A 72,089-nucleotide genomic window follows, 5' to 3' on the forward strand; every position below is an offset into this window, starting at 1 on the left:
AGTCCGGTTCCTCCAACTAGTTGGTTGAAAACTAATTTTACTAGCCATGAAGGACTTCTAGTCAAGAAATATAATTTAAAGGTCTTAAATCTAATTACAACGGACTATAGAAATTAAAAAGGAATATTAAAAGTAATATCGAGTAATTAAAAAGAACTGATGAAATTTTTATTCATTAAAATTCTGAGTCGTTACAAAGCTCCTCACTTGTCGGGCTTACCCAAGCATGTCTCCTCGCGGGACCCGCCCTACACTTCCGGTTGGTGCAAACTCTGATACCACCTGTAACGACCTATGCCAACTGACCTGCTAACCTTTAGCCTAACCATGTGGCTGAAAATATTAACCTCAAGTTATACCGTAGCTGCTCACAAATTCTTATATACCATTTCATCTTCTCAATATTTCCCGATGTTGGATGTTACATAAAGACAACAAAAAAAATTGTATTCCACAACTTCTATTCAGTGGAAACACCCCCTCAATGGTCTTTACTAAGGCTAAGTTCCACTAAGGGTTCTTTGTGCTTTTTTCGTTTTGTCCTTATTAAAAAAAAATTGCGTTTGTTTATTTTGCGGCAACTTTTTACCCCTATTAATTCGTTTCAATGAGAGAAACCTTAAAAAGTTATTTTCTTTACTTTTGCCCTAATATTTTTTGTAATATTCATGATAAAGCCCCCAAAAAAAGACTTTTTGGGCTTTATCTTTAATATTTTCAAAAATATTTGGGTTAAAGTCATACTCCCTCCGTCCCAATTTAAATGTTTCCCTAAGGTTTTTTGTGCATATTCAAACCACCAAAAAAAATATGTAAAATATATTTCTCACTTATTTTTTTTTAATTTTCTACGCATTATTTATACATCGACCACTTTAATTTGGTGTAAGGAAATTAAAAAAATACTCCCGCTGTGATTTTGGTCTTTTTCGATATTCGCGTCATTCGATATTTTTCATAGTTTTGAAAATTTTGCGTTATAGATCTAATCAAGAACTATCAAATAAGATCCATATTGCATATTTTTTAATATTCATTTTGAAAGATATAAGAGTTTAAAAAATGGCACAAATATTGAAAATGTCCAAAGATTTTGGACGGAGGGAGTAATATGTACAAATATATTTTTGGGGGGTTGAAAAATGCACGAAAAATCTTAGGGGACATTTAAATTGGGACAAAGGAAGTAATTCTTTAATTTTTTGATTCCTCTCATCGAGAAGAAAAAATTTGTCGCAAAACAAAAAAACGTGAAATAATTTGAATAAAGACAAAGCGAAAAAATCCCAAAAAATCCTTAGCTGAACTCAGCCTCAAGTTCCCATAAAAATTAAAAAAAAAAGGCAAATGGGTAAAGTCTCAACCAAGGTTTTAAACCTCCCAGACTAACCTAGAAAAATTTTTTAACTCCAGAGAGTGACACATTTTGACGACGTCATGGAACCGTCAACTAATTGGCCGGTCACTTTTATGTACCACGTCATAATAAAAAAGTGGAGTACTGCATAAGTTAAACCTAACCACGGTTAAAAAAAACCCGGAGGTCATCATTCTCACTTCACTGCTTTTGGCCTTTTATTATTCACTTTTAGGTACCTTTCCTTCTTTTGTCATTTTCCGGTGACTCTGCTTTTTTATGATTTGTACAACCACCACGTGTCCACTATCTGTCACGAATCCCCGCGCTCATCCAACGGTTGTGAGCCGAAGATTCCCTCATACGCGGTTGGACCGGTCACCAAGCTGTTCGTTTTAAATTTTTTGTACTTTTCAAACACTCCCCCTGACTCGTTGGGCCCCGCTGCATGTGTTATGCACACGTGGCATATTTTTAGTGTATTAATATGCTCATTATTTCAAGGGAATTGATTTTCACACTTCCCTTTTTACTATGTACGAGACACGTGGATGGGTCGGCAATACCGCGTGAAGGTACATAAGGCCGAGCAGGGTGGTTGATCGGTAATGATTTATAATGTTGCTCGACAAGATAGCCGAAAAGGTGTAATTGCGAAGAGTGTAAACCCTAGCATGACCAACCTACGAATTACGACAATTAAGTTACTCTGGAATATTCTAAAAGGAGCATCCTATGAGATAAAGATGAGCCTCGTGAATAAGGTAAAGAGATCAAGTCGTAAAGATTGTATTGCTATATGGAGCAAATTTCAGGTAGGAGAAAGATTCCTAATGATCTTGTTCGGTTAAGGATTTTGGATTTTAATCAGCATTCTATTTTTCTCTCCACTCATTACCCCTACTCCAATTATTACTCTCATTTTTCTCTCTACCTCTCTCCAATCATTACCACTATTTCCAATTATTACTTTATTTCTCTCTTCACTCATTACTTACAAATCCAAATCCAAATTTCCAAAATGAACGGGGTCACATGTGATTGATTTCTTAATGAGTAAGGATACTTGGAGGGCAAGTCTACCTACGTCTATAAATAAGGAGGTAAACCTAAACAAAAAAAGGTACAATGTTTCCTACTATTGCTTTATATACGTGCATTAGGGTTTTCTTGTTAGTACATGATCTAACTTAGAAATTAGAGGGCCTTTGTCGATGAGAGGCAAAGGTGCCCTCACAGTGTCTTGTTTTGTAGGCATTACGATTCTGGCGACGTGCACATGTAGTTTGATCTTGAGAAGTGTGTTTCAACACTCCTCGGATCTATTCCCTGTACAATTGGTCCACTTGTGGGAAACAAGAAGTTCTTTGAGATTGACCATGATGTTCGTAGACCCAAAAACTCCACGAATGGAGAGTGATCCAAACAAGGACAACGATTTTGAGCCTTTGAATGCTCCAAAGAAAGCAACACATAAAAAGCTAAAGAACGTGGCGGCTGTGGCTAGCTGCTGCAGAGATTCGTGGCCCTTATGATGGAAGGGATGGCTCGAAGTCTACACGAAAGGATAAGAGGGATGAGTCCCGGTCTCACCGTGAAGATGAACTTCAAAAGTCAGACAGGCACTCCAAAAGTGTCCGAGACTACGAAGAAAGTCTCGAGAGGAAGTTACGAGACCTGGAGGAGCTTGCTTGACTAATGAAGAAGCCCGAGCGAGAGATGCAAGAACTCAAGAAGTGTACGACCCAGACAAAGAGATCTGGAAGCACACATAGTGATTACATAAATGGGAGTCGTACACCGAAAAATGCAAAGGTGGCTCTCCACGAAAAAGGAGAGATAGAAGCCCAACCCTAGAGAGGGGTAGGTCAAAAAACACCACAGATATAGGTATGAGAGGACTAACTTTGATTGGGAAAATGAGGAGGAGCAAAAGTCTGGTCAGCGTGGGGAGGGCACTACGACTGCATGTGAAGTAGCGTGTAAGGCCCTTAGCCAAATAGTAGCCTACAAGAAGCATGACTGCCAAGCAGGATAAAGCACAATGCGCTCACGATGTACGAAACCAACATAGATCCGATGGCGCACATCCAACATTTCCAGCAAGCAATGTTTATGCACACTGAAAATGATGCCATCATGTGCAAAATGTTCCCTTCGAGCCTGAAAAAGGTTGCTTTGCCCTGGTTTCACAAACAAGCAACTCTCGAAAGAGTTCATGGCTCGGTTTTTGACTAGCGCCAAAAACTTTTGAGGTTCTATCCTCCATGAAGCAGGGGCAAACGAGCCGATTAAGGACTACGCCAAGAAATTCTGAGCAACTAATCACTATCTGTAACGACTTGGAATTTTCAATAAATAAAAATTCTCGTTTATTATTTGATTTCTTTTAATTACTTAATATTACTTTTAACATTCCTTTTTAATTTCTATAATCCGTCATAATTAGATTTTAGTCCTTTAAATTTCATTTCTTGATTTAAAATCCTACTTGACTAGTAAAGTTAGTTTCCAACCGATTAGTTGGAAGAACCGGACTACCAATTCACCTAGTTACATTACCCTAAACCTAATTGAACCATTAGGCCAATAGGGACAATCATTTTACCCATTGAATGGTCATTCAAGTCCATACCTAGTACCTTTATTTCTTCACCCATTGGCCAATAAATGTTAGAGGAAATATTATCCATTGGACAATAAATATTATCCATTGGACAACAAATATTAGGCTTGTATGTATATGACAAGACAAGTCATACAAAGAATCCCATCATTTTGCTTCCAAAAGAAGCTACCTTAGCCATGCATGCATGCAACCCTAGGAACTAATAGGCCTAGCCCTAAATTACCCACCAAAGTTGCCTTTCTAAGATTCTTTGTACTTGGCATACTTATATACCATAAGCATATATATATATATATATATATATATATATATATATATATATATATTTATATATATTTATATATATTTATATATATGTACCGAGAGAGAGAGAGATCCGAGAGAAAGAGAGAGAGGAGAGGCCGAGAGAGACAGGGAAGGAGAGAGAGTGTGTGTGTGTGCACGATTTTGGACACTTACACAAGCTATCTTATAGCCTTAAGCCTATTATGACCATGCCAACCCATTTCTAGTCTTTCAAAGTACAAAGTTAGCCAATGATTTTGTGTTTCCTTGCAAGCAACCTCCCCATAGACTTGACAAGCCTTAAAGCCCTTCATAATTACCTAAGTCATGGCCTAAGATGGATGTGACATTACTTGGCATGCTTGGAAGACTTGCCATGCTTGAAATGACAAGTCCATGGAGCAAAATCCATGGGATAAAGAGAGGAGAGGGAGGCCGGCCATGGGAGAGGAGAGAGAGCCAAATTTTTGGTTATAAATAGCACCCCATTCTCACCAATCAACTCACACCTTCATCCTCCAACTTCTCTCTCTAAGAAAGTTTGTGTTCTTGCTTGTTTTTGCCTAGTTCTTCTTTGTTCTTGAAGTTCTTCCCAAGTTCTTCAAGAAATCCACCCAAAAACCCCTTTTCGATCCAAAAAGTCCAAGAAGTTTAGTCAAGATCAAGTTTCGAGAGAAAACTTTTCTCTTTGGAAACTTCCGAAAGCATACCTTAAGAAGTTACTCCACCCGACGTACCTTTTCCGTAGCCGCCACTACCGCCAAGAAGAAAGGTAGAACCCCTAGTCCAATAATTCTACGTATAGCATAGAATCGTACGTTAGAAAGTAGAATGTTCTTGGTTCAAGTATAAATATCATCGTCATTTTTCTTAAGTAGATAAGGTTATCTATTGTGTAATTTCAAGAAGATAAGGTTATCTATCGTTTAAAATACATGATTGTCAATAAGTTTATCTTGCTAATAGAAGTACGACCATGTTAGATAAACGACTTTTTCTTAAATAAACATATGTTATTTAGAACTTCCCTCAAAGAAAGAAAGAACGTTTTTTTTCAAAAGATAGAATTTAACACTTGAATAGAAGTATTCGTATTTTGATCTTTAGGATGGTTATGAGCATGATTACTAATATAGAGTTAGATGATCTTGCTAGTTTAGTTTCAAGAATTACAATGAATGATTTACGTTTGTGAAAAGTCGTACCGCGGAGTCTATACATGAAAACGAGACATGAAAATCGAGAAAGTAGAAACATGACACCTAGGGTGTGGTTTAATGAAAAGGCGTGTTTTTGAAAAGATGAAATGTTTTGGAAACTGCAATGTGGCCGGACATGGTAGCCTATTGTGTGGTGTGTGTTTTGTGTGCCAATGGGAACCTGGTGCGGCGGAACCATTGTGAGGATACTCGGGAACCCAGAACGGCGGAATCGAGGTTGGGTGTGTTAAATGGATTTTGGAAATAATGATATGGTTATGAAATGTGGATAATGGTGACACGGTCTACAAGGAGTCGTGTAGGAGAAACTCGAAAAATAATGGATGCCAACGTTAGTTTGAATAATGAATGTGGATGTGTCATTGTTAACTGTTTTGTCGAATATGTATGAACTATGTGGAAATCATTGAATTTGTGATCGATTGCTTGTAAGTTAAGGGTTATAGGGTATGGAATATTCTATTGAGCCTTTGCACGGTGTTACGTTTTGGTGACCATGACATATTATATTGGTGGCGACGCCGGTATAATATGTCAGAACTCATAAATGAACATTGTGAGCTGTATACATTGGAGGCCTTCGGAGCTGAGGAGCTTGCTAGGATGGAAGAGCAGGCGGAGCAGTAGATAGGAACCCTAGTTCCCTCCCCTATTTGAATATAAAAGTACTTTTGTGAAGTTGATGATGTAATATTAAGCCAGACTCCATTTATTTTTCAATGAAATTTCCTATTTAACGTTCCCAAAATTCGGGGTGTTACACTATCCAACATCAATTCCTATCCACACAATCCCACACCGTGGGCTTCCATCCACTATGCCTAACTCGTAGGACCATGGCTCGGCTAGTAGTGACGCGGCTAGTAGTGACGTTGGGACATTTCTATTGGCATAAGACCGATGCCTGATAAAATCGTCCCAAACCTACAAGTTTCTCAATTTTTAATTAAATTTCCTTTTATCCCTCATTATGATTAATCAAATATTCAAAGCACCAAACATTAGGGTTCGTGCATCCCGTGGGGCATTAATCATACAAGTCGAACATAAGAAATAAAAGAAGCATAACAATATTAGGAATCTTCACGAGGCAGAATAATGGCTAACAATTTCCATATTTTGAAAAATAGAAATCCAAGTCCATAAATCACAAATTTCATAGGGGTATAAGTTTTCACGTTACGAACAACTCCGGCATTTTATGCGAAGACGGAATTTTCATTTTAAATAAGATGAAAATGGTTTTTGACACAATGCAATGAATCTATCCCAAAATGTAACTGCATTAATAAATACCCAACCGAAATGAATAATAACTACGTACAAATCACTTAGAATTCCATTACCTACAATTTCAGTGTTCTACTTGAAATCCAATTCCTTCATTTAGTAGCGTAAAAACGGGTTTCAAGATAGCACAACAAATTTGTCTAAAAACTATCGTGAAGCAGCACCTAAAAAAATCATAAGTGATTTACCTGATCTCGGATTTAGACAATTCCTCTATCGAAATCGCTCAACTTTCAAGGGTTACAACTTTCACGTTATGCGTTTTCTCTGAATCCAATTTGAAAAGGATTTGAACTACAGAACATAAATAATACTACGACTTCCAAGATTTTATTTCATTTATTACGCACTCTACAACAAGTATATTTGACTCTCACCGTTATATCTACTTATAAACGATCGCATATATACTCACTCCTAAGATATTTATGGTACACGTAAGCACATAAACAGTAAACCATAATACAAAGTTAGGTTTTAAATATGCTACCTTTCCTTCGATGATTAATTCTAGCATGCTAACAAAAATCATAGGTTGAACGATCACGTCACCGAAGGGGAAAAAAAAACCGTGAGAAAGAAATATCTATAGGGCCGAACTCCTCTCTCTCTCTCTCTCTCTCTCTCTCTCCCCTCAATTCTCTGAACCCAATAGATGATGGCGACGACCACCAGAGAGGCACGACGACGTCGCATCGTGGACAGAGGGTTGGACCGCTTGGCCCTCATCACCGGTGGAATCAATACCCTACCATCTTCTTCTTCACCATCAACCATCAACCACAATCACGACCAACCAATCGGTACTCTGTGTGTGTGTATGTGTGTGTGACTTTATTTCCTTCGGGGGTTTAGTCGAGTTTATATCAGTCTATACATACAAAATATGTAATTTATATATGTAAAAGTTGTTGGAGGGCCATTTAATTATCTTTTAATTAAATTGGGCCGTGAATAGAGATATATTGGGTTAAAATTAATGGGCCAAGATAATCATTATTGGGCCCGACTAATCTTAGTACGTCCCAATAATGGGTTTAAGATCAATTGGGCTTTGTTTTTCTAAGTTTGAATTGTTAAAGCCCGAGGCCCATAGCCCATGGAAATTGATTTTGTCTCTGGAAGCATTTTTGTGGGATAAACATATAAATAGGCCATTTAATTTAATTAAATGGGCCATTACCCAAGAGTCCCATGAAAAGTGGAAGGTGGGTAAATGCTTAGTGTCTTGCAATAGTCGCTCCTGTTGATCAACAGAGGAAAAGGAAACAAGTTGGTGGGAATATTTGCCACATGGCCATTTGACTTGGTCAAATGGCCCACTACTCTTTGAGGCCCACTACTCTTTGATACCCACGAAAAGAGGAAAGAGGGTGGCCCATTACTCTTGTTTAACTTCCAATAACTTCCCATGATCCTACTAAATATGTTAGTGGGTAGTTATTTCAGACACTTGGCAAGATTTGGAAGCTACTCGGGACACATGTCAGCTTGTGGCGAAGGCGGGAAACTCGGCTCAGATCTGGACCAGTGCACTATTTGCCCATGATCTTTTGTAACTTCCAATAACTACCCATTACCCCATGATCTCATGAAGGGGAAGTTACAAAAGACACATGGCGCCATGAGAAGAGGACAACAAGCCCTTTACATGCAGAAAATCGAAGACCATTGGCCTATAAATACTAGAAGTCAAGAAGAAAAAAGGGTTCCCACACCAATCAAGCTCAACGCTTAAAACCAAAGCCTTCCCAGTGAAGCAACTATCTCTATTTTCTCACCCTTACTCAATTACTTCACCAAGTAATTCGGGTTTCTATCTCTCTTGTACCCCAACTTTATTATTACGGAACATAATAAAGTTATTCATATCTCTCTTCATCCCTTACTTTATTATTACGATATAGTAAAGTAATTCTACGTTGTTACTTTCTTTCCTACACGGTTAGGAAATTATGAAGTCCTCGCACGAAGAGGCAAAACCACGGACCTTCACTGCAATCCAGCCCTTAGGTTGCAGCACTATCGCCCTCTCAGATCTAGAAGTCAGAAAAGGGACGCTCAGTCCTTTACGTTAGACGCGACAAGTCTTGGCACGCCCAGTGGGACCCTAATCGTCTAAGGGTTTTATCATGGTCAGGAAGCCGCAGCAACAACCGAATCCACTCATCCCGGATCCACCACAGAGTCCTGAGGGAGTGGCAGTCGACGTGCCATTACTCGAGGAAGCTGGTCCTCAGATCAGCGCCCAAGATCTTAGTGACGCTACCGACAGCGTCAAAAATTATATGTTCATGGCAGGACGTGAGATCTCAAACAACGTTACGCAGTCAATCTCGCAATCGTTCACTCAGTCCTTGGAACCTCTGACCATAGCAGTCAACAAGATGGTTGCTACGCTTACAGAGAGGCTACCGCTCGCTCCTCAGCAGTAGGGCTTTCCACAGTTTGGTGTCTTTGGCAACAGCCAAGACCAAGCTGGCTTATTGGGGGTTCCTCCCCGTCCTCAGACATTTTACCATGCCACTTCGTCTAATAGCCCTGCACTCAGGGGGCAAAAAGAGAAGGGAGTCGTGATTGGAGGAGCTTCGACGCCTCCGAATAACGATCAAAGGTTTCTTTTGGTCGAGGACCAGAACAAGTTTGACAAGTCTGACAAAACGGACAGAAGGCCTTTGCAAAGAGGCCAGGCCTCTGGAAAGGACAAAGGAGCACATACTCCTCAAAGCTCTGATACTCGGGGGGCAAGTCCAGCCCAGAACCAGCAGGCACAAGAGGCGCACCCACAGCCGCCTCCTAAGCCAGACCTTGTCATGGGAAGGGATAAAGTCTTGAACCTGCTCTAGGAGCAGTTAGGACCTGGTTTCAGACCTTTGAGAAGGCCAATGTATAGGAAGCCTCATACCGAGAAAGTGGACAATACACCTTTCCTAAAGGGTTATAGAGTCCTAGAATTTCAGACCTTCAATGGTGAGAGCATGCAGTCAATGGTGGAGCACATTGCCAGGTTTCAAGTTCAATGTGGAGAGGTTGGAACCATTGATGCACTAAAGTTGAGGCTTTTTCCCAATTCTCTTACTGGGACAGCCTTCACTTGGTACATCAACTTGCCACCTAACTCGGTCCAGACCTGGGCTCAGCTGGAGGAGATGTTCCACCAGCAGTTCTACAGGGTAGAACTAGAAGTCACGTTGGCGGACCTGTCATGCTATCGTCAAACCCATCTAGAGTCTGTGGAGTCCTACCTCTTACGTTTCAAAACTGCTCGATTCAAATGCAAGATAGTCCTTCCTGAGGCCGAATACGTGCGTATAGCACTAAACGGCCTGGGCTTTGAAATGAAGAAGAAGTTTTATGGAACGGAGTTCAGAGACCTGTTCGAATTATCTTCTAAGGCTTCTCATTATGAAAAGTTCTTGGCGGAAGAGCAGGACAGGAAGACGGCATCCAAAGGGACGTATTACCGCGACCCTAATTACGAAGTTGCTGCAGTGGAAGCAGAGGCAGACCCAGATGTGGCAGTGGCTGAAATCATCAACAAAAATCCGTACGTGTGCAAGGCCTTTGTCAAGATGGAGCCCACAAAGCAGCTAGCCCAGAGCACTTTCAATAAGTCAACCAGGACCTATACATTCGACGTGGGTAGGGCTGAAGCTATCTTTGATCAACTCTTGGCCGACAAGCTGCTCAAACTACCCTTTGGTCACAAGATTCCAACTCTGGAAGAACTGAAGGGCAAAAAGTATTGTAAGTATCACAATTCTTGGAGTCATACTACTAACAACTGCATAGTATTTAGAAATGATATCCAGGACAAAATTGAGCGGGGAGAGTTCAAATTCCCTGAGAAAGACAAGCAGCCCATGGGGGTGGCTGGCAATCCCTTTCCTTCAGGACTGAGTACAAATATGGTCTCCGTCAACATGAGGGACATGCCTAGGACTGTTCCTAGGCAAAAGATAAGTTTGGGAGCCCCTTCCAGAGCAGTCTATAAGTCCAGCCCAGGCAGGTATTGGGATCCTTATTATGATGAGGGTGACGTCAGGACTGAGCAGGTTAGAAGGTTCAAAAAATTGAACTCTTGGTGGTCCAGACCGTCAGGAGTGAAGAAACCAGAGAAACCAACTTGTTCCATGGTGTGTACAGAGTGTGGACATCATGCCAGTCTTAGCAAGCCAGTCCTGAAAAGTATTATTGTGGGAAGGGTTGAGCCAAGTCCTAACGAGCCGCGCAGGTCTAAAGGGAGAAGGGTTGTACGTGAATCTGTGTTCAACCGGATTCAGCCAGGGTTAGTTGAAATTGAAGATGAGCTCGTCAACTTGAGGATATCTGCTCCTTCCAGGGATAAATCAAGGACTGTGAAACCTCCAGTCACTCCTCCAAATGAGTGGCATAGGGTTGAACATTCAAAGTTTCCCTCTGAACCTCCACCTTTGTCCAGATCTCAGAAGAGGCGCCGCCAACGATTCAGGCAGGCAGCAAAAAGGGCTGAGGAAGAAGCAGACCTACTTGACGATCCCATGAATGAAGACGACCTCATGAATGGAGATGATCCCAAGGGGAAGACGAAGATGGAGATCCTAGTGGAAGAGCCTATGGTCAAAAAATCTAAGGCTAAAAGAGTATACAAGCCTCTGGAAAGGACTATGGAAGAGGTTATCTTTGAGCCTCCTCTAAGGACTTTACCCCAGAAGCAAATCCCGTTCAATAAGACGTACAAAGAGGCTGTTACCAAACCACCTCCAAAGCAGGCAACGGTACCCAAGAAATAACCTCTCCTGGAAAGAACTCTTAAGGAGGCTAGGATTCAGCCTCCACCAAGACAAGTTACTTTGCGCCAGAAGACAGCCCTCGAACCTAGAAAGCCGGACTTGGGGGGCAAGTCGAAGTTGAATCCGTAGGCCAAGGTGTTTGTGCCTGGACAGGGGCATAACATGTAGTGTAACATGGTTGTGTTCTTACCAGCAGATCTGAAAGCCAAGGACAATACTTCAACAGCTATGGAGGGAGATGTTGTAGAGATGGGGCAGACAGCGGAGATCTTAAATGAGTCCTTCTCTGTAGGACTGAATGGGCCTTCAGTGATCGTGCTGAAGGACGAGACCGAAGAGAAGAATGCAGATCGTGCGGCTAGCGTGATCTTTGAGAGGCTGAGTCCTACGATGAACAAACACATCAAGCCCTTGTACATTGCTGGTTGCCTTGATGGGATGCCAGTGAACCGTATCCTGGTAGACAACGGTTCAGCAGCCAATCTCATTCCTAAGGCCATGATGCAGAGGCTCGGGAAGACTGATCAAGACTTGGTTTCATGCAACGCCACCTTGACTGACTTTACTGGGAAGGAGACAGCGTGCCAAGGTATTTTGATCATGAATTTAATGATAGGGTCCAAGACCTTAACAACACCTTTCTTAGTTGTCAATTCACACTCTTCCTTCAATGTTCTACTGGGGAGAGATTGGATTCATTCTTGTCTAGCGGTCCCCTCAACCCTTCACCAATGTCTTATTTTTTGGAATCAAGACGACGTGGAGGTAATATGGGCTGACCGTAGACCATTCAAGGCCTCTACTAACCACGCTGAGGCCCACTTATATGAGGAGGGGGTTGGTCCAATGAAGGTGGCAGGCCTTGACAAGTATGGCCGCCACAGAATAGCCCCCATTCATAACAACAAGTCAGCTGAAGAAGTGAAGGCACTTTTTTAAGAATTAATCGGTCCAATGATTACGGAGTCAAGCAAGCCGAATATAGCTTCATCCAAACACCCTTCTCAATGTCAGTAAGCCCTTCAGAAGCAGAGAAACATGTGGCTCTTCGAACCACATTGTTAAAGTTTGAAGCCTATTTACTAGAGAAGAGGCTAATGGGAAGTCAAGAGTCTGAGGAAGATTTTTCGGCCTATGCGGCTGAAGTAATCAACGAAGACGAAAACCTGGTTGAAGATCTTGATGAAATCCGCCTGGAAGACCTTGAAGCAGCCCCAGCCAAGTTGGATGATTTAAAGGCTGACATGCAAGATCCTTTAGAAGAAGTTAATTTAGGAGATTCAGAGAATCCCAAACCTGTATATATTAGTCAACTTCTGCCAGAGGACGTAAATGAAAGTTCATCTAGCTCTTAAGGGAATTCAAGTCCTGTTTTGCTTGGACTTACGAAGAGCTGCCAGGTTTGTCCAGAGACCTAGTGGAGCACAAGTTGCCTATACAACCAGAATTCAGACCTTTCAAACAACCGCCAAGGAGGATGTCCAATGAGGTTTACTTACAGGTCAAAGATGAGATCGAACGCCTTTTCAATGCTGGATTCATACGCACAGCCAGGTATGTTACTTGGCTCTCTAATATTGTGTCAGTCCTTAAGAAGAACGGCAAGGTCAGAGTGTGTGTAGACTTTAGAAACTTGAACTTAGCTTCCCCAAAGGACGAGTATCCAATGCCAGTCGTAGATCAATTGGTAGATGGAGCTTCTGGTCACAAGGTCTTGTCCTTCATGGATGGGCATTCTGGTTACAATCAGATCTTTATCGACGAGGCCGATACGGCTAATACCGCTTTTAGGTGTCCTGGAGCCCTAGGAACCTTTGAGTGGGTCGTAATGCCCTTCGGCCTAAAGAATGCTGGTGCTTCATTCCAGCGAGCAATGAATGCCATATTTCATGATTTCATTGGCCATTTCATGGAGATCTACATTGATGATATCGTGGTCAAGTCTCAGTCCTATGATGAACATTTGGAACACTTGAGGAAGTCTTTCTTGAGAATGCAACAGTTTGATTTGAAAGTAAACCCCTTGAAATGTGCCTTCGGAGTCTCCGCAGGCAAGTTCCTTGGATTCTTGGTCCACAACAGAGGAATTGAAGTGGATAGGAACAAGGCCAAAGCAATCATGGAAGCGAAGCCTCCTACCACCAAGAAAGAGTTGCAGAAGCTCTTGGGTTCGTTCAATTTCTTGAGAAGGTTTATCTCAAACCTAGCTGGAAGGGTTCAGGTCTTTTCTCCACTCTTGAAGCTGAAGGACCATGATGCTTTTGTTTGGGAGGCAAACCATCAAAAGGCCTTTGATGAGATCAAAGGCTATTTAGCAACGGCTCCAGTCCTTATGCGTCCCATCAAGAACAAGCCGTTGAAGCTCTACATCTCAGCAGCTGAAGGCTCTATTGGAGGTCTCTTGGCTCAAGATAACGCTCAAGGAAAGGAACAGGCGATTTATTACTTGAGTAGGTTGTTGACTCCTTGTGAAAGGAGATAAACTCCTATTGAAAAGATTTGTCTTGCCTTGTACTTTTCAGCAATAAAATTAAGGCACTACATGCTTCCTGTTTTGGTTTACATTATGAGTAAAACAGACCTAGTTAAATACTTGCTTTCTCGGCCAATCATGAGAGGCCGAATCGGCAAATGGTCTTTAGCTCTAATGGAGTTTAGTTTTCAATACGTTCCTCAAAAGGCTGTAAAGGGCCAGGCCTTAGCGGATTTTCTTGTTGATCATCCATGCGTGGATATCGGCAATGAGTCCGAGTTAAGTCTGAACGCCCTTGAGATATCACTTACTCCTTGGACACTGCTCTTTGACGGATCAAGGACTCAACAGGCCTCAGGTTGTGGAGTAATTATTATTGCTCCTCAAGGTCTGAGGACTGAATTATCCTTTCAATTTGATTTCCCATGTACAAATAACCAAGCTGAATACGAAGCAGTTCTTATAGGCCTTGAGATCCTAAGGGATCTAGAGGCCAGAGAAGTAAAGATTATTGGGGATTCAAACCTTGCAATCAATCACTTGGCAGGAACGTTCAAATGCTATAGTGAGGACTTGGTTCCTTATTATATGGCAGCAGTGCAATTAATTCAAGATTTTGATAATGTAACTGTCAAACACGTTGCAAGGAGTATGAACACTGAAGCCAACAGCTTGGCTCAAGCCTCAACAGGTTTAAAGCTAGCTCCAGAAACAATCCACAAGATCATTACAGTCCAAAAGAGGTTGTTACCTTCTGTTAGAAGGAGAGGGCTAGGACTGGAGGTATTTACTTCTGACTTCACAGGTGAAGAATCAGATGATGAACTAGAGAATGATTGGCGTACTCCTATTATTTCCTTCCTGAAGAGGCCTCATCACAGAACCTCTAGGAAGGTAAGAAGAAGGGCTATGAGCTATATCCTTGTGGGCGATGAATTATACAAGAAAAGCGTTGAGGATGATTTACTTTTAAGGTGTTTAGGGCACCCCGAGGCCATGACGGTCATGAGTGAAGTCCATGAAGGAATCTGTGGAGCTCATCAATCAGGGATAAAGATGAGATGGCTAATCAGAAGGTATGGATACTATTGGCCAACCATTTTAGAGGATTGCATTCGTTTTTCTAAAGGATGTCAACCATGCCAAGCCCATGGCCCAATTCAGCGTGTTCCTGCAGCTGATTATCATGCTGTGGTCAAACCTTGGCCATTTAGAGGTTGGGCCCTTGACGTAATTGGGAAAATTTATCCGCCCTCTTCAGGAAATCATACTTACATCTTGGTAGCCACAAACTATTTCACCAAGTGGGCAGAAAGAGTACCATTAAAGTCTGTGGATCAACAAGAAATAATCAAGGTGATCAAGGAAAGAATCATCCATAGGTTTGGACTACCTGAACACTTGGTTGCAGATAGTACAATATTTATGGGAGAACAAGTAGTCAACTTTGCTGCACAGCAAAATATTATTATCTCCAACTCTACTCCTTATTACGCACAAGGAAATGGCCAAGCTGAGTCTACCAACAGGACTCTTGTTAACATTATAGAGAAAATGGTGGAAGATAATCCAAGGGCCTGGCACGAATTGCTTTCTGAGGCCTTATGGGCCTACAGAACCTCAAAGAAAGAAGCCACCAATATAACTCCTTATATGTTGGTATATGGGCATGATCCAGTCCTACCAATGGAGGTAGTAGTAAAATCAACAAGAATAGCATATCAAAATGGCCTCACTCCTGTAGATTATACTCAGGCCATGCTGATGGAGCTTGAGGACTTGGACGAGGTTAGGCTTGCAGCCCTTGATCATATGTTGGTTCAGAAAAGAAGAGTCGCTAGATCTTATGACAAACGTGTAAGGAGAAAGAGCTTTACTGAGGGTGACTTGGTTTGGAAGGCAGTCTTCCCCTTAGGGGAAAAGAATCCAAGATAAGGCAAGTGGTCTCCAACCTGGGAAGGACCGTACCATATTGCTCAAGTCCTTAGAGGTAATGTTTATCTTCTTATGGACCTAAATGGCGGTTTATTCAAGCATTTAACAAATGGAAAGTACCTAAAGCATCACTATCCTACTATGTGGGAGATGAAAGACTTTGGAGAAATTCAATCTATCAAACCATAAAGAAATTTCATGGCAAGGCCTGAACAGAGGCCGTAGTACCTACTATGCAAAATTCAAAAAGGCCTCAAGTTCAGGCCGCCTATCATCAAAACCAAACCATTGCCTTGGCTAATTAAAGGAAAGTTCCAGGCCAAGCGAGAAGCAGATAAACTAATTATTACAAACCAAAGTTCAAAAGTGAAAGTTTTGAGGTCAAGACCTACAGAAGGCCTTCAAGACTGCTTTTGAGGTTTGCCCACGAGGTGTCAAGGTTGGCAAGCTGAGCTTCAAGTGTATCCCGCTGCCCACGAAGGCCTGGGACTTCTTCAACCAGGAGATTCAGCTTCATTTTCTGGCTTTTTGATCCAGCCTTCAGTTCTTCATGATGTTGGGCCAGAATTTTGGATTCCTTCTGAAAGTCTTCCATTCGGCCTTCAGCTTGTGCCAATTGGGCTTTGAGATCTTGAATTTCAATGGAGGTAGCAGTGATGCTTGCTTCATTGACCTTGATATCCTCCTTCAGCTGATTCCATTCAGAACTGAATTTGGTAAGCTCCATATCAACCAGATCCAATTCTGTCAACTTGGCATTAACCTTGTTAAGCTCATGGGTGGAAGAATCATGAGATTTGATCATGGTAGGAAATTCTTTCTGGAAATACTGAAAGGAGGTCTCCTCCGTACCCAAGGCCTGGAACTTCACCAGCACCTCCATGGCCTTCTTGATACTCGAGGCTCGAGCTGGATGGACAATAGCCTTGAAGTTCTATAGAAGGGCCATCCTAAGAGCTGTTTTGGCCTCAGCAATTTCATTTGGTGTAAATTGAGATTGGGAAGTTGATCCAAGACCACTACCTGAGGTACCAGAATTGGCTACCTTCAACAAGTCCTGAGCAGACTGAAACAAAGTATCCAGATCTTCTTCTTTTTCTTCCTCTGTTACGATGACAAATTCAGGTTTAACAGGAGGATCAGTCGAGGGAATAGGTTTGGTTACTGGAGAGTTGGGCTTCTCTTGAGTCTTAGAGGATGCTTCGTGTTCAGGTTCCTGGTGAGGCATACCCAGCCCTTTGTCTTATATCTCTGTCTCTTCTTCAAAGTAATCATCAAGTTCCTTGGGGTTAAAAACAAGAGGGATTAGATGATAGTAAGGGGCCATAAATGCTGAAGAGGACATGTCACAATACATCCTTACGATGGGATTGCCTTCTATGGCAGACACGGTATTTTCAGAGTCAATTGGAGTAGGTTTTTTCTTCCTCAACCTCTTCTTGGTTGGAGCAGAATCAGCTTGCCCTTCCTTGATCTTGGAGGTGGCCTGTCAAGAGGAAGGGGATTTAGCAAAAGGTTTCAATGAGGCTAAGGGCAGGCCCAAGAAGAGTACAAACCTTCTCCAAAGGGTCAGACTCAGGAGAACTATTTTTGGCACTACTCCTTGTTCTACCAGCCACAGTGGTCTGAGAGGCCTGAGAGGAGATTTAAGGCATAAGTAATGTACGGAAGGAATAGAGAGATGCTAAAGGAGTTTTACCTCTGGCGCCTGCTTGCGTGCGAGCATTTTAGTCCTTTTGGATTTCTGTGGGGCAGTATCAGCAAGGGCCTCATCGGGGATACTCTCTGGGCCTGGAGACAAGGAAGAGATTAGCCTAAATATTGATAGAATTCAAGAAATTCGCAACAGCAAAGGTGTGGGTCTTACCTTTTCTTTTCATGTTCAAGGATGGAGAAGGACTGATCTGTTGCAAGGGCATGGTAATGTCAGGTTCAGGAACTCCAGTAGATTGCGGCAGAAGTGTGGTTAAGACCTCCAGGTAGGGTTTGACTAAATGCATTCTTGTGTAACCTCCCCACCAGCTATCAAATTTGGCTCCTTTGTCAGTACGTTTAGTATAGGTATGAAGGGCAAAGGCCTTCCTAAGCTCAGGGAGAGTGTTCCTGACCCTTTCTAAGTCCTGTGGTTGAACCACTGGCCTATCAGTGAAGTCCTCATTCAAGGACTGGTATGGAGGTAATGGAATGAGTTGACAAAGGCCGAATTGCCTGGCAAATTGGGTTGCATTATAGTACTCAACTCCACACTTGTAATTAGTAGGAGTATAGGCCATGCCATACATGAGGTCCCTGGAAATCAGAAAGCTGCTCCACATCTCGAAATGGTCATCAAAGTCATCACCCGAATCTGAGGCTTCTTGTTTTAGCCACCAGGGCACCGTGTCCCTAACAAAGGGCAGCTAGTTCTTCCCCATCCCAGTGAGTTCATGGTAGAAGAATTTGAAATAGGTCCCGAAGGCGTATCTAGGGCCACGAGCATCAGTGTAATGAAGGCCGTAGCAGGTGTGTTCTGACTTTTTGTTCATGGGTGGGGCAAGTTTAGGAAAATAGGACCATAACCATAGGGTCATGACCCACAAGGGTCCAGGGGCAAAGATAAATTTGTTGCTTATAAGTTCCTTCATACCACGGTAAAGATGGGCTAAGACCAAAGGGCCTAGTGCCAGCTTCTACCCAGAAGCTAGGGCACAAGCCAAGTCTATAAAATCCTTGGTGACTCTATTCGTAGAAACACAGAAGACAAACTTGTTTAACCAATACAGGAGAAAGGCCACGTGTTCGCTATCCTCAACAGGTCCCTTTTTGGCATAATGGTTAATGAAAGGGGCAAAAGACAAGGGTTCTTTATATTCAAACTAAGGAGTTTTTTATGACAGAAAGTAATTGGCCTCTGTTCCATGGGGACGGAGGCCTGTCAGGAAAGCCAGGTCCTGAAGGGTGGGGCTCATGAGGCCTACCCTAAAATGGAATGAGTTCGTGGTAACTGACCAGAATTGAGAAGTAGCCAGGAAGAGATTCTTGTCCATGTCGATAAGTGATCGACTGAGTAGAATGGCATCTCGGATCCCTATTTGCTTCCACAGATCACCCTTGGCCTCAAGCATTCGATCAAGCCACTCCACGTATTTGGCGTCAGGTCTATGCCAGAGTCGATTGGGAATATCCGTAGAAAAGCGAGTCCAATCGAGACATGGAGACTCGAATGGTAGGACTTCCTCAGCCAATGGGTACATCGGTGCAAGTTGGGAAGGAAACCCTAATTGAAACGCAGGCCCCAACCCAACTCGATAAGCGTTTGCAATGACCAGGACGTCATTGGTAATCGCTATGTGCTCTTCGTCAATAATCTTGCGGATTTGGATGGCGAGGCTGTTGGGATTTGGAGGAGGAGCATTAGCTTTGTGGGTCGCCATCTCTGGTGCGGATCAGAAGATCTGAGTGAAAGAATGGCGGTTTAGGGCTTTTTCTGGACTTCGTTCGTGCAAGAGGATGGGTAGCAGAGAAGGTGTAGAGAGAGAATGAAAAGCAAGAATGGGACTTTGTGGGTGGCGGCACAATTGATGCCGTTGTTTTTTCCCTCTCTCTCTCTATCTCTTTGATCAAAATTGAAGAGGCAACTCAAGGGTTGGACTCTTGATTGACGCAAAGAGTCCTGATGGCTTGGAAAGCTGCATGGCAGCCAATGCAAGGCTTAGGGTGATGACACGTGTCTCTTAGGCCTAAAATGGTGATAATTGTTGCTGCCAGCAGGACTCCCTAAAGGGGTTGTTTATCTCGGAAACTGTTGAGATTCAGAATGAAGAGTTCAAACCCAATTAAGAGACGTGTTTTGGAACTTAAAAAGTTGTTAGGCCTAATTATGGCCTGGTTATCTTTTTAAGTGTAAACATTTGAACTTTTGAAAAATTCTTAGGCTAAATAAGCCTGATTATTTTTTCAAATCTAGTGATAAGGATTCGTTTGGTTATGCCAAAAACTGTACTTTGTCCTAATTTACAAGCCTAGATCTTGAACAATATCAAGGCATGGGGGGGCATTGTTTACACCCGTTTTTGGCACCCAGTCCTGGGCAAGCATTGGAGAGCCATTTAATTATCTTTTAATTAAATTGGGCCGTGAATAGAGATATATTGGGCTAAAATTAATGGGCCAAGATAATCATTATTGGGCCTGACTAATCTTAGTACGTCCCAATAATGGGTTTAAGATCAATTGGGCTTTGTTTTTCTAAGTTTGAATTGTTAAAGCCCGAGGCCCATAGCCCATGGAAATTGATTTTGTCTCTGGAAGCATTTTTGTGGGATAAACATATAAATAGGCCATTTAATTTAATTAAATGGGCCATTACCCAAGAGTCCCATGAAAAGTGGAAGGTGGGTAAATGCTTAGTGTCTTGCAATAGTCGCTCCTGTTGATCAACAGAGGAAAAGGAAACAAGTTGGTGGGAATATTTGCCACATGGCCATTTGACCAAGTCAAATGGCCCACTACTCTTTGATACCCACGAAAAGAGGAAAGAGGGTGGCCCATTACTCTTGTTTAACTTCCAATAACTTCCCATGATCCTACTAAATATGTTAGTGGGTAGTTATTTCAGACACTTGGCAAGATCTGGAAGCTACTCGGGACACATGTCAGCTTGTGGCGAAGGCGGGAAACTCGGCCCAGATCTGGACCAGTGCACTATTTGCCCATGATCTTTTGTAACTTCCAATAACTACCCATTACCCCATGATCTCGTGAAGGGGAAGTTACAAAAGACACATGGCGCCATGAGAAGAGGACAACAAGCCCTTTACATGCAGAAAATCGAAGACCCTTGGCCTATAAATACTAGAAGTCAAGAAGAAAAAAGGGTTCTCACACCAATCAAGCTCAACGCTTAAAACCAAAGCGTTCCCAGTGAAGCAACTATCTCTATTTTCTCACCCTCACTCAATTACTTCACCAAGTAATTCGGGTTTCTATCTCTCTTGTACCCCAACTTTATTATTACGGAACATAATAAAGTTATTCATATCTCTCTTCATCCCTTACTTTATTATTACGATATAGTAAAGTAATTCTACGTTGTTACTTTCTTTCCTACACGGTTAGGAAATTATTAAGTCCTCGCATGAAGAGGCAAAACCACGGACCTTCACTGCAATCCAGCCTTAAGGTTGCAACACTATTGCCCTCTCAGATCTAGAAGTCAGAAAAGGGACGCTCAGTCCTTTACGTAAGACGCGACAAGTCTTGGCACGCCCGCTCAGTCCTTGAGCCATTTCGGAGCCGAACAGCTTTGATACAAGAACACGTACAGGAACTTTTACAAACTCTCTCACCAGGGGCGGATCTAGGATTAAGTATCACTGGGGTCAAATATTTACAACATACACGATGACTAGCATTAACGCGTTTTGCGCACAACTATGAGGATAAAAAATAGACATAAGGAAGGGTTTATCAAGAGAGAAATAGGTAGGTAAATAGATATAGTGAATCAATTTTGTCCCAAATTGATCTAGGTTTTTTATTTTGAATTATAAACAAGAGATTAGAATTATAAACGTTTAATTATGTTTTAACGCATCGTAGATTAAAAAAAAGAAAGATAGGCAAGTGCACTTTGGAACTCTTTTTTTTCTCTCTACAAACTCTTCTGGCGCCATTTTTGTTCGAGAGAGAGAGTGTGTGTGATGGTGTGTGTTGTGCGTGTTACTGATTGAAAGGGGTGGTGGGACCAGTGGATAAAAAGTTGGGCAAGCTTGTAATTTTTGTGGACTACTAAGGGCAAGATATAAAAGGGAGAGAGAATCTTGGGGCAAAAGTACCAAAATGTCCAGAAATCTATACACGTCTCTGTGGAAAAAATTTATCCAGTGAGGTCAACTGACCCACCTTGCCTAAACGTGCGTCCGCCCTTGTCTCTCACATTGGAACTGTGTAGTCAAAATGGTTGCTTGTAGCTAAAATTTGCACATCCAGTGTGTGTTCACTGCACTAAATTGTTACATTTGGAATCAAACCATCACCTCTTGTAAAAAAAGCTCGAACACATGCTGTTTGTAGGGGTTCGATTTGACGGGATCTTGACCGTGGTTCGGGTTAGGATCCTTCCTCTGCAGCTCCGTGCTCCTTCCGCCGGACCTGCAACAAGTGACTAGGGCAATGGTTGCCCAGTGACCCTCTGACGATCGAGTTAGATGTAGGGAGAAGTGTTTAGGTCTAGGGTTAGGGTATGCTGACATACCTCTCTACCTTAGTATCCCTTTGTATTATAGACCTTGGTTTGCTTGGCCTCCAAGCTAGTGCGTGGAGGGGATGCTCGGGTAACCGCCTCGGGTGACATCATATACAACGTAAGGGATAAGGTGGTTACGGAGCACATGGCCAAGTCAGACCCCCAATGATTACGCTTGCTGCACAATCCTAATGGGTCCCTCCTGGCATAACTGCTTTCCTTCAGGCGGCTTCGGGGGCTCTAGACCGAGTACGCTCTGTACTCCTAGACCTCACCGAAGCCTCGACCGGGATCTTCTTCCTGACGGCTTAATCGAGTAAAGTATCGGACCCTTCCCAAGCCTTCGCCCAGTCATGGGCTGGTGCACTTGTGGGACCTCGGTTCACCATGGCTTGGTGAGGTGACCGAACCCCTTAACCGAAGCCACTACACTGTTTGTAGTGGTGTTGCTTTTCCATCCCAGACTTGTTTCCTTAGTGGTATGGCACATCGAAGGAGGAGGAAAAAGAGTTGCATATTGTAGAATCTAACAATATTGCACCACGGATGAAAAACTTCCATGCCTTTGGGAAATTAGCGCAGTGGTGGAAGATATAAAAGCTTGGGCTCAGTCAAGAAGATGGCCGTTTGTCTGGTGTAATAGGGAAAAGAACCATTTAGCTCACTGGCTTGCTTCTTTTGTCTTGGTAAAAGTTATGTTATTCAATCAGGTTGTATTCCGCCTGAGTTGGAGCTTTTGCTTTCTAAAGATGTAAATCGTTCTTAGTTCTATATAAAATTGATCCTTTCAAAAAAAAAATTGCACCATTCACTCATTTAGCACTATAGTGTGCCAAAAAGTGACTTTGGTAGAGTCATTTTGGCACCAACAGGTGGACTTGCTCTAATAGTGCAAGATCTGTTGAGTGTTGATGTGACATTGTATTAACATTTCGTAAAATCAAAGAAAGAAAATGAGCTTCAAAACGGATGAAGGACTACTCTCCTTTAGTCCTTTTGCTTTTGTATTTCTCTGATAATGTTAATGAGTATGCATTTATCATTGGCATAAATATATTTGATGATTTCTATCTCCTTTGTGACACATAGATTCTTTGGAGCACTATGTACTAAATATAGTAAAATGGGAAAATGATGTGCTTTCTTTGGTGTGGGATTATCCTAATTTTGATAGACTGCATAGCAACAACAGTAACCGGGAGGACGATGTTTATGTTTAGGAATATCAATCCAAAAGACAACAATTATTGCTAACTGTTATGTGAATTGCCGATGAACGATTCAATATGTTATGTTGTTCCTGATTTTGAAATTTCATAGGGACATAAAATTCATACTTAAGTACTTAACTAGTATGATATGAGACGAGTACCATCATCCTTGTCGAATATCTGAGTGACTTCACAGCTTATGATTCTGAACTCAAATGAATGTAAGAAATACAAAAGATAAATGAATATAGTAATCTATTGAAGAATAGCACCCTTAAACCAAACCGAGGCTGGTGTTTCACATGGTGTCCTTAAAATATATTTGCCTCCTAGTTGGTGGGCGAGGTATCAATCGATGGCTGTCTCCCAAGATACAACGATTTCACAGTCCAACATGCACCACACATTGTGATTGCCTAGCAAACTGAACCATGTTCATACTCTCTTGCAAGAAGAACACAAGAATGAGTCGAAACAGAGAATAAGCTGATCGAACAGAAAATGGAAGTTGTGGAAAAAAATTGGAGGCTTTTTTGGGTGAATTTCCATGTATCCAACAAGAGGTAGAGTGAACCATTTTGTAAAAGCTAGAGGGAGACCTTTCAGTTTTTAGTGCAAGAAGTCTGGCCATGAATGCCCATAAACATGATGAGTAATTTCGAAAGCCCAAAGCTTGTAACTAGTGAGTCAAGAACCTAACTATCACAACCTTCCGCTTCAAGGCACATAGAAAGCCTTACGGGCTCACAAGCCCAAACCCAAATCAAACTCAGGCTCATAGACTCACCAATGTTTACATCTTCACGCAAAGTGGAATGGAGGTGACTAATCACCTTCTGAACCATGCCCACTACATGAGACAGTTCTTATTCATCTCGTAATGATTTTTTTTCATACTCCACTGATTAAAAATCATTTTCCCAACAGTTTGTAGTTAGAAATTTGGCAATTATTTAAAAATATGTGTTGGTAAAGATTGAAGTGTCACCGTTGTGAACTGCAAGGAAGTACCTTTAACTAGTTTTCCAGTTGATTATTTCGATTTGAAAGGAAAAATCATAATGCTGTGATATAATAAGTAAATAACGGCATCTGAACACATTTATTTTTTGCATATTCCCCATTTTTGGGTAGTTGACAGTGTTTGTTGCAGGCATGTAGTTGGGGATTGATGTCTACATTATGTTGTGGTTGCTTTTGAAATTCTGTAGGATAAGTCACCAGATTACATTGGGTATAGTTAATTGATGTGAATGTTGGACTCACACCTCATATTCTGAAGGCTAAGAAATAGTTGTTCGGATTTCTTAGAAAGGTTTTATTTTATGTCTTAGTTATTATGTATCAAACTCAAGAATTTATGCAATGGTTACTTGTTTATCATTGAGTTTCTCAATGTTGGAGGCTCAGATGCCGTTGATGATAAATCCTCCAGTTCTTCATTGCTGATGCATGAGTCTGCCAGTGAATCAGGTGAGATCAATCCCGCTGTTGGCAAAATTAGAGACCAACTGGTTTTGTGTAGATGTGAGACAACCAATGAAGATTTAAGAGCTCTTTCTTGGGAAGTCGAAAGCCAATCACAATCATCTCAGGTCTTGTCACCAGTTCAAGAGTCACCTATTTGCTCTCCTGATACAGAGTGTCGACTTGAACCACAAGGCCATCGGGCTAGATTCTTCACCCCAAAACAAATAAGTTCTGCCATTAAAGCTACTGAGAGCATACGCATTTATACTTCCCTAGCAGTAGCGATCTTAGTAGTTCTATCTTTTGTTGGATTTCCCATACTGGGAAGTCGCAGTATGAAGAGCATCTTATTTTTCAAGCCACTTCATCTGGTTTTGATTACAAACATGTCAATTGTGCTTTCACGGCTTCTTTTAGATAAAAAACAAGCAGGGTTAGAAAGGACTGACCAACAAGCAAATAAAGTCTCTCCAGCAGGCGGATATGGTTTGGCTGAACAAGTAGGTAAGGCTTTGGAGTTGGGTTTGGTGCTTCAGAGAGTAATGGGTGCATTGTTCATGGATTGTAGTGTCTATGCAATTGTTCTAATATGTGGTCTTTCCGTGGCACAAAAACTCGGTTGGTGAAATGTTTCAACTTATTTTGTCATGTGTCAGTTTATAGTCTTGTATGGTATTTAGTCATGTATCAGTTTATAGTCTAGTATGGTATTTAGTCATGTATCAATTTATAGTCTTGTATGGTTTGGCTCCTTTGTGAACTAGCCAACTCTGCTTTGAGTGACACCTCTCCAGTTAGCGTATTTTTAATTTAAGCATGGTTTCAATATTTGTTTTGCGTTTCGATTGTTGCGCGAATTTAAAGGCCAAAGGGACTTGGTTACTTGTCATGAATGAAAGTTTTCAGTTCCAGTTTTACTAGAACAAAAAATGAGAGATCAAGAGCCCAGAGTGAAAGTAGTTTTTACACTTTCCCGCGGAGATTTCTCTAGGATTATCATATACTTTCACTTGCATCCTCCGGCAGAGTTTCAAGCATATCGCCATATCCACTTTGATGCAAAGCCAGCAGCTCTAGAATCCAGTAGATACCCTCTGTATATGGGTTACAATGATCTCCTGATATAAATTCTTTCGCCATATTGTTGACCTCTATCACACTGCCCCCTGGAGTCGTCTTCATGCTCTTCTCATGAGTTTCCTCATCCTTGACACGCCATTCCATCTCCCAAGTTTCGTGTATGTGTTTGAAAGCAAGATAGTTCCCCACATCATCAGGTTCAAGCTCTAGAAGTTGCTCCATTGCTATGACAGCTACTTCAAGATTACTATGAGTTCTACAAGAACTCAACGGAGAACCCCAAATCGCTGAATCGGGTTTCATTGGCATGTTCATTATGGTTTCAAGTGCTCGATCAATGAGCCCTGTTCGACCAAGGAGATCAACCAAACAACCATAGTGTTCAATCCCTGGCTCTATGTCGTAATCTTTTCTCATAGAATCAAAGTACTTCAATCCCTCGTCCAAAAATCCTGCGTGTGTGCAAGCTAATAAAAGACCGACAAAAGTGATCTCATTTGGTTCAACTTTTGCCCTCTGCATATCTTGAAACGGAACAATTGCTTCACGAGCTTTTCCATGATTTGGTAATCCTCCAATCATTGTACTCCAAGAGATAACGCCTCTTTCCAGCATTTCATCAAACAGCTGCCACGCTTGGTTTACGCTTCCACGTTTCGCATACATTTCAATCAGAGAATTACAAAGATAGGTTATGTGCAAAAACCCAATTTTTCCTGCAAAACCCACTAAAAAGTGATGTCATGCTAAGCATGACATCACTTTGTGGTGGGATCCATACCATTTCAACCAATGGGAAGGAAGGTAATGCTCACCCTCTTAAGTGGAGGGTGAACAAAACTCAACTCGAGTGAATCCATTTCCCAACCTCAAGAGCTCCCAACTGCGCGCATGCTGGCAAAACAACAATCAAGCTGACCCAATCAGGCTCAATTCCTTCCATTTGCTTTCTCCGGAAAACATCCAACGCCTCGGCATCAAACCCATTTCGCGTATACCCGGAAATCATCGCCGTCCAAGTGACGATTGTCACCTCTGGCATCTCCTCAAACATTGCTCTTGCTCTTCTCACATAGGCCCAATTTACTATGCCCAGTAATGACACTGTTCCATGATATTACATCCCTCTCGTTCATTTCCTCAAACATCTTGTGTGCATCACTTAAATTCTCACACCTTATATACATGTACAACAATGAATTTTCAATCACCGTATTGGACTTCAGCCCAAATTTACAAGCGTGCCCATGAACTTGCTTACCCAGGTCAAGACACAGAAGACCTCCATAGGACTTGATCACAAATGGGTAAGTGAATTTGCCAGGAAAAATCGGGTCTTTACCTTGTGGGTCTCCGTCTCTTAACATCTTCTTGTAAACATTGATTGTGGATACATACAAGTGGCTATGAGTATAAGCTCTAATCATGACATTGTACAAGTAGATATTTGGTTCAACCATCTGTTTGAAGAGCAAAGTTGCATACTCTATTTCTCCATTCTTATCACATATATCCACCATTTTTGTCATCAAGTAGCTGCTTCGTGAAAGTGAGAACTTGATCCGTCTTTGATTGCTGCTATATAATTAGTTTTCTAGACTACTTAATTTGTCGGGCTTTTTTTTCAAGATTTTTTTTTTGGGAAATAATCCACTATTTATTCTCGAAAATCCTTCTAGCCACAAGTGTAAAAGACTGTTTTTGTTGTCATAAATACTTTCCGGATAAGTATTATGCAAAACAGATTTTATCACTATTGCATTAAGTTTCAAAACCACACAAGCAATGGAACCTTCAGAATTTGAATTTTGACAGAACAACTATATATGGAAAGTGGCCACAGTGATTGAAACATGAAAGTGAAGAAAGGTTACGCAGACAAGATTGCTACCTGGGTCCAAATAGATACATATGTGATTCTTTGGTATTTAATGCTCCAAATTTCATTGATGACTGATGAGTGAACGACAAAGATTGGCAAAACTCCTGAGAGTTTCTTCAAAAAAATCGGTAAATTGATCAAGGTAAGCAAGTTCATGTTGCTTTAGTGAGAATTGGATATGGATCTGCTAAGATACTAAAGAATGACCTAATAGATTTGTATGGGAGATGTCGCAGAATGGACTTGGCTTGTGACATGTTTGATAAAATGCCTGAAACAAATGTTGTTTCGTGGATGGCTATGATGTGTGGGCACTTGCAGCAGGGTAATCCCAAATCATCACTAATACTTTTTTTGTCGAATGGGTTGTAATGATGTTAAACCCAATGAGTTTACATTTTCGACAAATTTTAAAGCATGCGGGTTTCTGAAGATACCCGAGAATGGAATGCAGATTCATGGGATTTGTGTTAGAACTGGATTTGAATGGTTTCCTGTGGTAGCTAATTCTGCAATGGACATGTACTCGAGATGTGGAAGAATTAGTGTAGCAGAGCAAATGTTCAATCTAATGCCCATTAGAAGCCTCATAAGCTGGAATGCGATGATTGCTGGATATGCCCTTGTGGGAATGGGTGAGAAATGCTTACTTTTGTTCCAGAAAATGCAAAAACAAGGAGGCGATTGAAGAAGGAACTCAAATCCATGCTTATTTTATTACAAGAGGATTCCCGTTTTCTGTTCAAGCAATAGTTTCCGGTGCACTTGTTGGTTTGTATGTGAAAAGCGGGTACTTATTTGAAGCGCAGAAAGTGATTGATCAACTTGAACAGAAGAGTGTGATATATTGGTGCTCTCTGATTCTAGGTTATGTTCAACAAGGAAACTTAAAGGTGGCCATGGATTTGTTTAGGCAGCTAAGGGAGAGTAACATATGGGTAGACGGGTTTGTTCTCTCGAGCATGATCAGTGTATTTTCTAATTTTGCCCTTGTGGAGCAAGGGAAGCAGATGCATTGCTACACCACCAAATTTCCATCTGGTATGGAAAAATCAGTGGCCAATTCAGTCGTCAATATGTATCTCAAGGGTGGGTTGATCGAGGAAGCAGAAAGGGTTTTCAACGAAATGCCTGAAAGAAACGTTGTTTCTTGGACGGTTATGAGCACGGTCTTGGAAGAGAAGCAATTCGCCTCTTTAATAAAATGCAAGTGGAAGATGTGGAGACCGACGGAGTGACTTACCTTGCATTGCTCTCGGCTTGTAGTCATTCGGGACTTGTTGAAGAATGTCGAGAATACTTTTTCAATATTGTGTGGGGACCGTCGAATTAAACCTCAAGTTGAGCATTATGCATGCATGGTTGATCTCCTTGGCTGAGCTGGATGCTTGAAAGAAGCAAAGGAGCTTATACACAACACATGCCTCTAAAACCAAACATTGGGATGTGGCAGACATTGCTTAGTGCTTGTAGAGTACATGGAGAATTTGAAATGGGAAGAGAAGTAGGGGATATGCTCTTAGAATTGGATGGTAAAAATGCGGTCAACTATGTTATGTTGTCAAATATTTATGCCAAAGCTGGGTACTAGAGAAAGAGCGAGAAAGTAAGAGAATCGGTGAAGTTGAAGGGTTTAAAGAAAGATGGAGGATGCAGTTGGGTTGGGATTGACAAAGAGGTCCACTTCTTCTACAATGGAGATGAGAGGCACCCACTTACGGTAGAAATTCATAAAGTTTTGAAGGAAATGGAGAGGAGGATAAAAGAAGAGATGGGTTATGCTTATGAAGTGAGGTTTGCGTTGCACGATGTGGAAGAAGAGTCAAAGGCGGAGAGCTTGAGATCTCACAACAAGAAGTTGGCGATTGGGTTCGCATTAGTTCATGGCAGGGTAGAAGAAGGGGGAAGGACAATTCGAGTTATAAAAAACTTGAGAGTTTGTGGGGATTGTCATGATTTCATTAAGGGCTTGTCAAAGGTTTTGAAGAAGGTGTTTGTGGTAAGAGATGCCAATAGGTTCCACAAATTTGAGGATGGGTTTTGCTCTTGTAAAGACTACTGGTGACAATGTGTTGGCATCCTGAATCCATTACCATGTCATGTAATTTACAAGTCAAATTCACACTTTCTTCCCGAGCCCATAGTTATTCCTCTTTTCCGGCAATTGAACTATGTCAGTCCGTCCCTGCAGATTATGCCCCAATCTTGAATCTGGTTTATAACCATTGGCTAGCATCACTTTTGGCGACCATCCTGTCATTGGCTCTCTCTCTCTCTCTCTCTCTCTCTCTCTCTCTCTCTCTCTCTCTCTCGTTTGCGCCCATCAAGGTTAGAGAAGCTTTACAACATGAGTGCATATAACTAGGCCCCTTAAACCCCCACCACTAGGTAGCCCAACGTATAAAGTTATCTTTGTTACGAACCGTAAATCTAGAGGTCTTGCATTCAAGGCACTGCCTGACTTGCCCAAGTATCCGTGTTTTGTGGGTGATAGAAAGTATTGCAGTGTCTAAAGTAAGAGGTTTCCTCGTCTCCCGAAGTACAAAAGCAAAATACTTCAATGGATTATTTTGTGACTCGGACTTCATGTTGTATGGTAGGTTGGAAGTGGTGGTAACATGCTAGTAAAATCTGTATGACACTATCTATTTCTCTAATATATAAAGGGAGAGCACCCTTGGGTGTGGACTCCCTTAGAAGCTGACTCACATTTTCCTTTTCCAAAATTGCCACAAACAAACAAAGGAATTTACTTTTAAAAGTACGATACACACCTATTAACCGTAAGGCTAGAAAAGTAAAAACAGAGACAAATTACCCACTACCCACATTCAACTTTGTGCAACTGCAGACCTCCGTTGCGGATAAAAAAATAAACTGCACACCTGTGATCAGTCAATTGTCTCCTCCTGTAGAGTAAATTCTGAAAATCCATGGTTCCCAAGAGCTTTGAACATCCGTCCAATGCTTCACACAAAATTCATGAAGTAGGTACTGAATACCTTTCATTCTCTCATAATCCTTCTCTCTCTCTCTCTCTCTCTCTCTCTCTCTTAATCCCTCTCTTTCTCAGTCACTCTGTTTTGGGCGGGAATGGATTCTCATCTTTTGGTTGCGTTGCTAGGATAGAGGAATTCGACAAAAGAAGACTCTTCTGAAGGAGCATCCCAACAACATTTCACACCCGATTGCCCCATGGTGATTCTTTTTCCCTATTTTGTTTCTTTTTCGAATCCGTGGAGTAGTAGGGCTTCTTTAATCTCCCACTAGAGGCCGCGGGGCATACGCTATCCGTGTGTAAGTTGGATTTTTACAAAATTTGTGAAAAATCGATCAAACATTAAATGGAAAGAAATTATGAAAATTTTGACAAAATCCGACTTGTACACGCATTGTGTGTGCGCCGGCCTCTTACATCTTTAATTTTGGTATAAATAAAGTGTGATATTTGCAAAATAAAAAATACAAAAGCAAAACAAGGCACTGTTCCACACCCTTAAGAATGGGCACCTTCCCCAAGGAGATGAAATACTGAAAAATCTATCAACAGCCTGAGCTGACCTAGCTCCCTCTGATGGTTCGTGTAAATTTTGTAGTTTCCTAGTCCTTTTTTCTTTTATCGGCGAGAAGTATTGTTAGATAGTTAGATTAGCATATTGTCTCTGAGTCTTCAATAGTCATCTGCTTTTCGCTAATACAATGCTTGCATTTTCAGAAATTTCCCCAAAGAACTACTATGATAGCATATAAAGCTATATACGACTTTGTAGTTCTTATACGCACAAAGAGTAGGCAAGATAAGTTGGGAGAGAGAGAGAGAGAGAGAGAGAGAGAGAGAGAGAGAGAGAGAGAGAGAGAGAGAGCTGCGATTTTAACCAAACTAAAGGAGGGAGCACATCTAGCAGACACTGCTTGGAACCATTGCAGTGGAAGAAAGACCTGGAACTGGTGCTTGAACAAACCAATTGCAGTGGAAGAGACCTGGAGCAGGGGTGCGAAGATAGATATTCCCTGTACATGAACCCCGAACAGACTCCTGAAAACTTCTATCATTTCCCATACAGATTGTCAGGGCAAGCTGATGTACTTTAGGTTAACTAATGCTTTGGTGACCATGTCTCCGCACCACATTTTGGGTACCATGTGATATGTCACTCCTGTATTGGTAAAATGTTCCTCATTTGTCTTGTAGAGTATATTTTACTAATATGTGTGGCCCGTGATCTCTTGTGGCTCGTATCCTTCCTCCGTTGGTTCAGTTGTTGCCTAGCCTTCTCCACGCCGCCTGCACAATGAACGCACGACTAAGACCTGGCCGGGGGTTGCCCGGCAAGGCCCTCCGGCGAGAGGATAAGTGCGTGTAGGAGGAGAGGAAAGAGACTAGGGTTTTGAATGGGTAGTTGCGTATGAGAGTGCGTACCTTTTCAAGGGCGTTATCCTTCAGTATTTATAGAATTTCCTTGACTTGCTCCCCAAGCACGGGCACGTGTCTTGCACGGGTCAGGCAACGTCGTCATGACGTCGCCGGACGGATCTGGTAACCGTTTTGGTGTGAGCTGGCACACTTCACGTGCGCTCATGATTATCCTTTGGTGTAACCGCCTCAGCACGCGGGACGCACGTGAGTGCGCAGGTGGCCGAGCCCGACTGGTCGTGCGGGTAGCCGAGCATAAGGGTAGCCGAACCTGAAGGGACTTTGGGCCAAGCAAAAGTTCGTCTACGGGTCCACCTCTCCAGGGTGGCCGAGCTTGGCACGGTTCTTTCCGTTCTGAATGCAAGGTGACGGCAACAACCGACGACGACCAACGATAGGTGTGGCTAAGCTGTTGCCGAGCACAACGAAGCAAGAGTCGAGTTCGGTCCTCTACAATAGCCCCTCAATCTCTACTGACGCCGAGCGCGTAGTAGGGATTGACGTGAGCTCCACTGGCCGAACATACTTCTTTGCCGATCATGAAATAGGGTAGCTGGACAGAATTTCGCCGAGCCCAATATTTTACAAACCGTCACAAATCATGGACTATTGTAGGAACGCCAGGTGTCCATTTCTTGTTGGGTACGGCTGACAGGAGGACGGTTGGCACGCGTGAGGCTCTGTCAAGACATCTCATCACGCCACGCGTCGAGTGCTCATTGGATGCAGGTTCGGCGGTGCAGTGATTTGGGCGGGAAATTTGGACCCCAAACCCTACTTCTATATAAAGGGTTAGGGTTAGAGAGAGAAGCCACCGTCGCTTTCTCTCTCTAAACCTCCATTGCCAGAGCTCTGTCACACGCTCGTTCTCTTTCCAGTCTTGATTTCTCAGCGCCTTGCCACCAAACCTTGCTACAGATCTCAGGTATGAGTCCGCTTTCTGCCTCTCTTCACTTTTTTTGCTATTTCTCCAACTCTTTCTCGATCTTCCTGGGTTTCTTGGAGCGTTTCCTGTTCTATGTGAACAGTACAAGACCTGGGGGTGAACGAACTGTTCATCTTCCCTTCAACCTGTTCTTCCGAGCCCCAGCGAGCATGAGAAAACTGAGTCGTCTGCAGCTGGTGGCTCAAAGGTAGCCGAGCACCTTTCAGGTTCGGCTGGCGGTTCTGCTGGTCAGGAGTTCGCTCCATCTTATGCGCTGGCCGAAGGTAGAGTCGTGACGGTGGAGGACTCGGTGAAGACTGAACCGGGGCTGGCATCTGCTATGCTTCAAGGCCTGGCCTTACCGAAGGACATGGCCAAAATTCCTCAGGGGCTTCAGCCGAGCTTGATCCACGCCGGCGCTTACCTTGTTCAGGTATGATCCGACCCTGATTCTTCGATTATATTCTTTACGTCACCCCAGGCCGACGATCTTTTGTTTGATAGGCTGGGCAGGCCATTCTTCGCTCTACAAAGGATGCCGAGCTCGCCCTTGCCGAGCGCGCCCGCTTTCTCGATGAGTTACGGGTCGAGCGAGAGAAGGTGAGGAGCTACAAAGGGAGCTTGAAGACTGTGAAGGCCCAGGTCGCCGAAGTTGAAAAAGAGAGGGATGAGATGGAGTTGAGGATGAAGAAGGCCGATCAGGAGTTGGCCAAAGTGCTGAGGAGAGAAAAGAGAAAGATGAAGGAGGTTGATGGGGCGGCTTATCAGGCTGGCTTTGACCGAGCCGGTGCCGAATACATGCGGGAGGCTCGGTCAATGGTCAATGACGCCATTAGGATGAGGGTCCCCATCGCCTACCGAGGGGGATACAAGGACGGCGTGACGGCCGCTTGTGGAGTTATGCAGCTGGAGGCTGATACGAATTTGATGAAGTCGATTCCAGCTCCCTCAACTCCCGAGCTCGTCCTTCCGTATACTGAGAAAGAGTGTGCACCTCTCCCTCCGGAGGAATTTCCCGAGAGTGACGACGACGTCGAAGATTTGACCGACGCCGACGTTATTGCCGAAGGTCCTTCAGCCGTGGGGGATGGTGTTGGCGACAAGGCGGATGCTGTCGCCGAGCGAGGATCGGTGAACGTTGATGAAGTTGCTCTGGCCAAGGATGCGGCTGGTCTTGGTGGTTCAGGTGCAGTTGGTGCCGAGGGTGAAGATGCTGCCCAAGTTTGAAGTTGTTGCCGAGGCTGTTGCTTTTTGCTTTTTACTTAGTGATTTTCTTGTTTTTGTTTGAACTTTTTTGGACCGGGCGGATCCGAGTTCGGATTTTATCGTGCCGGATGTAATGATTGTTGGATATTTTGCCGAACTTGAATGGATGTTCTCTTTAATGGATTACTTTGAACTTTTGCAATGCTTTCTTTGGCATATTCTTGCTTGTTTTGTAGTTCGTAGTTAACTGTAGCCCCCGCTTTGGTCTATGTTCGGCTGAATAATACGGATGTTTGGATCAACTTTGTAGTTGCTCAGTTCATGCCGAGCTTTGACCAAAGTAGTGTATGAGAATGGTATAAAGAATGTGCCGAGCATGGTGTTGTGTTCGGTTAAATTAGCGTGGCCACAGGTTTCTTTCATGTGTTTTGTTGGGTTTTGGCCATTTTTGCTTACGTGATATATATCCGTGGCCTCCACTTTGGTCTACGTTCGGTTGAAGCGTATGGATATTTGCTCGACGTTGTAGTTAATAGCTGTAGATTTGCCGAGCCTGGACCAAAGTTGAGTGGAAGTATGGAGAGGAGATAGTGCCGAGCATGTAATTTTGCTCGGTCGTTAATTAACTGATGCGGTTGTGGGTGGTTTGCTCACCAAAATGTGAGTGTAACCAGGCTTTGGCCGACCTCAGTGTCTTGCCGAGCCGAACCGGAGCCCGAATTCCAGCCAGACTGTTTTTGGGCTCGGTGGACCTGATGTCCGTTTTGCTTCTTTTGGGCAGTAATAGTGGCCGAAGCGGAGGCGTAATAGCCGTTTGTGGGTGTGACCGAGGTCATCGTTTGTGGTCGGCTGATATGTGCCGAAGAAAAGCAAAGAGCAAAGATTTGGAATTTGCAAATGACTACTGTAAGATAAGTTTCTTTGATTTCCCAAACATGGAAGTACAAGTTAAAAATAAAAAGACTTGGGCCGAAGCCAACTTAAAGGAAAACAGGATAGTCAGTTGCCGAACATGGAGTACATTGTTCGGGATTTCAATTACATGTACGCCTTCTTGAGATTCTGTGCATTCCATGGGTTAGTGAGTACTTTCCCATTCATGTCCTCCAGCATGTAGGCACCTTCACCAGCAATCTTGACGATACGGAAAGGTCCCTCCCAGTTAGGCTTGAACTTTGTTTTCTTGTTGGCTTGCACAACTTTTCGCCAAACCAAATCGTCCGGCTTGAACTTTTTGATTCTCACGCCACGATTATACCCCTTAGCCACCTGTTGCTGGTAATCGGCAAGGTGCAGGCGAGCGTCATCTCGCTTCTCCTCTGCCAAAATTAGTTCCTGTGTGATGGCGTCGTCGTTTGTTTTCGGGTCAAACGTTTCTGTCCTGAGAGTTGGAAACTTGGACTCCAATGGGATGACGGCTTCCATGCCAAATGCCATTGAAAATGGTGTTTGGCCCGTTGATCGCCTTGGTGTCGATCGGTAGGCCCATAAAACGCGTGGCAGTTCTTCAGCCCATTTTCCTCTTTTGGAGTTCAGTCGACGCTTGATGCCGGCACAGACGGTTTTGTTTGTGGCCTCTGCTTGGCCATTTCCTTGCGGGTAAGCTGGTGTGGAGTTGAAGAAACGTATCCCAAACTCGGCACAAAGGTTTGTGAGGTCCTTGCCGACGAATTGAGTGCCGTTATCAGAGACGATTGCGTAAGGCACGCCGAACCTGGTAACAATGTTTCGCCATACGAATCGTCGAACATCAGCCTCAGTTGTTGTGACGAGAGGTTCAGCTTCAACCCATTTGGAGAAGTAGTCTGTTGCCGTAATCAGAAACTTGAAGCCTCCAGGAGCTGTAGGTAGCTTTCCCACGATGTCGAGCCCCCATTGGGCAAAGGGCCAAGGACTTGTGATGGGTGAGAGATCCTGGGCTGGCTTTTTTGGGATCGGTGAAAACAGCTGGCACGGTCGGCATTTGCGGACAACTTCCTCGCAGTCTTTCTTCATGTTCTTCCAGAAGTAGCCTTGGCTTATGGCGCGTTGACACAGGGAGCGGCCGCCAGAGTGACAGCCACAACTTCCTGAGTGAAGTTCGGTCAGGATTTCAGGTACTTGGGTGGGGTGGACAACGAGGAGGTACGGCCCGGAGATGGATTTCCTGTATAGTTGGCCGCTTTCAGAAAGCCAGTAGTAAGCGGCCTTATTTCTCACACGGTAAGCTTCCTTCTTGTCGGTGGGTAGGTAGTCGTGTTTCAGAAACGCAACAATCTCGTCCATCCAGCTGGGACCGAGTTCGATATTGAGTACCTCTGGAGTGGGTTCAAAGGACGGGCGGTCAATGCTGCCGAAGTTGATGGTCCTGAATTCTGAGGCTGTGGATGCCGAGGCGAGGCCTGCAAGTGCGTCCGCGTGAGCGTTGTGCTCACGGTTGACCTGTTCGATGCTGAAATTATGGAACTGGGAGATGAGCTTGGCTGTTGCAGCTTGGTATTTCATCATTCGAGGGTCCCGAGCTTCATAGTCGCCAAGTACTTGATTGACGATGAGCTGGGAATCGCAGTATACAGCGAGGCTGGTGACATTCATTGCGACGGCTGAGCGCAAACCGGCGAGGAGTGCCTCATATTCTGCTTCGTTGTTGGTGGATGCCCCGTCGACATTAAGCCGCCAAGTTTCTCCTTGAAAAAGGTGCCACTGTTTGGTTGGTGGGCTAGTATCTTTAGCTTCCGTTGGGGTGGGAGCGTTGAGTGCCACTGTGTCTTCTGGGGTGAGTTCTGCTATGAAGTCGGCCAACACCTGGCCCTTAACTGCTGTTCGCGGCTCAAAGCTAATGTCGAAGTTTGCAAGTTCGACAGCCCACTTGGATATACGGTTGGAGAGATCTGCCTTTCGAAGGATAGCTTTGAGCGGGTGCTCCGTTAAGACGACAATGGGATGTGATTGGAAATAAGGCAGAAGTTTCCTGGCCGCTGTGACAAGAGCAAGTGCCAATTTTTCAAGTGGTAGGTAGCGTGTTTGAGCTGGAAGGAGCGTCTTGCTTGTGAAGTAGATGGGTTTGTCTTCGGCGCCTTCCCGCCGTATGAGCGCGGAACTTGTTGCGTGGGCGGACACGGCGAGATAGAGATATAGAGTTTCGAACTCTTTAGGTTTTACCAACAGCGGGGCGGAATTCAGATAGTCTTTGAGTTCGGTCAGAGCAGATTCGCAATCTGGGGTCCATTCAAAGCTGCGCCGGCTTTTTCCTTTCAAGGCATTGAAGAACGCGTGGCACTTGTCCGAGGATTTGCTAATGAATCGATTCAAGGCGGCTGCCATCCCAGTGAGCCTTTGTACTTCCTTAATTGTTCTTGGTGGGCGCAATTCTTTAACAGCCTTGATTTGGTTAGGGTCGGCTTCAATACCTCTTCGAGTAACAAGGTGCCCGAGGAACTTTCCTGCGCTTACTCCGAATGCGCACTTCTCTGGGTTGAGTCGAAGTTTGTGGTACTTGAGGATTTCGAAGACTTCCGCCAAGTCTCGCAAGTGGTTGGATTCCTGCTTGCTCTTGATGACCAAGTCGTCAATGTAAGCCTCCACGGTGTAGCCAATTTGTTCTTGCAACATCTTGAATATTGCTCTGTTGAACGTTGCACCAGAATTCTTGAGTCCGAAGGGCATGACGCGGTAGCAGAAGATGCCATAAGGCGTGATGAAAGCAGTTTTCTCCATGTCGTCAGGATCCATGGCAATTTGGTGGTAGCCACGGTATGCGTCCAGAAAGCTTAGCCGAGCATGGCCTGCTGTTGCATCCACAAGTTGGTCGATCTTTGGAAGTGGGAACCAATCTTTTGGACAAGCGTCGTTGAGATTGGTGTAGTCCACGCAGACTCGCCATTTGCCGTTTTTCTTCTTAACGACAACGGTGTTGGACAGCCACGTCGGGTATTGCACTTCTTGAATTGCATTTGCTTCTAGCAGACGCTTGACTTCTTCGACGACGGCGTCGGCATGTTCGGCTGCGGAGCGCCTAGCCTTTTGGACGACTGGTTTTGCGTCTTTCTTTATGTTGAGAGAGTGGCTGATGAAATTTGGATCGACCCCCGGCATTTCGTTGGGGGTCCAGGCGAAGACTTCCATGTTTTCCTTGAGGTACTGAAACATTTCTTCGCGGTCGGTCTCGCTGATGGAAGAGCTGATTAGGAAAAATCGGGAACCATCCTCGTTGATTGGTATTTCGACGAGGTCCTCCTCTGCTTTGTCTTTGGCCTTCTGGCCGACGTCGTCGATCACGGCCATGTCTGGGACCTCTACCCACTGTACTTCTTTGGCTTTTGTTGAGTTGTGAACGGCCGAAACGTAGCATTTTTTGGAAGCTACTTGGTCACCTCTCAGATCTTCTTGTCGTCCGCTAGAGCCGATGAAGCGAACAACTTGGTGGTAGGTTGAAGCGATGGCTTGCATGTTGTGAAGCCAGGTTCGGCCAAGAATTGCGTTGTATGGGCTCGGCACGTTGACGACGATGAACTCGACGGTCAACGTTTTTGAACCTGCGACGACCGGAAGGAAGATTCGACCAAGTGGCCAAACTGGTGCCCCGTTGAATCCAATGAGTGGGACTTCGGCGGGTTGTAGGGCTGACTCTGGAAGGTCGAGTTTCTTGAACAAGTCGTAGTACATCACCTCTGCTGAGCTTCCCTGGTCGATGAGAATTCGCTTGACGTCATGGACTCCGATTTGCACGGTGACGACAAGAGCGTCGGAATGTGGAGTTTGTACGAAATCGAGGTCGCGCTCTGTGAAAGTGATGGTCCACTTTGGTGTTTCGTCCGGACGCGGGCGTTTTGACCCAGGTCTTACCGCAAGCACCTGTTTAGAAGTGGAGGCGCGGTCGAGGTCGGCTTTGAGATCTGCTTCGGATTCTCTGGTCACGGGACCGTGAATGACATGTATCGTCGGCCGCGGCTCGTTGGGGTTGGGATTTCCGACAGGTGGGCGGGCGGGCGTCTTTGTTCGATCAATGTATTGGTCAAGATGGCCTTGGGCTGCCAGTCGTTCCAACAATGCTTTGTATGGAGCACATGCCGTCGTGTAGTGGCCGAGCTCATTGTGGTATGAGCACTTCTTTCTTGGGTTCTGATCCGCCTGGCCGTTGTCTGTACCCAGTTTGCCTTGCGGCCACTCAAACCATGGTTGCCTCATGATTTCCTTCAGGAAGGACCAGATGGGTTCCTTGAAGTGGGTGGTTTCAGCCACGTAGTCGTGCTCCTTTGGCTGGCGTTTCTTCCCTTCCTTGATGTTGTTGACGTGTTTCTTTGGATGGGATTGTTGAGTTGCGACTGGTGTCTGCAGCTGGGGGGTTGTCGTCGGTAGGCAGGCTGTTGAGTTGGGAATACCCTGAGCGGCCCGGTCCGCGTAGAACTCTTCGAGAGCACAAAAGCGTTCCACCACACGCATTAATTCTCCCATGCCGTGCGGTGGTCGAATGGCCAGTTCATCGAGTATTTTGCTCCCAGATTCCAACCCATTTTTGAAGGTACGCGCGGCCCAATACTCATCGATTCCGGGAATTTCATTGAAAAGTTGCCAGTAACGCTCCGCGTAGTGCCTGAGTGTTTCATTTGGGAGCTTCCTCATTTGGGTCAAGGATTCAGGCTCCTTTGCTGTTCTATTACTGGTGATAAAGCGGGTGTTGAAGGCGCGTTCAAGGTCAGCCAGGTTCCGTATGGATCCAGCGGGCAATTTGTTGAACCACTGGAGTCCAAGAGAGCCGAGGCTGGATGGGAACGCTTTGCATTTGATCTCGTCCTTTGTAGTGCACAACTCGATGGTTTGACGAAAGTGAATGAGGTGAGTGTAAGCCTCACAGGTGCTTGGGTCGAACTTTGTGAATTTTGGTAGGTGGAAATTGGGTTCTGCGATGGTGTTGATGATGTGGGAGGTGAAGGGTGAGATACCGAGGTCTTTCAGTTGCCGTTCGAATCCAGGACGCGGCGGTTTGCCTAGCTCGTCCGTCCGCGGCCTCTTCGGGTGCTTCTCTCGTTCTGAGGTTTTCTCGCGTACACGACTGCGAAGCTTGTCCCGTAGGTCCGTTGTCTCCCTACGGGGGTGGTCAACCGACTTCTCTTTATCGTAATGGGTTTTGTTCCCATTCTCCGCCCCATCGATCCGTACGCTTTTGCCGTTCCGCCGAACGTCGTTTTCATTATCCAAGTTTTCTGGTGGTATCCTCCCGAGGCGTTCAGAGACGTGGCGCCTGGTTTCGACGGAGTCTCGGCTTCGGCGTGAGGCCGTCGTGCGAGAGAACTCCGCGCGACCAGTCGAGTACGTGCTCGTGAATGATTCGGTGTCCCTGGTGCGGGTCCACTCGTGGTGGGACCTCGAATGGTGTGTACCAGATGTTGCAGGTCGTTTGTAGAGGATAATTTTCCGGGAGTCTCCCTTTTCTGGCGTAAATCCTAGGCGGTCTTTGACGGAGACGCGATGGCCCGCCTCGTTGGTGTGGTCCCGCGGCGGAGGGGGAGGAGAGTTTCTTCGCTTCCGTCGTCCGCTTCCGGTGGATCTGGAGGCAGCTGGGGTTGCGTCCTGCATATGTTGCTTCATCTGGGCCACTTCCGCCCTCAGCGCTGCGAGTTCGTTGTCTCTTTCGTCGTCTCGCCGTTGCAGAAGGCGGATGTAGGCCGTTGTTATGTCGTCTGCGGCCGGAGAGAGCCCAGAATCCGGTGGTAGTGAGATGGACATGTGCCTTTCTGCAAACGGTGGGAGGATCGCGTTTCCACTGGCGTCCTTGGCTCCAGAAACTGAGACGTTTGGTGGATCTCCGCCCATCGCCGCTGAGTTTTCGTTCGTCTTTTTGAGAGGAAGGCTATTTGAAAGAGCGTTTGAGCCGTTTGGATCAGAGGCTGAGAAGTTTCACGTCGGGTTCACCAATTGTGTGGCCCGTGATCTCTTGTGGCTCGTATCCTTCCTCCGTTGGTTCAGTTGTTGCCTAGCCTTCTCCACGCCGCCTGCACAATGAACGCACGACTAAGACCTGGCCGGGGGTTGCCCGGCAAGGCCCTCCGGCGAGAGGATAAGTGCGTGTAGGAGGAGAGGAAAGAGACTAGGGTTTTGAATGGGTAGTTGCGTATGAGAGTGCGTACCTTTTCAAGGGCGTTATCCTTCAGTATTTATAGAATTTCCTTGACTTGCTCCCCAAGCACGGGCACGTGTCTTGCACGGGTCAGGCAACGTCGTCATGACGTCGCCGGACGGATCTGGTAACCGTTTTGGTGTGAGCTGGCACACTTCACGTGCGCTCATGATTATCCTTTGGTGTAACCGCCTCAGCACGCGGGACGCACGTGAGTGCGCAGGTGGCCGAGCCCGACTGGTCGTGCGGGTAGCCGAGCATAAGGGTAGCCGAACCTGAAGGGACTTTGGGCCAAGCAAAAGTTCGTCTACGGGTCCACCTCTCCAGGGTGGCCGAGCTTGGCACGGTTCTTTCCGTTCTGAATGCAAGGTGACGGCAACAACCGACGACGACCAACGATAGGTGTGGCTAAGCTGTTGCCGAGCACAACGAAGCAAGAGTCGAGTTCGGTCCTCTACATAATACAATTGTGACACCTCACATGGTACCCAAAATGTGGTAATGAGACATGGTTACCATAGCATTGCTCATTCAACTGAGGAGTGACCACAAAAAGCTATGCTAGTTACAAAATTCAGGCCGAAAACCCAAAGGCCCGAGTTCCAATCGAAGCAAACAGAGATATCCAGCAAAACGTTTCATCCAGACAACATAATTAAACTAATACAATTATTGTTTTAGAGAACTGTCTTCTAAACGGGGATGGTGTTTGACTAATCGCTGCTACAAAACTGAAAAAAGATGGCCTCATATGAATCCGCATCTTCAAGCTTTTGAAATAGTAAACTACAAAAATATGGGCAGAGAAGCCCAATCTTTCATCATCCTGATCCGTACCAACACTCTACTGGGGGTAATTAGGGTAGGCAGGTCCAGTTGCAGCACTATAATCATAAGCACCACCATAACTCGCCTGTCCTCCATATGACCCCTGTCCTCCATATGACCCACCCACTCGAGCCCCTGAGGCTCCGATGTCCTGAGGGGCATAGGGATACTGTTGAGAAAGCGCAGCAGCAGCAGGGTTTTGGGTGCGGCCCCCACCGTATCCTCGTCCATACGATGCCGTAGCAGGTCCCTCGTACATGCTATGGCTGGGGTAGCTGTATGGTGCGGCATACCTACCAGCCGCAGCAGCTTGATGTGACTGTGAAGGGTTCCGGTGGCGGAAAGAAGGGGAAGCGTTAGAAAATCTTCCGGCTTTAGGCGGGCGGTGAGAGGGCGGTGGGCCACCGCCTAGCCCACCCCTGCTGCCACCACTGCCGTGTGCCCGCTTGTTAGAGGGCTTCCCCCCTGATGGTCCACTCTTCTTCTTTTCTGACTTGGCCTTCTCCAGCTGCGTTACTCGACTCTTAAGGCTTCCCAAGGTGAACTGCGATTCAAGTTTGTGGTCTTCCACACATTTTATGATGGCCTTTGTGGCATTTAACTCTGAATTGTTGGCCTCTTCCTAAAAATCGAGAGCATCAAGAATCAGGTAAGCCTAAGAGCGAGTAATAAATTCGACCAAAGGAATGCCTGATTCAAGTATAATGTGCAGTATGGAGCACATGGGTACCCAATCATATAAAGCGTTCCTTTTGTATCATAAATGATTTCAGGCAGAATATTTCGCTTCCAAAATAAGTTAAGAGGCATTGCTGAAGGTGGGATTAAGCTTAAGCTAGCAGCCTCTTTGATTTGACTAAAGAAAATAACTCAATCTTTTAGAGCTTGGTAACCTCTAGTTTGATCAGGAAAACTCGCTAATTGCACTTGGTTTCAACATCCCACCAGGCAACTCATCAAATTGTGGCTAATTTTTCATAGGAGAGGAATAAAATGCTAGAGATGAAAAGAATTAAGCAGATGTAATTAAGAAAAGAATGATTCTTTTTTGAAAAGAAAATGAAGGTTCTGAGTTCACTTTATCATGTTGTCCTAAAATTCCAATATCGATGCACAATGCTAATGACATTTGGCAAAGGAGGAGAAAAAATTTTCCACATACCACAGCAGACATGCTGTATTTTCCCTTCTTAGATATGTTATTGGCAATTTTCCTGGAATTAGAAAGATACGTCTTTAGCAAAGGAAGTGGAGGAAACTGCTCTGTCAAGCCAGCTTCGTAAACAAAATATACAGCCTCAATCTCCTTCCCGTTCTTCACCAACTCATCGATGATATCTGAGGATGAAAACCAATAAATTCCAACATTATATTCAACTAACCGAATTCAGTTGTATAAATAATCAACTGTTTGCAACTGAAATAGAGTTTGGGCCCATTAAGACTGTCAAAAAGAAGGTAAAGCCAATCAAAATGAAATATCAAGCCAAACACTTTCCTTCAGAATTTGTCAACAGAGTGAGTTCATTTACCATCAGCATACACCAAAGACGCACAGACGCATCTACGCTTTGGACACGGACACGACATGCCACTCTTCAAACACACGTAAACAAATGCCTCTAATAGTGTTGATACATATTTTAGTTCTATGAACACGTTAAGACACACTAGGAACAAGTTAACCCTCAGTTATCTGCTATTCATCAAAATATACACGATATGCGCACTGGTAAGAACATAAAATTGATGTCATTAATCACACTGACCTCCCCTAAAGGTGCACAAGTAGTGGTGACTCTAGAAATTTAGATTGATGGGGTCAATTAGAAAATTTAAACCCAACCTAGTAGAATAGGAAAATAACTTGTAGATAAATGAATGATATTTAGTAATTTCACTTCTAAAAGATACATACCACAACCCAAATTAAAAAATTCCATCAAGGGTAAGAAATGAAAGGTATATATAACTGCTATGGACTAGGATTCTCTTTGGTTAGCAAATCCAGGTGCAGTTATTTTGGAAAGGTCCATCGCAAAGATCATCATAAACATAGATTAGGTTGAGCAGATATCAGTAGCCATACAACCAAGACACATTTGTCTTGAAAAATTAAACGGGCCAATGCAAGTCATTCATTTGAAGCCAAAAGCAGGGTGGAGGTTAGTTGGTGGGAAATTATTCGGTGCTTTGCATCATCATCATGTTTGGGGTCAATCCTCTTTTTTGATGGGGTCACAATTTCACCAATACGAGTTTACACCATAATTACGGTCATTTCACTTGTTCCATGGGGTTAGCTGACCCAACATAGTCCTTAATGTCGTCTACCCGCAGCCATTGTGTACAAGTGGATGGACATTCCTCCTGAACACTGCCCTACAAAACTCTTTATGAATATATGCTGCATCCAACTTCCATTAAATGTCACCTCAATGATGCCTAAATTGACACGGAAATGCATCATTTAACATTAATTGAAAACACAATTTAATAAAATATGCTCTTCGCTTCCCTTTGGGTATAACACCACAGGCACCACAAGAAACTGTGAGACTCTCTCTCGCCCCTCCACGTTGACACATCACACATGCAAACATGCTTTGGTTTTTCTCCACCCCCAAGTCTCTCTCTCCTCCTTGTCATTCTCCTATTTACAAGTTGCAGCTTTTCCATGAAAGGCCAAGAATTTTGATTTTTCATGCAACATTTACATCAATATATATATAAAATATACATACGTATACGCATACAAATACATGCATATGTCTCCTTATAAACGAATATCATGTATAATGTGCTTGTAAACCCACCCCCCTTGGCCCGCATATTGTTACAGTTACCCAACCCACCAGATGGCACTAAGGTTATTATAGTGTGGTAGCAAATTTGCTGAGGTACGCATGTCATTTAGTGAATACATGTGTGTTAAAATGTATTCTGGCAGTTGTTGACTTGTTGCATAATTTTTTAACTTCGTACGTAATTGTTTTCACACCATGTCAATCTTTGGTACTATTTGACAGCTCTTTATACTATTATGATTTTGGGCTAATTACAGTAACCTCCCTTTAGGTCTCTGACATTTCACATACATAGCTTGAAAATTCTGAAATTACTAGCCCTCCTCCACTTTTTTTTACGATACACTAATAACCACTTCCATAATCTGATGGTCAGAAAGCTTAACCTAATTTGGTGATGTTAGCAAATTCAGTTGTTAAGATAGCAAAAATTCTCTCTTTGTTTTCTCCCCGTCTCTCTTTCTCATCTCTCTCATCCTCTGTCATGGTCACGTCACCAAGGCTGGCCTTGAGGTGAAACCGGAGGTGCGGCCGCTTTAGGCCTTCAAAATTTAAGCAAAAACTAGGCCCCATTTTGATGTAATGCGTTAATAGGTCATATATATATAATTGTTCCATATTTCAGCAAATGTCGAGTTGTGGCATCGGTGCAGCGTGCGTTGCCATTTAACCAACAGGTGTCTGGTTCGATTCCCAGCGTTTCCTTGGTTTTTTTATCCTCATTCCCAGGGGACCCTTTGGCAAAGTAATTTTCCTATTTTTTCTGTTGAATTTGTGGGACTGTCTCGCCCTCACACTTCAAAACCTTAATTTTCCTTTTAGTCTTCCCCCAATATACACTAACTCATCATTGCAAATCTGCATCGAATGACTTAGGAATGCTTTAAGGTTTTTAGCCTCACTTTCGCTGAGGGAGCATGGTTGCAAAGAGGATGAAAATCATACGCTTTAGTGGTAGTAGATGTTACTCAAGACCAAGTTTTAAAACTTTTGCACACCATAAATATTTTGGTAAGTTTTTTTTTTTTTTTTAATTCTCTTTCGTTTATTTTTAACTTTTACTACCCAATTCCCAAATATAACACATATGACTTCAAATAAACCAAAGGGAAAATTTCAAAATGGCACCTAAACTTTCACTCAAATGTCACAGAAACACTTGAACTTCAGTTTTTTTCAATTAAACACCTGGACTTACAAAATTCCCAAATCTAGGCCCCTGTCGTTATACTCCATCCAATTTGTTCACAGAAGTGATGACATGGCATATTTCTCCCGTTAAGTGCCCCAATCGCACAGGATAGGAAGTCTACAAGATACACTCAATCAAAACTCCTCCCCTCTCCTTCTCCTCACCTCTCTTTCCCTTCCCCCATCTCTCCTCTCTCTCTCTGATATTCGTTAGGTTTTCTCATTCTAATCTCTTTTTGTTCCCATAGGATATGCGAAAATGAGAAAGAAACAAATTCTTTAATCATATGTTATGGGAAAGGAACAAAATCCAAAACCCGAGCCCGAACTTCGCGTCACTCACGTGTAATCACCATCACCAAATGACAGCAGTGGGAATAGCAAACCAAATCCTCCTAAGACTAGTATCTGCTTTCTTTGAAAATTTCCAACCTTCCCACCGATAAACAGAGGAGCGGCGGAGCGGAAAACTTGCTTGCAAACTCAAACTCACCTGCGAGGTTGATCGGCTAGAGCGGTGGAAAGGGGGAGGCGGAGCTGCTTGTTGATGACTGAGGACGGGGCCATCAATGGATTCTGAGACGGGCGTCGTTGCCAATTTTCTTTCAATTTTGATCGATTTGGTTTATGGGTTTACAGGTTGTTCTGGATTTGCAAGAGAGATAGAGAAAGAGAAAGAAGGGAAAGACAGGCGAGGGGAGAGGGGTTTTGATTGCGTGTATCTTTTAGACTTTCTATCCTGTGCAATTGGGGCAATTAAGGAGAAATATGCAACGTCATCACTTTTGTGAACAAATTGGATGGAATATAACGACAGGGGCCTAGATTTGGGGATTTTGTAAGTCCACGTGTTTAATTGAAATAAACTTAAGTTCAGGTGTTTCTGTGACACTTGGGTGCAAGTTCGGGTGCCATTTTAAAATTTTCCATAAACCAAATAATTTCTTCTCAATCTACAAACTTTGATTAAAAATAAAAAAAGGTTTAAAATAAATAGTTCGCTTATTGTTAAAAATAATATTCTTACAATTAAAGTTAGTAGTAACATGATTAGCAAGCATTTTTTTTTATAATGGTATAAAATGTTTTAAAATTTTATTTTAGTTAAAATTACGAAGCTAAAATACTATATTTAAGATGTTAATCTTATATTAGCCACCTATTGGAATTTTTTTTTTTTTTGTCAAAAAAGCTAGGCCCCATTTTTTAAATTTGCTTTAGGCCTCCAAAATATCAAGGCCGGGCCGGCCCTGCATGTTGCTCAATTCTAATCTTACCTTTGGACATCACATTTGGGAATCGTGGCACTGATTTTCACTGAAAATCATGCTGATAAGGAAAGTAAGGTGGTTTAGGCTATTATCAGTGTTTGATTCAGATTAGGAATCCTATTTTGTGCTCCCCTATACAAAGGCAACTTTAGGGGTTTAGGGTTTCATTCTTTTGGCTATTCCTTGATATTGTGGCCTCCCTCAAGAGTCAAAGATATTGCTGGCTCTTTGTAATCTCTTTCGTTCATAGTGAATCCTCGCCATCCCACGCCCATGGAGTACTTCCTTGCTTTGTGCTTGAGCAGAATCAAGTAAATCTTCATGTTCTTGTGTGGTTTGCGTTCTTGTTTATTCTTCAATATTCGTATTGCCATAACAAACTGGTTTGTTCTTCTGTCTGAGGTTTCTGTTTGCTTCCGCTGTTCTAGTTTTTTTTTTTTTGGGGTGATCGAATCGATTACGATTATGGCGGCTAAATATGAAGTTGAGAAGTTTGATGGGCTTAGCAGTTCTTCCAGTCTTTGGGGAGTAAAGATGAAAGCTTGGCTCACACAACAAGGCTTACACAAGGTGGTGTTAGGGAAGGAGAAGAAACCTGAAAATTTTGGAGGAAACTGCTTGGGACAATCTCGATGCTAAAGCACTCAGTTCGATGCAGTTAAGTCTGGCTGATGATGTGCTTCGTGAGGTTGTGGGAGAGACCTCTGCTGGATTGTGGTTGAAGTTGGAGAGTCTTTACACGACAAAGAGTCACAAACCAGTTATATCTGAAGCAGTGCCTCTATACATGTTTCGTATGAAGGGAGGTACACCTATAAAAGATCATTTAGACGAGTTGAATAGAATTATTATGGGACCTTAAAAAAAATGATGCTGAAATAGATGATGAGGACCAGGCCCTTTTTTTGTTGTGTTTGTTACCTCCGTCCTATGAGCATTTTGTTACGACCTTACTTTACGATAGAGATACTATTTCGGATGTTAATCCAGTTTGTATTCAAAAGAATTGAGGGAAAAAGTATCCGGTGAGGTTGAGGTACATGCTGGGGTTTTGTTGCACGGGGTAGAACAGTTGAACGGTATGAGGGCAATAGACGAGGCTCCAGGTCACAGTCTCAGAATAGGAAAAAGGTTACTAGTTTCTACAGTAAGAAGAGGGGGCATGTTAAGAAAGATTGTCCATGTATGAAAGATAAGGAAACTTATGGAGAAAAATTGGTTGCTGGTGTTGCTGAGGATTCAAATGGGTCAGAGACGGACAGTCTTTGACTGATGGTGATGTTCGTTCTAACACCGAGTGCATTCTTGACTCTGGGTGTTCTTACCATGTGTCCTAATAAAGATTGGTTTGCAACTTATAAAGAGGTCAATGGTGGTACAGCTTTGATGGGCAACAACATGGCTTGAAAATCTGTTGGGATTGGCACGGTATTGTGAGGACTTTGTCTGATGTTCGGCGTGTTTCAATTCAAAGAAAAATCTTATCTGGTTGGGCACTCTTGACTCCAATGGCTGCAAGTTTACAGCTGAAGGTGGAATTATGAAGGTTTCTAAATGTGCGTTGGAGCTGATGAAAGGAAACCGGTTGGGTAACCTCTACGTGCTTCAACAGTTTTGGGTGCAACGGCAACGGTCTCATCTTCAAAGGTCTCGGATTTGGATTCAACTCAGTTATGGCATATGCGGTTTTAGGGCATATGAGGGAGAGGGGGGTGACAATATTTAGCAAACAAGGCTTGCTTTGTAGCCAGAAAAATGGAAAAGCAGGACTTCTGTGAGCATTGTGTTTGGGAAGCAGTGCAGGGTCAAGTTTAGTACAGCTGTTTGTCACACTAAAGGTACGGTGAATTATTTTCACTCTGATCTTTGGCGTTCCTCAGAAGTTCAGTCCAAGGGTGGCTCTTGGCTATGTAGCACCGACACTCCAAAAGGGCGCCGTGTCCACGTATTGGACACGGGGACACAGCGGGGACACGCCTAAATACGTATTGGACACACCATGTGGCGTGTCCAATAATTTTTATTATTTTTTGATGGGGGACATGCAGGGGACACGGCTAAGGGTCAAAATGTAATATATATTTTTAATTTTGAGGGGTTAATATGAAGTTATTCAAAAATATTTGGGTTAAATTGTAATTGTGCCTTTATTTTGACCATGGTAATCTTATACATTCATATAGGACATGTCTTCATCAACAGTGGAAGAAAAGAAAAAATATATGTATATATGTATTTATATATTTATTTATTTATTTATACACGTGGCGTGTCCCCCGCCGTGTCCGTATCCCCATTTTTTTAGAATTGCCGTGTCCCGTGTTCGTGTTCGTATCCGTATCTGTATCCGTATCCGTGTCTGTGCTACATAGGTTCTTGGTATTTTAGGAGTATAATCGATGATTATTGACGAAAAGTTAGGGTGTTTTTGCTGAAACACAAGAGCGAAGCTTTTGTGACATTCAAACACTTTAAGGTCATGATTGAGAAAGAAACGGACAAAAAGATTAGAGAATGAGAACGGGCAATGGATTGGAATTTTATTTTGGTGATTTAGATAGGTTCTGCGAGGAGGAAGGCATCGCGAGGCATCACACGGTGAATGGTGTGGCTGAACGGATGAATTGGACTCTTCTTGAGAAGGCTCGCTGTATGTTATCCAATGCCGGGTTGGGTAAAGAGTTCTGGGCTGAAGCAGTGTCCACTGGTTGTTACTTCGTAAATGAAAATCGATCTCCATCAACTGCTAAGTGCAAGATTCCTATAGAGGTATGGTCTGGGTCTCTGGTTTATTATTCCAGGTTGAGGGTGTTTGGTTGTCCTACTTATGCTCATGGGAATGAGGGCAAGCTTCGACCTTGAGCTAAGAAGTGCATCTTCTTAGGGTATGGATCTGAAGGGCTACAGGTTGTGGCTTCTGGATGGGAAGTCATCGAAGTTTCTAATCGAGATGTGACATTTGATGAGAACTCTATGAATAAAGGGAAAGCACAAGTTGATGATCGGGTTAGTGATCGGAGTGCCTCGATGCAAGTGGAGCTGGAGTGTGAATCTTCTGATAAGGGGAAGGACAGTCATGAGCAGCCAGATGTTGAAGAAGTTCTAGATTCAAACGCTGAGAGTGATGCACCGCAGGAGCAACCGTACAGTATCGCTAGAGAGAGGCCGAGGAGGGTGATTCGACCTCCTCAAAGATATGGTTATGCCGAGATAGTGGCCTAGGCTTTATCAGTTGTAGAGACAGTCAAGTTTGAGGAGCCTTAAAGTTATCATGAGGCTGTTGCGGGTACTGAGTCCACATAGTGGACTGTTGCTATGCAGGAAGAGATTGAGTCTCTTTGGAAGAATCATACATGGGAGTTGGTAGAACTGCCGAAAGGGAAACGGATTGTTTTGCAAGTGGGTCTTCAAGAAAAAGGCAGGTATCCCAGGGGTGGAAGGTGCGAGGTTTAAGGCTCAGTTAGTGGCGAAGGGCTATAGTTAAAAAGAGGGTGTAGACTTCAATGAGGTATTTTCACCGGTCGTAAAGCATAGTTCCATTTGTATTTTGCATGCTATTGTTTCACGGTTTCACTTAGAGCTAGAGCAGCTTGATGCCAAAACCGCCTTCTTACATGGTGAGCTTGAGGAGCAGATTTACATGCGTCAGCCAGAGGGATTTGCAGTTTCTGGTGAGGAAGATCAGATCTGCTCTTACTGAAACGATCTTTGTATGGTCTTAAACAATCGCCTAGGCAGTGGTATAAGCAGTTTGATACATTCATGATAGGTCAAAACTACTCTAGAAATGAATATGACAGTTGTGTGTATTATCATAGACTCCAAGATGGTTCGTTTATCTATTGGTGTTATATGCTGATGACCTGCTTATTGCTGCTAAGGACATGTCGGAGATCAACAGGTTGAAGAAACAGCTTAGTAGGGAGTTTGAGATGAAAGACTTTGGTGGTGCAAAGAAAATCTTGGGTATGGAGATTCGTCGTGATTGATTGGCTGGCAAGTTGTGTTTGACGTAAAAAAGTTATCTGGAGAAGGTGCTTGAGCATTTTGCCATGCAGGATTCGAAGCCCGTGACTACTCCTTTGGCTGCACACTTTAGGCTTTCAGCAGATTCGTCACCACAGTCGGAGGATGAGGAGAAGCGCATGTCGAAGGGTTCCATATGCTAGCGCAGTTGGGAGCCATATGTATGTGATGGGTATGTACTCGTCCTGATATTTTACATGTTGCTAGTGTTGTTAGTCGTTATATGGCTAATTCTGGGAAGACACATCGGGAGGTTGTGACATGGATACTTCGGTACTTGAAGGGGACTGCGGATGTTGATTTGGTGTTTGAAAATGGTGCCAACATTGGTGGCCTTGTGTTGGGTTTGTGGATTCTAATTATGCTGGTGACCATGACAAGAGGAGATCCTTGACCGGGTATGTGTTTATTCTCCCTGGAAGTGCAATTAGTTGGAAAGTTACTTTGCAGGCTATAGTTGCTTTATCGGCCACTAAAGCAAAATACATGGCCGTGACTGAAGCTGTGAATGAGGCATTGTGGCTGAGGGGTTAACTTGGTGAACTTGGTCTTGACAAGGGTACGGTGTTTTGTGACAGTCAGAGTGTTATATATTTGACTAAAAATCTTATGTGTCATGAACGGAGCAAGCATATTGATGTCAGGTGTCACTTCGTTCACGATGTCATCTCTCATAAGCTTGTTGAGGTGAAGACGGTTGGCATAGTGGACAATCCAGCAGATATGATGACTAAGCCTATTCCGGTGGTCAAGTTCAAGCATTGCTTGGACTTGATTGGTGTTCGCAGTTGTTGATCATCCATAGGGGCATTTGGGGAGGGGTGGCGGAAAGAGGATTGCTCCATGGCTGTTGAGTTCGTGGGAATTCAAGTCAAGGTGGAGATTCGTTAGAGGTGCCTTGAATTCCGGAGTCCTTTTAGGATAAGGAAAGTAAGGTGGTTTAGGATATTATCAGTATTTGATTCAGATTAGGAATCCTATTTTGTGCTCCCCTCTATAAAGGCAACTTTAGGGGTTTAGGGTTTCATTCTTTTGGCCATTCCTTGATATTGTGGCCTTCCTCAAAAGTCAAAGATATTGCTGGCTCTTTGTAATCTCTTCCATTCATAGTGAATCATCGCCATCCCTTGCCCGTGGAGTACATTCGTGCTTTGTGCTTGAGAGGAACCACGTAAATCTTAAGGTTCTTATGTGGTTTGCTTTCTTGTTTGTTCTTTTATATTCGTATTGCCTTAACATTGGTTACAGATTATATGTTATTGATAAAAGTTCAGGCAAAAACTTGCACTGACATCTACACGGAAATTAACTCAAACCAACAAAGCTACAGCTATGACCATTTTTCTCAATCTAAAGCACTTTAACACCAACAAGTTGAATCATACGGTTTCATGCTCGTAAGGCCCACTAGTGCACTTCCCACATTTCTCCAAAGCTAGGATTTAAATATTATAAAGAAGAGACTTGCAAACGTTTAAAAAAATGATATTAAATATATACACTTGAGCCAAGAGTAAGATATAAAGAAGAAAACAGAAGTAGGATATTCTTCGGGGGTGGGGGACCTTGCCAAGACGAAAGATGGTGTGCATGACGACGGATTTGACATGACAATATGTTTTCTTCCCATTCTACTAATGTAAGTATAGGTTCATGCTATATTAGAATATGCTTGAATACCTACAAGCATCCAATATGAGTCCAATAACTTTCCAATTTTGCAACTGTTGCAACAACTGCTCTATAATTGTCAATGGTACTTAAAGAAGAGAGGTAGGATTTGGGGTTTGTGAGTATGAGGAGTGGGAAGGGTACCTGAGGTGACCCTATGGGGATATGGTGGATACTACAATGGCTCAAGACAACCGGATTTGGAGAAGGAGAGAGCTTAGGGCAACCTGAGAGAGAGAGAGAGAGAGAGAGAGAGAGAGGGAGTAAATGCATTGCATTAGGTGTGCCGTCAATGTGTATTGAATGTGTCTTTAATGGGGGTTGACTCCTCTTTATATAGGAGCCTTGGAGAAGGAAGCGTGACTCTACTCATTAATGCATGACAGAGTACGGGTTTCTTTTTGAGTGTTATGGTCACAACTAGAGTTCAGTATCATGGGACTCTTAGAGGACATTGGGTGATATATGGAGGCCTGGTAGGTGTGATACAGACTCCTATGTATCAGCTTGTCAATTGGGACTCTCTCTCTCTCTCTCTCTCTGAGCCTTGACAATCCCTTTGCTCTAGCCTCCTAGTCACTTTCCTCCTTAGGTCCCGAGCAAGGTATATAGGCCCTGCTCCCAACCTAGGGTAACATTAGGAGTTGCTACAAGGTAAAGAGTCGCCATAAGTTATTCTGAGCTTGTGGAGCATTGGTAGACAAGCAATAGCTTGCAAAGGTATTCTTAGTGAGCATGCTTCTTTAGGTGATGTGCGAGCCCAAGAATGGCGTCGTAGGACCTCCAAATAACCACATGGTTCAGTCTGGAGAGCAAAACGCCTTCTCTACCGTACCTAAATCACTCCATACCTAGATTGTGTGGATAACATAATCCTCCTTACTCTTAAATATCTGAACTCAGAAATACAACTTCGACACTAAACTAAAATGAAATACTACATAAGTCGACTCTAAAATAAAGCATTTCAGACTTATTGTATTAGGAGAAAAGGTGACATTTATGAAAGAAATATCCCCTTAAATACATCATTAGCAAACAGCATATCTGCATAAAGTAACTAATACGCATTTGCAATCTATTTCCATAGCAAATCTTTATTTTCCGCCTAAGTAGCACAAATACTTCATACTGTTAAATCTGGAAAATTTACTGAAGCCATAAACACCTCTTTTCTACGTACTCTGAACCCTACATGGCCATAATGCAAACAACAATCAAGCACTTAAGAGTGTTTTTTTCCCTTTAGTTGAACCAATCCATAGCATACTCCAATCAATAAAATGATTTCATGTGAAAGAACGAGTTCACATCACTCACTCGAAATTTGCTTAGTCAGGGCATTGCACCATCTCGACTAGTAATATATCATATATTTGAACTATGCAGCTAATTTGCAATGATAACCTAGCATACAAAACCAGTTATATCATTACCTCAACCAACATTAAAACGAACATAAACATGCCAAATTTGGTCCCATATACATGAATGATAAATGAGAGCTAATGCAGGACGCACCTTTGATTTTGTCCCCAAATCCCAAAGCCAATGCGACCTTTGCCATATCTCTCCTCGTGGCATGTTCCAGCACCAACTTCATCAAATAATCCTCCTCAAACTTGTCCTTCAATCCAAAACCAGCAACCGCTTGCAAAAACATCGCCGCCTCACCCGCCCCAACCCCACCACCACTCTCCCCTCCACCGCTCATTGCTCCTTTCCACTTCTCCACCACCCCGGCAGCCCTCTCCCTCACGCTATTTGCCACGCCTCCGCCGTCCACCACAGGCAACACTGCCTGAATCAATATCCCAACCGCCCACCGCCTATCTGCCATCCCAACCTTCCCCTCCACCTTCATCTCCACAAACTCCTCCAAAGCATCAAGAACAAAACTCATCACGTCCACACACTCTTCCACCACTGCAGCTGCGATATCCGCCCTAAGCACCACCGACTCCTTCCTCTTGGCCAATAAAAACCTAATTAACCCCTTGGAATCCATCCTCCGACAACAGGTCCTCAAAAACCCCGACAAACTTCTCTCTCCTCCTCCGTTTCTGTTCTCTGACGCTGCGGCCGCTGCCTCCTCAATATCCGCAATTGCCGCGTCCTTCTGCTCCTCGACGCGGGCGGCAGCGGTGGACTCCCGCTCTGGGATGGCGTTCTCGCGATTTTCGAAAGACTCGAGGGTTTTCTTGATCTGGGCTTCGAAGGCCTCGATTTGGGAGTCTAGGGTTTGGGACTTGGAGGAAAGGGAGTTGTCTAAGGAAGCGAAGTGGTCGGTTAGGGTTTTGTTGAGTTGAGTGATGGTTGTGAGGAGAGATTTGCGGGTCTCGAGCTCGTTGAAGAAGTTGTCGACACGGTCGGAGTTGGGTACGTAGTCAGTGGCCATTTTCGTAGTTTGTTACTCTTTGGTGGGGAAGAGATTCCGAACCAGAACGAGAACGAAAACGAAAAGAGGGTTTCACTTCGCTTGTTGAACAGATGAGGAAGGAGCTGCCCTTTTAAACATCGCATCCCTCTATTCTCTCCCACATAGGCCGTTAAAAATTTTCAATTATATTCGACAGGTAGTTATCGAAATTGACATATATTTTCAGCATCTAATTATCGAAATATAATATTTTTTTTCAACAGCTATTTACCGAAAATGCATGTTCGGTAGTTGTTTACTGAAAATTGAACATATTTTCGATATGTAGTTATCGAAATATAATTTTGTTTTCAACAGCAATTTACCGAAATGTTATTTATGATTTTCAACAACCATTTACCGAAATGTAGTGGATTATGGGAAAAAATAAAGAGTTGCGAATAGCGGCGCCCTAAACATTTCATAATAATGGGAATGGGCTATTGATTTATTTATTTTTGGGAAAATTACTAAAATGGTCCCTGTAATTTGGTTTTTGTGTCACTTTGGTCCCTATAGTTTTAATTGGCTTGATTTTAACCCTGTAGTTTTGATTTTGTGTCAATTAAGTACAATCACTAACTTCCATTTCCTCCTACTAACGGAACCAATTGTGCAAATTGCACTTGACCCCCTGTGATTTGCACTTGGCATAAATTTCTCCTTATTCTTTTAGAAACTTTAACACAACCCATAGTGATTTTGTATATTAAAGTGAATCGTTACATGCGTTAATGACAAGTTATTTATTCTACTTTTGTTATTTTTGAGTCAAATATTTCTTGAATTATTTATTCGTCTTGACCAGAGGAACTTAAAATGTAAAAAGTTGTATTTGACTTCTCTAAGTCGCTAAGTACAAATATAAACCAACATATATTCGAGAAGTTTTGTCGCGTCTCAATCCCACTGTCAGAAATCACTCTTGCATCTCGTTGTCAACTTCTTCCGAAACCACCATATCAAAAGCTCACAAAACCATGAAGTGGTGCTAACAAAGAACTATATACTATAGTTTATAAATATATACATATTTATGTCTGTATTGTATTATTTTTTTCGTTAGTGAACTTTTTTTTAGGATTTTGGACATAATTTTTTTACTTTTTTTCATTCCTCTTGTTGAGACTATTAATAACCTAAAAAAATTGGATTAAGAAAAATTAATCAGAACAAAAAATGAATGTTGATAGTTTGAGATTTAATCCAATTTTTTGTTCTAATAAACTATAGTATATAGTTCTTTGTTAGCACCACTTCATGATTTTGTGAGTTTTTGATATGGTGGTTTCGGAAGAAGTTGACAACGAGATGCAAGAGTGATTTCCGACAGTGGGATTGAGACGCGACAAAACTTCCCGAATATATGTTGGTTTATATTTGTACTTAGCGACTTAGAGAAGTCAAATACAACTTTTTACATTTTATGTTCCTCTAGTCAAGACGAATAAATAATTCAAGAAATATTTTACTCAAAACTAACAAAAGTAGAATAAATAAATTGTCATTAACGCATGTAACGATTCACTTTAATATACAAAATCACTATGGGTTGTGTTGAAGTTTCTAAATGAATAAGGGGAAATTTATACCAAGTGCAAATCACAGGGGGTCAAGTGCAATTTTCACAATTGGTTCTGTTAGTAGGAGGAAATGGAAGTTAGTGATTGTACTTAATTGGCACAAAATCAAAACTACAGAGTTAAAATTGAGTCAATTAAAACTATAGGGACCAAAATGACACAAAGACCAAACTACAGTGATCATTTGTTGGTTTATATTTGTACTTAGCGACTTAGAAAAGTCAAATACAACTTTTTACATTTTATGTTCCTCTAGTCAAGACAAATAAATAATTCAACAAATATTTTACTCAAAACTAACAAAAGTAGAATAAATAAATTGTCATTAACGCATGTAACGATTCACTTTAATATACAAAATCACTATGGGTTGTGTTGAAGTTTCTAAATGAATAAGGAAAAATTTATACCAAGTGCAAATCACAGGGGTTCAAGTGCAGTTTTTACAATTGGTTCTGTTAGTAGGAGGAAATGGAAGTTAGTGATTATACTTAATTGGCACAAAATCAAAACTACAAGGTTAAAATTGAGTCAATTAAAACTATAGGGACTAAAGTGACACAAAGACCAAACTACCGTGATCATTTGGGTAGTTATGTTAGCGCATCTACAATGGAATAATCAAAATTAAAATGTTGTAGAGGATAGCAATAGTTATTTAAAAAAGTGCTCATATTAAAAAAACCAAAGTTTTTAAGTGAACAAATTGATTTCTTTTTGAAGTTTTTTTATACAATTGTTTTGTTTTTCTTCAAAACTATTTAAAACTGTTTTTTTTTTCCAAAAAATATGCTTGAAATAAAGGAAAAAAGTTTAGAGGGCCCATTGGTTTTGATTATGGGCAAAAAATAACCAATATAGGATTTGACATTATTAACTTTAATAACCTCTAAATGGATAATCAAAATATGATATGGTATGTTTTCATTATTCACATTTGTTTATTGGGCTTCTTGTTTATAAGGACATACTATAGGGTTTAACAAGCAATTAGTCCATCTAAAGAATTTATAGCGGCTCCAGTCCTTTTTATCACACGCGTTCTAAAATTACCCATATTACACGCGTTTTCAAAAACATTTCAGAGACGAAAAAACCTAATCACGGTCTTTCTCGTTGATCCTTTCACGGTCGTCATCGTCGATCTTTTCATCGTCGCTACCATCATCGTTATTGTAGGCATTCCTTTCACCATCGCTGTCGTCATCTTCGCTGGTTTTCGACCATTTCAACAAGTAATTTAACTTTTGTATTCGTTGCTATCGTCATCGTGAACAGCGTCATTCCGATCGTCGTCACTTTCCTAGGGTTTTAGCGTCATTTACTGGTTTTGTCACTTTCTTTATGTTAGGGCTCATCAATATGTTAAATATTGTGTAATGGAGTATTTGCATGTGTTTACATTGTGATATTCGTATCTCCTACTTTATCCCTTGTTGTAAAATACAACCAGAAAACGTTTTCGATGAGATAACATTATCTCTTTATTAAGTTTGTGAGATACCAACACTATTTATCTGAGATACTGTTATCTCTTGCTCATTTTTGCCAATACATTATATTTCTGGCAGATAGAGTTATTTGTGATATTAATATCTCCTACTTTATTCCTTGTTGTAAAATACAACCAGAAAACGTTTTCGATGAGATAACATAATCTCTTTATTAAGTTTATGAGATACCAACACTATTTATCTGAAATACTGTTATCTCTTGCTCATTTTTGCCAATACACTATATTTCTAGCAGATAGAGTTATTTGTGATATTAATATCTCCTACTTTATCCCTTGTTGTAAAATACAACCAGAAAACGTTTTCGATGAGATAACATTATCTCTTTATTAAGTTTGTGAGATACCAACACTATTTATCTGAGATACTGTTATCTCTTGCTCATTTTTGCCAATACACTATGTTTCTGGCAGATAGAGTTATTTGTGATATTAATATCTCCTACTTTATCCCTTGTTGTAAAATACAACCAGAAAATGTTTTCGATGAGATAACATTATCTCTTTATTAAGTTTGTGAGATACCAACACTATTTATCTGAAATACTGTTATCTCTTGCTCATTTTTGCTAAGATACTATTTTCTCATCTGTTTTAACAGGAAAAATATTCAAAATGATACAAAACCCTCCTGAAAACCCTAAAAACCTAGAACACATAAAAGATTCAAAATGATAGCCCGGAAGAAGACTACAAAGAAACCACAACATCAAGAAGAAAAAAGCATAAAAACAAGGAGTCAAACAACAAAGAAAATGAAAGAGGAAGAGACAAAACCACAACTTGAAGAGGAAGAGAGAGAAGATAAACCGAAGAGCAAAACAAAAAGACAAAAAAGACAAGAAAAAAAGGAGGAACCAGACATAGAAGAGGTGAAGGAAGAGGAGGTTAAACCAAAACGTTTGCAATACAGGTAACTATTTGGCGTGCCATTCTATACAATAACCTGAAGGTGTTATTTTTTTGAGATACTGTTATCTCTTGCCTCATTTTTGCTGATATACTGCTATTGTCTTGTAACTTTTATTGTAGGTCGAATCTTTACAGCATTGTAAGCCTTCTACATGATGTAAAGTTCAATGAAGTACAATCCGAACAGATTCAGAAATCACCTTTTGCGAACATGTTGTTTGCAATTACTCAAGGCAGTATTGATGAGCAAATGGTGAAGAAATCTGATCCTGTCTTATCAAGTTGATAGAGACATATAAGAGAGGTCAAGCAAAGTTTTCCCTAATAGGAAAAGATATTCCTTTGACTGATCATGAGATTGGTGTCATTTTTGGAATAACATCTGGACCGGTGAAGATCCACATCGCAACCCATGGGCGAAGGCCAGACACAGAATTTGCCAATCGAGTCTTTGCTGGGGCAAGCACCATGCACCTTCCAACAATGAGGGTGACAATTGAAAATATTTTGAAACCTCCCGTCAAGAAGAAGCAGAAGAAGAAGCAAAAACAAGTATCAGAGATAGAAGCTGCAAAAGATTTGGCACGTCTTCTGACATTGTACACCATTGGAACACTGTTTTTCCCAACAACAGGTCCAAACCTGAATTGGTCCTACCTAAAGCTTGTTGAGGATTTGGAAAATAGTGCAAATTACAATTGGTCAATGTTCATCACCAATAATCTTGTTAACGAACTCAACTCCAAGAATCCGGCGATTGTTGGTGGTTGCACCACTGCACTCCTGGTAAAAATCTTCTACCCTTTCTTGTAGTATGATATCAACAACATCTGACGCACATTTTCATTGAAAACAGTACTGGTTCTATGAACATACCCACATTATGGAACCAGCTCAACAAACTTTTCCAAGATTTATGAAATGGAAAATGAATGAGCTTGCTGCTAAGCTGTTGGAGGCACCACTGAGCAGCCTTCCAGAGGGAATGGTAAGCATCATTACCTATTGGATTTTATTATGTATTATGGTCAAAACTAGATAACGGTATCTCATCAAAAATAGTGTATCTACCAGAATAAATCAAGAGATAATGCTATCTCAAACAATAAACTCTATATAAACACACACAAAAAAGAGATACCAGTATCTCAGTCAAATACAGTTTGCAAATAAAATGAGACATAACTCTATCTTAGTTGAAACATTATATCTCATGAATCTATAATCTGAATTTACCTCTTTTAATTCATTGTTCCCTTCTACTCTCAAAGGTCAAACAGGAAGAATTGGAGCTAACTGAACAGGAGAGAGGGTTGTTTGCAGCTCTAGTCTTGCATGAACAAGAAGGTACACACAAAGAACCCGAAGTCAAAGAGAAAAACCTTACGGACCAAGAACCTTTAACCCAAGAAGAAAGCCCTCAAGAAGAGAACCAGGATGTTAAGAATTTGATTTTAGAGCTTGAACAACGAATTAAGGTGCTTGAAAAAGAGAACAATGTCATGAAAGTTGAAATTGAAGATAGGGACAAGAAGATCCAAGAAAGGGATCTGTTGATTGTTGAGTTACGCCAGAATGTAGAATCCCTTCAACATGAGCTTTCAGGCTATAGAAAACAAAATGCAGATTATACAAATATTGAAAAAGAAACTTGTAGTCTGCATGTTGAGGTGGAGATGTTGAAGGAAGACATAATCGAAAATGAGGTTGAAATAGGCGGGTTGTATGTTGAGAAGGACATAACGGAAGAAAAAATTGAAGAGGTGACAGAAGAGTTACATGACATTGCAGCACATTGTGTTTCCCAATATTACAAAGATCAGAAGATAATTGAAGAGTTGCAGAAACAAAAAAACAGCTTGTCTGAACAAAAACAAAGCGAGAATGTGCACCATCATGAATCTCCAATTCATGATGAAGAAGTGACTGAGGAAGAAATAGACCAAATGATCAAGTCCACAATCTCAAGCATTCAAGCAAAACCACAACAAACAATGAAGAAGAGATTGAGGAAAGGTCATACTGTGGACCCATCGTCGTTGACAAAGAGAGTGAGTAAGAGGGAAGATAGGAAAGAGAAGAACATGGAGGATTTTCAAATCTATGGGAGGAAGAAAAGCACAGAGAAACAAGCAGAGAAAGCAGCTCCAGAACTACCATATATGGGTGTTGAAACAACAAAGCTGGCACATCTCGTCTCAAAAAATGACAAGATCTTCTTAAATCACATATTTGAGTGTGAGAAAGACATCAGGTTAGTAAAAATGCACCAATTTGCTTGCTCAAATAGATGTTATTTGTCTGAAATACTGTTATCTCTTGATTCATATTCATTGCTGATGTACTGCTGTTGTCTTATAACTTTGCAGAATCCCTATCTAGGATAACAACCTCTTTGATGGTACAGTAAGCTTGCAAGAAGTCATAGAAATCTTGAATGAAAAAGATGTACAAAACACGGTAAGAAAGGCTCCTTGTCTTTCTCAAACCGTACCCCTCCGGTTCTCTTTATCAATCCCTCGCTTTCCATTAATTCTTAGCTCTTAGTTTATTCGATTTATTTGGGAATTGAATTGGCTGACGTTTACATTGTGATATTACTATCTCTTGCTTTATCCACATTCGCATGTGTATACATTGTACTACCAGTAAATTCTTTCGATGAGATAACATTATCTCTTTATTAAGTTTGTGAGATACCAACACTTTTTATCTGAGATACTGTTATCTCTCGCTTCATTTTTGCCAATACTCTATATTTCTTCAGGACTGTTACCAATCTTTTGTGCATTTAAGTCTCACATGAAATAATGTGTGCAGCTCATCGATTCGTTTACATTCATATTGGAAAGAGAGCAAGGAGATGAAAGTAAAATACTATTTTTCAAATCCATATTGTGGGTAAGTAAAGCACTAGTCTTGCATGACCACTTGATCTCTGTATCTATTGCTTAAATACATGTTATTTTTCTGTAATACTGTTATCTCTTGTTCACATGCACTGTTTTTTCTCACTAAGAACAACAGATAAGAATATCAAAAACATATTATGTGTCTGAAATACTGTTATCTCTTGCTTCTCATATATTGTTTTTGCGCACAAAGAACAAGAGATAAGAATATCTCACGAATTCTATGTTTTGAATTATCCATTAGAAACCATGAGATATGGTTATCTCAACTGGTATATGGTATGTATTTTGTCGCATGTAATTTGTGAAACACTTCCTTCTGACAGAGCCTGCTGAAGGACCAGAAAAATGAGGTCAGAAAGATGTTCCTTGATGACAAGCTGCTAGAACTCATTCAAAAACAGCATGCCTATCGCTACTTGGTTTTCCCCATGAATTCCTCAGGAGGTAATAAAGAGAACGACAACGATCCATACCATTGGACTGTCCTGGTTTATGACATTGAGGATGGGCAATGGAGGCATTACAACTCCATCAAACCAACTGGAAGAAAGGCAGATGCATACCTTAAAGATGCTCGTTTAATGGTAAAAATACTGAGACTTCTTGTAATCCATACTTAAATGACGCAAAAATAATAATAAACAAATATTTAACCTTGCAAATGCAGAAAATGTATGTTGAAGGATTCGTGAAGAAAAATCATACCCCAACATTCATCCTCTCATCACAAAACGAAACAATCTTTGAAAAGCAAAAGTTTGATGCTCCAATAATCTCACCTGCATCTCCGCAACAAAGACCTGGAACGTAAGCCAATTAATCTTGTTCAGCATCTTATTTCGATACTACTATGCACTGTGTTATTTCATGTGCACTCTATTTCTATCCTTCTAAACTCTGATTATGACAACATTTGCAGCGTTGATTGTGGAATTATAGTTTGCTACATCATTGACAAGCTTGCACACGGAGAAAGCATCCCTGAGTCATTGACAACTGATGAAATTAGAGAATACAGAGTGTTATTGTTGCTGAGGTTCCTGTATGATGAACCAAGAACATGGACAGAAGCTCTTTGGAAAGACCGAAACTTGAAGACTGACTAGGTGTTGGAAATTTGAATAGGACTAGGTGTTGGAAAGTTGAATAGATATTCTTTTGCTGAATAGGTGTTCTTTTGCTGAATAGGTGTTCTTTTGTTAAAAACTGACACATATGAATGGTCGACTCCGAACAATTGGAATTCGCCATACCAGGGTTGTACATGAAATGTCTTGGCTGCTTTGTTAGAAGTACAATAGGTGTTCTCTTTTGTTAAAACTGACACATATGAATGGTCGGCTCAGAACAATTGGAATTCGCCGTACCAAGGCTTGTATATGAAATGTCTTGCCTGCTCTGTTTTGAATTACAGTAATTGTTCTTTTGTTTAAAACGATACATATGCATAGTCGGCTCCGAACAATGGGAATAGCAGGTCATCGTTTTGTTATGATAACAATTCTGAATCTTTTCATTTGATATATAACTGATGCTGCGACATAGTCTATCTACCAGAATACAGCTAGAGCGCGGTAGGACTTTTTACATATATAACCATAAATCATTCTTTGTAATCTTGAAACTAAACTAGCAAGATCATCCAACTCTATATTATTAATCATGCTCAAATCATCACTTAAAGCATAACGCCACATGTACGGACGCCTTTGAAGTGAAGACCATTTATGCTTTATCGCACATCAAGACAAATAATTCCTAGTAATCACATATACATGCTCATAACCATCCTAAAGATCAAAATACGAATACTTCCAATCGAACGATAAATTCCTATCTTTCAAAATCCGTTATTTTCTCCTTTGTGGGAAGTTCAAAACAACATATGTTTATTGGAGTAAAAGTCGGTTATTTCACATGTTCATACCTCCATTAGCAATAAGTTTATTAACTAGCATGCATTTCAAATGTACAAGTAATATACAACTTTTAGTCATACTAGAGAAGTGAGTAAGGATAATCTACCGTTCTTCTTGGCAGTAGGGCGGCTATGGGAAGTAAGTCGGCTATCAAATGGAGTAATTTCCTACGGTGATCTTACGATAGCTTCGAAAGAGAAAGGTTTCTCTCGAAACTAGTTCTTGACTAAAACTACTACCTTTTGGAATCAAAAGGGTGGTCGAGTGGTGGTTTAGTGGCGGCCTAGGATGAGTTTCTTGAAGAACTCAAGAACAAGAAAGAACAAAGTAAGAACACAAGGATTTTTAGAGAGAGAAGTTGAAAGCTTGAAGGTGTGAGTTGAATGGCAAGTGAAGGGTCCTATTTATAGCAAAATTTTGGCTCCTTCTCCCTCTCCCTGGCCACCCCCCCTCTCTCTCCTTCTCTCATTTTTTTGTTCCATTGTATTGTCAAATCACACCTTTAAACAAGCCAAGGCGTTGTCAATCCATCCTAGGTGTGATCATGGAGATTTTTTAAGGTTTGTAAGGCAATCCTAGGTGATTATAACCTAGGTTGGCAAGTCTTGCAAGTAAGAAGGAAATGATAGCTAGGCCAAAGTGTAGCCTTCCCATGTTTAGTCAATCTTAGGTCTAGTTGACAAGTAGAAACTAGGATGGTTAAGGGCTAGGTGGTGCTTGAAATAGTCTAGAAATGGGTTGTCACATTGTACTTAGGTTGAGTGTGAGGTTGTCTAAAAGAGGTAGCTTGCTTGAGTGACCAACACATGCACACACTCACTCTCTCTCTCTCCCTCTCACTCTCTCGACCTCTCTCTCCCCTCTCCCCCTCGGCTTTCTCTTCTCTCTCTCTCTCTCTCTCTCTCTCTCTCTCTCTCCTTGTATCAAGTGTATATATATATATATATATATATATATATATATATATATATATATATATATATATATATATATATATATATATATATATCTAGAGAAAATCTAGGAAAGTAAGTATTGAAGGTTAATTAGATTTAGGGCTATAAGTCTTAGAGTTGCATGCATGGCAATGCTAAGTTTGCTTCTTTTGGAAGCAAAATGATGGCTTCCTATGGTCCATGATTTGTCCTGTCAAATCTATATATTCATTGGCAAATTCTAATGTCTATTATCCAAGGGATAAAAATTTTCCTAACAACTATTATCCAATGGGTAGAGGAAAAATGATGATAAGTAAGGTTGAAATGACTAGACATGAAGTATAATGATTACCTCCCTCGGTTTAAAAGGTTCAATTAGGGTTGAGAGGGGTCCATAAGGCTCAAAGATGGTAAAATATGTTCATCTAGGATTAGGAGATTGTAAGTAGGTGAAGTGGTAGTTCGGTTCCTCCAACTATTCGGTTAGAAACTCATTCTATTTGCCAAGTAGGATTTCTAGCCAAGAAATATAATTTTAAAGGGCTAAAATCTAATTATGACGGATTATTAGTAATTAAAAAGAATTTTTCAGAAGAAACATCAAGTAATTAAAAATAAAATTCAAATATTTAACAAAATTTTTATTTACTAAAAATCAGAGTCGTTACAGAGCAATTGAAAATTTTAAAAGATTCGTTAAAGATGAATTTTTTTAAAATGTGTTGTCTTTAGTGCTTTTTGGATGATCTGAATATTTACAAATTTTGTTCATATTATTATAGCAATGATGAAAAAAGCTTTTAAAAAATAAGCTATGAATCTATATTACCCTTTGTATTTGGCAAAAAAGAAGAAGTCCAAACTCACTCTTAAACATTAATGACACTGATGCCTCTTGTCATTTATAATGTGATACGTACTAAAATATATCTTGAGCTTATGACGACAAAATACTCATTCCATAAAAGGTAGGATAATCCCATCAAATAATTAGAATAATAACACATATTATTAGTCCTTCAAAAGTTGTTGTTAGTTACCAATATAACATGTTTCAACCAAAAAAATTATGCATGTGGAGTGGAGTGCAGTTGCTCTCCTTTACATATTCGAATGTACATATGCAGGGTTCGATCTCCGTAAGCCTCATCTTCCCAAAGTCCTCTAGGATAGTACAAATTAGGAATAATGAAGGGAAAAAAACCCAAAAAAATTCTTGTGCTAGCAAAAAATTAAACTTGTTCAAATAAAGTTCAGAATTAATGTTGAAGAAAGTAAGAAATTAAACTTGTGCTACGAATTTGCAAAAAGTCGAAAGATCATAATTAATGTTGAAGAAATAAGTTGGAGAGGTGAAAAACATGCTAAAACTATAATATATACCAAAATGTTCAATATTTTCATTAGAAGTGCAATACAGTGCAGTTGGTAAGTGTTTCACCTCTTATTAGCGACATCCAAGGTTTGAATGCTGGTAGCCGAGGAGAAACAACCTTCTTTTTGGATTTCAGTTTTTTTAGCGAGGAAAATAATTTTGTCACAAAAACTATAATTAGCGAGGAAACATTAGTAAATTCGTAGCCTTTACAACAAATGGAATTTGCGAGGAAAAAATTTAGTGAGGAAAAAATTCCTCGCTAATTGTGTCAGAATAGGCGAGGAATATATTTTTTCCTCGCAAATACCTTTTGCGACAAATTTTTAGCGAGGAAAACTAGCGAAGAAATTTTTCGTCGGTAATACATTTTGCGAGGAAATCAGATTCTTCGGCGTGGAAATTGAATCCTCGCTATATCCCTTTCGTGTTGTAGTGTTTATTTTACGTGTGTATAGTTGATGATGTAAAGTTTGAATACTCGTGGAAGCGTTTTAACGAAATGAACAGTGTGAACGGTATATGATTGATTGAGCTCAAGTAGAAAAGAAAAAGAAAAGAAGAGAATACAAATTCTTTTTCCATGGCAATAATCAACTGTTGAATAAGGAATACATTTTCGGATTAAAGAATGAGATCTAAGTATATAGTATCCACCCATTTAGTTGTGTACTGATTTGACAAAACTTTATTTGTTCAATAATTAAGGTATCCTTTTTCTTTTGTCTAAGTCTTGATACTATGAAAATGGTTGCTACTGGTAAGGTACACTAATTGGTAATTAGGTTCGAGAACTTGTGGAGTAATGTATGAAATGATAGAGTACTTTATGAAATGGAATTCTACACGAGTGCTCTGATATTTCTCATTTTGCGTTGTTATTTGCTCGAGTCCTCCATATATGTTTTGGATATTGTTTGCAGTAATGTATGACATGTTACTTGGTCGTTTCATGAGAACTTAGAACGGACATTAGGTTCATTGGGGATTGGTGTACGTATGTAGAAGATTACAAAGACGATTTTTAAGTTAAAGGAAATCAAAAGATAGGAGATGATGTGATTGGCGGTTAGCCTAAGGAATGGTGTTTAAATGGGATTCTTGGAGGTTATCCAGTGAATTCGGATCTGTTGGTGGTTATCCACAGAGTCCAGTTTGGGAGAGGAGAAATGAAGCCCGGGTATGGCAGTTGATGGTTGATTCGAAACCTTAGGATATGGCATTGTGTGATCGCTCTTTTTGAATAGGAGATAAAAGGGTGATATGTATTATAGTACCAGGTTATGGTCTATATACTCCCAAGGTTACGGTTAGTTCCTTGTGGATCTAGTGGTTACGGTTAGTTCCCTGGGGAATTCATCCTTGCGAGGCGGTCGATGACCCCGACTAAGTAAATAACTTAGGCCGTTCATCGGGGCTCCCGATTAGGGCAAGCAGGGAGAGCGGTATCACGAATAGCCATAGTCCTAGTGGTTAGCATGGGAGGATGTTTCTCAAATGTGGAGATTCTAGAATTCACTAAGTTAAAGGAGAGTAATTGAAATTGATCGCTAACTATGTTAATTGATTTTTTGTTCACTTTAACTGTATTTGTAATATCCCAAAAATTTTATTAAATAAAAATTTTGTGATATTAATTTCAAAAATTATTTTCTTTGTTAATAATCAATTTTATTTAATTAGATTGATTAACTAGCTAATTAGTTCGATTAAATTGAATCGGGTGTATCCGTATTCGTAAAAATCTATTTTTGATCAACGAGATTTTGTTTTCATAAATCGAGACCGCGGTTAGTTTCAAAATATTTTGTTTAGACTACAGTATTAATTTAGTAATTTTTCGAAATCAAAATCCGGGCTACCAAACACACATGCACTAACTCCTACACCCTCCCACACCCGATTATTTCCCCCCCCCCCCCCCCCCCCCCCCCCCCCACAGTATATTCCCCCCTTTTCCTTTGTACATTCCTCCTTTCCCTCCATGCATTTTCCCCCTTTCCCTCTCTGCCAAACCTTTACCTCTCTCTCTCTCTCTCTCTCTCTCTCTCTCTCTCCCATAATTGAAAGGCCAACTTGGCCATTAAGAAAGATGGCCACTGCCCGATTCGGCGAATCGTGGCCCGGTTTGACACCTATAAATACCACCCCCTCACAGCTTCGAAACCACAGCTCCACACACACCTCTCTCAACCTCTGTGTGTTCAAAAACCAGTAGAAAGGTAGATAGTGAAAGCTTAATGTGGGCTCCCCGCCCGGTGTGAGCTTGAAGAGTCGCCACTCAGATTTTTAAGATGGATAATCTGATAAACCGAGAGCTTGATTTAAACATAAAGGCTTTTGGTCTAGCGAAAACATTGAGATTTTGGGTTCGGGAGCCACGTTACGAATGAGGAAGGTTTAGTTAAAAAGCACCCCATTCAAAGGGGAAAATTTCATACATCTCTTGAAAAACGAAACTCTTTAATAAACAAGTAAAAGAGGGAGGGACATGAGAAATATATCACGTTGACGTGCACGTGGTGCTGTCTGTACAGAAATGGTAAAGATGATGCAATAAAGAGAAGAAAAGAGGATATACTCAACAAACTGTCTGGGTCACAGCGATCTCTTATACGACATACCGTAATGCCGCGCACGGCTTTACAATACGTCATGCGGGGTACCTATTTTGTTATTGGACTGTTATCAGCTTTCAGAATATCATAGGCAACATTTTTAAGAGACATCAAAAGATGCACAATCACTGGATCATCTCAAGATAGTACCATTTCTTCAAGCCATGGACGTGAAACAACTTTTGATATGCTTAATCGCTTGAGAAGGTCAAGAAAACCTTGTTTATAAAATGAAATATGGCTTGTAGAAATGGTCTCATTCTGAAAATACTGATAACTGATATCTCAACAACAAAAACAGGTCTTACGAAGGATAGCTATGATTCAGACAGTTTGAACAAGAAAACAGTAGTTAATAAAAAGACTGTGCGCCTGAACATAATATGCCGCGCGACGCATTGAAACGCCGTGCGGCGTGGTGCCTTCAGCACAGTTGCTGTTTTATTTTCTAGAAATGGTTTTTACGTCAAAGTTTAACCAAATGAGGTTAGGCCTAACAGCAGAAGAGCCCCCCTCAGGGTCAGGACAGAGCCTAACCCAAGGAAACTTGGTTTTTACTTTTGATCTTGAGCTTGAATGGGGGTGGACGCTGATAGCGGATGATGAATGATGTGGGTAGACGAGGTTGGGTGAGAAAAGATAGGTATGGTTGTGAGTTGTGGTTGGTCTTTAGGTGGGTGTGGTCTCAAAGTTAGTAAGAGGCTAACTTTGATGATGATGAGAAAATGGAGTAAAGTGCTCAGAGAATGTCTTTTGGGAATAACATTCTCAAGACTTGGAAATAGAAAGTGAGTGTAAGAAGAGAGAGAAAGGTTGTGAAGCCATGCCTGGGCTCTTTCTTTTGGAGAACTTGGGACCCTTTCTCTTGAGTGGAGGGGTGTATTTATAGGCAAGAGTCAAGGATTTTGAATTCAAATGGTGGAGGTATTTTTATGAGCAAGCCAGAAGTGCTTTTTCAGCTAAGCCACTTTAGTAGCTGTGACTCAAGTAAGTATAGCTGACAGCTTTCTGAGCCAGCCGAAACTTTACCTAAAATGCCGTGTGGTTTTCTTCATGTGGCATACGGTGTAACAAATTTTGTTATGCTACGCGGTGGAGAGATGTACCGTGCGGCACTAAAGATTCAATTCTAGGCTTTTAGATTTATCTGGGCTTTTGGGTTTTTGGGCTGAGGGAATCCTTTATTCAAGCTCTCAAAGGTATTGTTTCCTTAATTTCATCATTGGGGCATTCAAAGAACCTTTGAGGTCTAGATTGGAGTGTCTACACTTAAGCTCCGGCCATGGCAGCTTAGAGAGAGAAACCGAAGAAAAGTGGGTTTGCCACCCCAAATTCGAATTGTTATTACCAACCTTCCATACGAACCCAAATCATCTCAGAATCAGCCCTAAATCATTCGAAGTCATCCCTACGCCCCATACTTTTCATCTTCTTCGCAAAACCGAAAAACTCGAAAAACCCGTTTTAAGCTTGTTTTAACCAAACCGAAAGTATGTACCTCTTCTTCCACTCTTCCTAAGTATAATAGAGTAGTTTTGAATAGTTAATAAGTAGTTTTGAATAGTTAATAGGGCTTGAAATGAGCCCGAACGGAAAATATAGCTTGCTATACATTTTCTGCCAGATTCACCATTTTGATATTATTTATGGGCATGACGATCTATTTGATATTATATATGTAGAAGATGACCCTTATGATATTTGTTTTCCAATCTTTGTGATACTATTTTTTGAAAAACTTACTGACTTGATATTATTTTCTTATTGTATAATATCTTTTTAGTATAAAACATAATAGTTATATCAGTTTAATTTATCTAGTAGATTAAGTGGATATTTGGTGACATTTTTTTTGTAAAAAGTTTAGATTATATGTATGCTCAAATTTCTCTTACTACTTGATAATTACATATAATATCTTGAGAGCAAAAAGAAAAAGTTTTTAAATTAATAATACCTTTATTTAGTATTATTTTTTTTGAAAGAAAATTAGTGGATAAAAGATATTTATAATATTAACTTAATATTATAGTTAATATTATAAGTAGTAATAAAATATCCTCTTAAAATTCATAATTGGGAAAAACAATAGATTCGTTGGTATATAAACTTTGTTAACCAATAAATAAATTTTTTTTTATAGAGATTTTTCAATTGTAGTATTACTAATGTTTCACCGTTCGTTAATAGGTTAGTAGTATATTCTTAAATAACAATTTGTATTAGTTTAAAATACTAAGGTTAATATGTTATCACCGTGTTTATTATAATCAGTTATGTGACTAGAAGGCGATTATTAATAGCATTGATGAGAATGTGATAGTTGAATTATAATCTTTTGATTCATTATTACTTGGTATGCTATGGAACGTAGAAACGTGGACTTAGGTACCTTGGGCGGTGTTTGTATTTTGGAATAATCAATTAGACATTTAAACTCTAGGGAAAGTGGAATGATGTTAGTCACTGTTGTGACGGTTATGGTCAAGAGATAGCCAAAGTGGCCGAGGACCATTGATTACTAAAAAAATAGGTAACGGGATCGGCACTTGTGGTTTAAGACCAGTGGATTTCGATATATCGCGCGAACCCTGAATATGGCACTGCTGGATTTATCTTCCAGAATTTCCGG

The 72,089-nt window shown here is 41.7% G+C and overlaps 2 protein-coding genes and 2 pseudogenes across 2 annotated transcripts; 2 read left to right on the forward strand and 2 right to left on the reverse strand.

Moving 5' to 3' along the window:
- The first annotated feature begins 7,367 nt into the window (after nucleotides 1-7,367).
- LOC131333855 (uncharacterized) lies at nucleotides 7,368-25,696 on the forward strand. The gene is made up of 2 exons (XM_058368635.1): nucleotides 7,368-7,584; nucleotides 24,803-25,696. The coding sequence occupies exons 1-2, from the start codon at nucleotides 7,437-7,439 to the stop codon at nucleotides 25,492-25,494; spliced, it is 840 nt and encodes a 279-aa protein (XP_058224618.1). The 5' UTR covers nucleotides 7,368-7,436; the 3' UTR covers nucleotides 25,495-25,696.
- Nucleotides 25,697-25,842: 146 nt separating this feature from the next.
- LOC131332794 (pentatricopeptide repeat-containing protein At2g20540-like) lies at nucleotides 25,843-27,531 on the reverse strand (annotated as a pseudogene).
- LOC131333854 (putative pentatricopeptide repeat-containing protein At3g15130) lies at nucleotides 27,396-30,009 on the forward strand (annotated as a pseudogene).
- Nucleotides 30,010-41,953: 11,944 nt separating this feature from the next.
- On the reverse strand, nucleotides 41,954-55,782 carry LOC131333153 (FRIGIDA-like protein 4a). The gene is made up of 3 exons (XM_058367515.1): nucleotides 54,787-55,782; nucleotides 43,462-43,637; nucleotides 41,954-42,921 (listed from the first exon to the last, which is right to left on the reverse strand). The coding sequence occupies exons 1-3, from the start codon at nucleotides 55,661-55,663 to the stop codon at nucleotides 42,316-42,318; spliced, it is 1,659 nt and encodes a 552-aa protein (XP_058223498.1). The 5' UTR covers nucleotides 55,664-55,782; the 3' UTR covers nucleotides 41,954-42,315.
- Between the last annotated feature and the right edge of the window lie 16,307 nt (nucleotides 55,783-72,089).

The sequence above is a fragment of the Rhododendron vialii genome, chromosome 7a (genome assembly GCF_030253575.1).
Source record: "Rhododendron vialii isolate Sample 1 chromosome 7a, ASM3025357v1".
Lineage (NCBI taxonomy): Eukaryota > Viridiplantae > Streptophyta > Magnoliopsida > Ericales > Ericaceae > Rhododendron > Rhododendron vialii.

Excerpts from the sequence above, each read along its gene's own strand:
- LOC131333855 (XM_058368635.1), top strand. The coding sequence starts at position 7,437 with ATGATGGCGACGACCACCAGAGAGGCACGACGACGTCGCATCGTGGAC. Across the intron at positions 7,585-24,802 it reads CAATCACGACCAACCAATCG|GCTCAGATGCCGTTGATGAT; the intron begins GTACTCTGTGTG and ends TCAATGTTGGAG.
- LOC131333153 (XM_058367515.1), bottom strand. The coding sequence starts at position 55,663 with ATGGCCACTGACTACGTACCCAACTCCGACCGTGTCGACAACTTCTTC. Across the intron at positions 43,638-54,786 it reads ATTTGGGGACAAAATCAAAG|ATATCATCGATGAGTTGGTG; the intron begins GTGCGTCCTGCA and ends TTTCATCCTCAG. Across the intron at positions 42,922-43,461 it reads AATACAGCATGTCTGCTGTG|GAAGAGGCCAACAATTCAGA; the intron begins GTATGTGGAAAA and ends CTCGATTTTTAG.